The 56,192-nt window shown below is 38.3% G+C and overlaps 5 protein-coding genes across 8 annotated transcripts; 3 read left to right on the top strand and 2 right to left on the bottom strand.

Moving 5' to 3' along the window:
- The first annotated feature begins 8,535 nt into the window (after positions 1 to 8,535).
- Positions 8,536 to 10,455, top strand: LOC117620521 (protein PIN-LIKES 2-like). Its single transcript, XM_034350602.1, has 2 exons — positions 8,536 to 8,626; positions 8,770 to 10,455. The coding sequence occupies exons 1-2, from the start codon at positions 8,576 to 8,578 to the stop codon at positions 10,192 to 10,194; spliced, it is 1,476 nt and encodes a 491-aa protein (XP_034206493.1). The 5' UTR covers positions 8,536 to 8,575; the 3' UTR covers positions 10,195 to 10,455.
- A 1,023-nt stretch (positions 10,456 to 11,478) lies between these two features.
- LOC117622993 lies at positions 11,479 to 17,349 on the top strand. 4 transcript variants are annotated; one of them, XM_034353818.1, is made up of 9 exons: positions 11,480 to 11,887; positions 12,731 to 12,776; positions 13,328 to 13,574; positions 14,753 to 14,824; positions 15,329 to 15,396; positions 15,532 to 15,685; positions 16,222 to 16,302; positions 16,402 to 16,491; positions 16,844 to 17,349. In XM_034353818.1, the coding sequence occupies exons 3-9, from the start codon at positions 13,329 to 13,331 to the stop codon at positions 16,919 to 16,921; spliced, it is 789 nt and encodes a 262-aa protein (XP_034209709.1). In that variant the 5' UTR covers positions 11,480 to 11,887; positions 12,731 to 12,776; position 13,328; the 3' UTR covers positions 16,922 to 17,349. The 4 variants fall into 4 exon arrangements, with proteins under 4 accessions (XP_034209710.1, XP_034209709.1, XP_034209707.1 ...); XM_034353817.1 differs by lacking the exon at positions 11,480 to 11,887 and adding an exon at positions 12,164 to 12,463; XM_034353819.1 differs by lacking the exon at positions 12,731 to 12,776 and having other exon boundaries at positions 11,479 to 11,887.
- Positions 17,350 to 20,366: 3,017 nt separating this feature from the next.
- Positions 20,367 to 23,078, bottom strand: LOC117622683 (eukaryotic translation initiation factor 5-like). The gene is made up of 2 exons (XM_034353442.1): positions 22,948 to 23,078; positions 20,367 to 22,251 (listed from the first exon to the last, which is right to left on the bottom strand). Exon 2 carries the CDS (start codon positions 21,891 to 21,893, stop codon positions 20,574 to 20,576), a length of 1,320 nt encoding a protein of 439 aa, XP_034209333.1. The 5' UTR covers positions 21,894 to 22,251; positions 22,948 to 23,078; the 3' UTR covers positions 20,367 to 20,573.
- A 15,833-nt stretch (positions 23,079 to 38,911) lies between these two features.
- On the top strand, positions 38,912 to 41,811 carry LOC117622713. The gene is made up of 2 exons (XM_034353477.1): positions 38,912 to 39,251; positions 41,392 to 41,811. Exons 1-2 carry the CDS (start codon positions 39,140 to 39,142, stop codon positions 41,667 to 41,669), a joined length of 390 nt encoding a protein of 129 aa, XP_034209368.1. The 5' UTR covers positions 38,912 to 39,139; the 3' UTR covers positions 41,670 to 41,811.
- An 11,526-nt stretch (positions 41,812 to 53,337) lies between these two features.
- Positions 53,338 to 55,093, bottom strand: LOC117621814 (EEF1A lysine methyltransferase 2-like; the record flags this gene model as incomplete). The annotated part of the gene is made up of 4 exons (XM_034352359.1): positions 53,338 to 53,778; positions 54,179 to 54,230; positions 54,415 to 54,518; positions 54,977 to 55,093. Coding segments are annotated over 4 exons (474 nt in total), but the record flags the coding sequence as incomplete, so codon positions are not given.
- Between the last annotated feature and the right edge of the window lie 1,099 nt (positions 55,094 to 56,192).

The following is a 56,192-nucleotide window of genomic DNA, read 5'->3' as shown; positions in this document are numbered from 1 at the left end:
CTCTATTCTCTTCTCTCTTTCGTGTGTGTTTACAAGCAAATATAATGCTTATTTATAGGCAAAGCAAATGGCTTTTAAGGGAGACATAATGATTTCTCCCCAACATCATTATCCCATCTTTTGACTAATACCCTCTAGCTTTATCTATGTGGGCTTCACTTCTTTATAACACTCCCCCTTGAAGACCACATGTCCCTAGATTGGTTGCCTCATTAAAACCTTGCTTGGAAAAACCCAGTGGGAAAAAACCTAAGCGAAGGAAAAAGAGTACAACTTTATTTGGGACATAAGGGTAATGCACTCATGTTGCCTCGTTAAAACCTTGCTAGGAAAAACCCGGTGGGAAAAAACCCTAGTCGAAGGAAAAAGAGTACAACGCGCATATGTCCTGTGTTAGAGGACTCTTGAATGCTCCCCTTGATTTTGCATGCTCCAACTTGATTGCTTGCAGAGTTGTCGTAATCCGATGCCATGCACTAACTTTTGGAATGTACATTTCGGCAATGATTTAGTGAAGAGATCTGCCAGGTTATCACTTGAGCGGATTTGTCCGACTTTGATTTCTTGACTCTTCTGGAGCTCATGTGTATAGAAAAACTTTGGTGATATGTGCTTGGTCCTGTCACCCTTGATATACCCTCCTGTGATCTGAGTAATACAAGCTGCATTGTCCTCATTCAGGATTGTTGGAGTGTATGTTGCTGAGGGTAGGGCACATGTGCTTCGGATGTGATGGATCACCGACCTTAACCAAACGCATTCACGACTGGCTTCATGGAGGGCAAGTATTTCTGAGTGATTGGAAGATGTGGCCACTAGTGTTTGTTTCGTTGAGCGCCATGAGATTGCAGTTCCTCCACATGTAAATACATACCCAGTCTGTGATCGTCCTTGATGTGGATCAGAGAGATATCTTGCATCAGCATACCCAACAATACTCTGGGCGTTGGTCGATTCACTGGAATAGAATAAGCCCATGTCTATTGTCCCACGAAGGTATCGTAGAACATGTTTGATGCCGGTCCAATGTCGCCTTGTTGGAGCAGAACTGTACCTTGCTAACAGATTTACTGAAAATGATATGTCTGGTTTGGTACATTGTGCTAGGTACAATAAAGCACCTATTGCACTAAGATATGGTACTTCTGGACCAAGGACCATTTCATCATCCCCTTTTGGACGATATGGGTCTTTCTTAGTGTCAAGAGATCGAACGACCATTGGAGTGCTAAGTGGATGGGCTTTATCCATGCCAAACCGTTTCAATACTTTCTCAGTATAAGTTGATTGATGCACCAAAATTCCATTAGCACTTTGCTCAATCTGCAAGCCAAGACAATATTTTGTCTTTCCAAGGTCTTTCATCTCAAACTCACGTTTGAGATAATCAGCAGTCTTTTGAAGTTCCAATTAGATTCATGTCGTTGACATATACTGCCACTATCGCAAATCCAGACTCTGATTTCTTAATAAACACACATGGGCAAATAGGATCATTTGTGTATCCTTCCTTCAGTAAATACTTACTGAGGCGATTGTACCACATTCGTCCAGATTGTTTTAGCCCATATAATGATCTTCTCAATTTAACTGAGAACATGCCCCGTGGTTTATTTCTGGCTGCTTCAGGCAGCCTGAATCCTTCTGGAACTTTCATGTATATATATGTATCCAATTCTCCATACAAATATGCGGTAATGACATCCATGAGTCTCATTTCAAGTTTTTCTCAAACCGCCAAACTTATTAAGTAACGGAATGTAATTGTGTCCATTACTGGAGAGTACGTTTCCACATAATCAATTCCAGGCCTTTGTGAAAAACCTTGCGCAACGAGTCGCGCTTTATACCTTGAGATCTCATTTTTTTCATTGCGCTTTCTTGTAAATACCCACTTGTAACCTACAGGGTTCACATTGGGTGGAGTTGGAACAATATGTCCAAAAACACTCCTTTTTTTCCAAAGAATTTAATTCTGCCTGGATTGCATCTTTCCACTTAGGCCAATCTTGTCTCTGTGTACATTCATTAATAGAGCATGGCTCAATATCATCATCTTTTATGATCTCAGCAGCCACTGAGAATGCAAATATATCATCGATGATCATCTCATTTCTACTCCACAATTCATCAGTGGACATATAATTTATGGAGATTTCTTGACTTTCAGGTACAGTTGCCACTCTAGGGGCACTTGTCTCACCAATGACGTTTTCCTTTTCAGGAAGTACCTGTCCCTCTTTGGGGGCATTTGAATTATGAATTGTGGGCTCTCTATTTATTTCATTTGGATTCATTTTGTCCATCAACTTCCTCTTTCAAGGAACTGAATCCTTTGAGCCTAGTGGTCTGCCACGCTTCAGGCGTGCAGCAGATGAACCATTTGCTGGCACATTGCTTTGTCCATTATGGACATCAATCCGTGCGGGTGCATTTGCAGCTGGGATATGAGATTTTGTCACCTTTGCTGCATCATTAAATGCATCCGGCATCTGATTTGCAATACTTTGGAGGTGAACGATCCTTCTCACTTCGTTTTCGCATTGAGCAGTATGAGGATCGAGATGAGACAATGTGGATACATTCCATGATAATTCATGTCGTTCTTCAGGAATGAGTTTGCCTTGTTCTTTAGACACAGATTTTTCTCCCCCTAATGGTGGGAAGATTGTCTCATCAAAATAACAATCCGCAAACCGTGCGGTAAAAATATCACCCGTCAGGGGTTCCAGATATCTGATGATAGATGGTGAATCAAAACCAACATAAATTCCCAATCTGCGTTGAGGGCCCATCTTAGTACGTTGCGGTGGTGCAATGGGCACATATACCGCACACCCAAAAATTCTTAAATGTGAAATGTTTGGTTGATTCCCCAATACGAGTTGTATTGGAGAATATTGATTGTTGGCGACGGGCCTCAATCGCACAAGTGATGCTGCATGTAAAATGGCATATCCCCAAGCAGAAATTGGCAACTTTGTTTTCATTAGCAAAGTGCGTGCTATCAATTGAAGGCGCTTAATTAAAGCTTCTGCCAAGCCATTTTGAGTATGCACATGGGGAACAGGATGTTCAATATCAATGCCTAGTGACATGCAGTAGTCATCAAAAGTGTGAGATGTAAATTCACCAGCATTATCGAGTCTGATTGACTTAATGGGATAATCTGGGAATTGGGCTCGTAATTTAATTATCTGAGCCAAAAGCCTAGCAAATGCCATATTTCGAGTAGATAAAAGACAAACATGTGACCATCGGGTAGATGCGTCCACCAAGACCATAAAGTACCGAAATGGTCCACATGGGGATGAATAGGTCCACAAATGTCCCCTTGAATTCTCTGCAAAAATGATGGAGACTCAACATCAACCTTTGGTTGTGATGATCTGATCACCAACTTCCCTTGTGAACAAGCTTGGCAAAAGATGTCACTTGATAACATAATGTGTTTAGTCAACAAGGGATGTCCTTTAGAGTTGGTGATGATCTTGCGCATCATGGTGGATCCAGGATGACCCAACCTGTCATGCCAAAGCTTAAAAGCATTTGAGTCAATGGACTCTTGGTCCATGACACTATGTGCCTCAATTGTCCGTATGGTTGTATAATACAACCCTGATGAGAGCGCACAAAGCTTCTCCAGTATACGCTTTTGGTTATCACTGGAGGTAATGCAAAGATATTCCATGTTTTCCTCTTTCTTTGTTTCAACATGGTAGCCATTCAAACGTATATCTTTGAAACTCAACAGATTCCTTCTGGAGTTAGATGAATACAAAGCATCTGAAATAGACAGTATTGTTCCATTTGGTAACATAATTTGGGCTATTCCTGAGCCTTCAATCAGATCTGCAGGACCTGATATGGTTGTTACCTTTGCTTTTGTAAGCATTAATTTTGAGAAATACTTCCGATCTTGAAGGATCATATGAGTAGTCGCGCTGTCTGCGAGACAAATATCTTTGCCATAGCCTTTGTTTTGAGGGCATCCATAATTTACATCCATGCCTTCAAATAAGTAAAATAAGCTGAATCAATAAAGAAGAAAACATTACCACTTTTATTGGATTGAAATGAAAAATTAAACAACACTTCAGCTAATACAAATAGTACATTAAGGAATTTAATCTAATTCGGACTCATAAGCTTCATTCCCTCTTTCAATAACAAAATCAGAAACATCCAGATGCGTCTTGTTTGGCTGACGCGATATTTCTGATGAGCCATCTGTGGCTGGCGGAGCATGATCAATGTAATTTATCTCCACTTTCCTGTTCTTAAGTGAAGCTTGATAGAGATCCGCCAAATGCCTGGGCGTACGACATGTGCGCACCCAATGTCCCTTTGCACCACATCTGTGACAAGTGCTTTCAACATTTCTAGGCACATGGCTCATCTGTGCCTTTCCCTTATTACGGGATGCATTTTTGCCATTCGTGGATGGACTGCTCCTTGGACCTAAACCCTCTGAACGAGCACCACGATCTTTTTTGCTTCCTTGCCAGCGGCCACGCTTGCCCCCTCGCCCACGTTTGTGGATACTGCCACGAGATGAAGTGGCATTCACTTCTTGAGATGCAGCATTTATTTCAGGAAGTGGTGCTGAGCCCGTTGGGCGAGATTGGTGATTCTTTAATAAGAGCTCATTATTCTGCTCAGCTAACAAGAGGCAAGATACAAGTTCCAAGTACTTCTTGAAACCGCTATGTCTGTATTGCTGTTGAAGGAGGACATTTGAAGCATGAAAAGTGCTCAGAGTTTTTTCGAGCATATCCTCCTCAGATATATTTTCCCCACATAGCCTCATTAATGAGGTAATTCTGTGCATAGCAGAGTTATACTCGGACACTGACTTGAAATCTTGAAATCTCAAGTGAGTCCATTTGTATCTAGCTCTTGGGAGAGTCACCATCCTCTGGTGATCGTATCTTTCACCTAGAGCTTTCCATAGAACCAACGGTTCATCAACCACCACATATTCGCTCTTCAGCGCTTCATGGATGTGGCGGTGAAGAAAGATCATGGCCTTCGCATTCTCTTCAGGCGAAGCATCATTCTCATCTACAATTGTTTGTCCGAGGCCATTGGCTCGTAGATGAATTTTGGCATCCAGGACCCATGATAAATAGTTGTCCCCGGAAAGGTCCAAGGCAGCAAACTCTAGTTTTGCCAAATTTGCCATCCAAAACTTTAGGTTCGAGATCTGGGACATTAAGCCACTTATTAATAGGAATTTCAGGCCCTCATTATTCAGGTATATTAATTGATGATAAAAATAAAGTGCTATGAATTTGCTGGTATGGACGATAAACCCGCACCATACCTTAAATAAAATTAAATGTGCGGTAATGTAAATTCATAAAGTAAATTGCTTGCTGTATGGACGTTAATTCCGCACCATACTTTAAATAAAAGTAAATATGCGGTAAAGTAAATTCATAAAGTATGAGGGTTAATTCCACATCATACTTTAAATAAAAGTAAATGTGCGGTAAAGTAAATTTATAAAGTATGAGGGTTAATTCCACATCATACTTTAAATAAAAGTAAATGTGCGGTAAAGTAAATTCATAAAGTATGAGGGTTAATTCCACATCATACTTTAAGTAAGAGTAAATGTGCTTGTATGGGCACTAATTCTGCTCCATACTTTTTAAATAAAAGTAAAGGCAGCTGTGTGGACGATAAACCAGCGCCACACCTTTAAATAAATATTGCCGTATGGGTAATAAACCTACTCCATACCATAAATAAAATAAATGTGGGGATAAAAACCTCCACCTAATATATATGAAGTGCATAATATATCATATATTGTGGGCAATATAACTGCGCCACTATTCAAGATATAATAGATGGGTTTTAAGATCACACCATCATTTTATTACAATAATTTGTGTTACAACGCGATGGGTAAAAAAAAAATTACACCACCATAAAATAACAGGACGGGGTATAAAAACCGCGCCATTCCAAATTACGTTACAAAGAAGTAAATTAAACAAGCATGGATGAAACAACATAGAAATTGTGAGAACACAAAAAAGAAAGTTTGCATGTCGTCGTAGTAGTAAAGTGAGAGTAGACATATGACAGAGAGGAGACAGAGAAATAACCACATAGTGTTGAGTTGGGAAAAATTCATAAATAAAAAGGAGAGACTATCGTGCTGATAACGTGTTATAAAAGTAGAATAATAAGAGGATGAGAAGTACCACTGTAATATTTGGAGTGGAATTATATTTCTCTTTGTGGTGTTTACACTGACAGAATTTCTACTCAAATAGACTCCACTCTTTGTCTTCTCTCTGACTCTCACTCTATCCTCTTCTCTCTTTCGTGTGTGTTTACAAGCAAATATAATGATTATTTATAGGCAAAACAAATGGCTTTTAAGGGAGACATAATGATTTCTCCCCAACATCATTATCCTATCTTTTGACTAATACCCTCTAGCTTTATCTATGTGGGCTTCACTTCTTTATAACAATAATTTTTTTTTTGGGGGCTTTTCACGTAATGGATTCTCTATCGATATTGGACTTTCTGAGTCATTCTATAGTGAGGGTCTTAGTCCATAGATGATGCCCTATCTTTTAATTATTGGATCAAATTAACCAATTTGATTTAACGGTTAAGAGATAGGGACTCTTCTAAGGGGCTTGGATAAGACCCTCACTATAGAATTCTTTTGGACTTTCTACTATTTTTGGCTAGCAGGCCCTTGTACATCTTTGACCCAAACGAAAAACACTCTCTATTTTTATTTTTTATTTATTTATACAAATGATACTCAGAAAACGAATCTAGAACCTCGAGTGCAACGGTAAATGTTCTTAACCATTTAAGTTACAAGTCCCTTGCAAATGACCCACTAGTTTAGTGGTTTGAAGTAATTGCTTCTCCAAGAAAAATTATGGGTTCAAGTCCTAGCATTCATGTAGTATATATAAGTTTAATATGTTATCGCTCATCTCAATAAGAAATATGCTCATAAAAACACTCTCTAATTTGATACTTTATTTTATCCGATGGAAAAAATGCATATATATATATATTTAATATACCCCAAATAATTGTTTGATGAGCAACTAAACTGTATATAATATTAATTATAACTAATTTCCCCCTTCAACAAAAAACAAAACAAAAACCAATTGCCCCCAATAATTGTGCTGACGTGCAGATCAGTTCTCTCCTTTAATTTTGACCCCACATATTTTGTTTTATTTTTCCGATGATTCACTGTCACGGCTTTGAAAAAATCAAATTACGTATTGCTTTTGCTTCTATTTATTGACTTTATACTTTTTTGGTTGGAGTATCATGTTCATTTTAAGCGCTACCTCATCTACTCACGGAAAAGATATTTTTCTCAAAAGATGTTAAAAAATTTAGGAGATTTACTATTATACTTAATATATGAGCTTAAATAAAAAAAAATTTAATACGAAATAGACTTTAGAAACACATTCAAAGCTCACTTACAACATATCAAAGAGACTTTTAACTTCTTATAAATTACAAAACTATCATCAATTTTTTAAAACAAATCCATCCTCAAAACCTCATAAAAAAACTCAAAACACTCAATAGGGTATTAAAGTAATGAGATATTTAGTGATATACCCATTTCTAGCATTAATATTATAAATAAACCCTACACAATTGAATTCCTATAAACAAACCCAAAAAAAACCCAAAAAATGATAGTTAGCCTTATTGAATTTAATATTGATTATTAAATTACTTTGATGCCCTATTGAGTGCTTTGGGTATTTTTATGAGATTTTGGGGTTGGGCTTGTTTTAAAAAATTGATGGCAGTTTTGTAATTTATAAGAAGTTAAAAGCTTTTTTGTTATGTTGTAAATGAGCTTTGGGTGTGTTTCTAAAGTCCATTTTATATAGGGTATTTTTATAATTTGGGCCCCCATATTGGGTATAATAGTGAATCTCCCGTAAGTAATTTAATAATCAAAATTAAATTAAATAGGGCTAGCAGTCATATTTTAAGATTATTTATAAAAATTAAATGGTATAGAATTTATTTATATTATTAATGTTAAGAATGAATATACGACTAAATAATTCTATTTATAATGAAAAAGATCTCAGATATATATATATATATATTTTTAATAGCCACCACAATTATTTATGGAACATATCACGTGCATCATGTGATATCATCTTCAAAGGTCTGACTCTGATTGTATGCCACACTTCAAATCTTATGCATGAGTGGATATTCGTTTTCAACCCTCTGGTTGTCCCAAAATTAATGCATTTTTTAAACTCTCTCATTGTCTGAATATTAAAATAATGGAATTGGTTGACCGGATGGGGTATATCATAGTGGAAAATGACATTAATTTACAAATTAATGATTTCGAGTTTGAATTACCATGACACTATAGTAGCGTGTGTATGTGAAAAACTTTTTTTCCTTATAATTTAGACTATCGCTTGTACTGAAATTTTTTAATTTAATTGCTATTAATTGGTTAATTGGTTAATGTGAAAATTCGTTGATGTAGGTGAATTGTATAAAAGCTCAAACCACCAATCAAATGATTGCTTCAAATTGGAAGGTCACAAACAGCCCCACATCTCAAAATACAGGTCAGATAAATTTAATTTCATACTTGTTATGAGATCTTATTGTGATCAATTCTTGTGATTTCTGAATTTATAAGAGGTGTTTGATCCAAGTTTTGCTCAGTTCAATTCTTCTGATTTCTGAATTTCTTGGGTTTCCATTGACGGCAACAAAACAATGGATTTTTCCCTTGCTTCAATGCACGGAAACACTCTCAAAGGAGGTTTGCTCCTAAGTGCAGTACTGCCTTTATTGAAGCTCCTTTGTATGGCTGCCATTGGTTTACTTCTTGCTCACCCAAAATACCAACTTGTCCCAAAAGCCACTTTCACATTTCTCAGTAAGCTGGTGTTTGCTGTCTTTTTGCCCTGCTTGATCTTCACCAATCTTGGTCCATCCATCAGTTTAAAGAACTTGCTGAATTGGTGGTTCATTCCTGTAAATGTTGTTATAAGTACCACAATTGGGTGTGTTTTGGGGGTTTTGGTAGCAATAATTTGCAGGCCACCACCTGAATTTTTTAGATTTACCATAATCATGACTGCATTTGGAAACACAGGTAATCTCCCTCTTGCAATTGTGGCCTCTGTTTGCCACAGTGATGATAACCCTTTTGGTACTGAAGATGACTGCACTGAGGCTGGTGTGGCATATGTATCTTTTTCCCAATGGGTTTCTGTTATTCTTGTTTATACACTTGTTTATCATATGATGGAGCCCACCTTGGAATCTAGTAGAAGTGCTTATGAAGTTGTTGTTGAGGAAGAGGAGTATCATGAGATTGAGGAATTGGGGTATAATGGCAATGGCAACAGCAATGAAAATGGAAATGAAAATGATCTCACTAGGCCACTTCTTGTTGAGGCTGAATGGCCTGGAATGGAAGACAAGGAAATTGAGCATTGCAAGACACCCTTTATTGCAAGACTTTTTAATAACAGCAATTCTATACTTTCCCACACCGCTATTCCGGATTTCGGTGGCGAGGAGGAGGAGAAGGAGAAGGGAGGTCAGCCAAGAAGTACCAAGTGTCTGGCAGAGCCTAGAATGGTGAGGAAAATCAGGTCTGTTGCTGGGATGACACCAATTCATGGCATTCTTCAGCCCCCAACAATTGCTTCTCTTTTGGCAATTATCATTGGCATGATTCCTAAGTTGAAATCTTGGGTTTTTGATGATGATCAAATCCTTTCATTCATCACAGACAGCTTGGAAATTCTAGCTGAGGCCATGGTGCCTTCGGCTGTGCTTGTTCTTGGAGGCATGCTGGCTGAAGGTCCAAACGAATCAAATCTAGGAATGAGAACTACAATTGGGATTATTGTTGCAAGGCTTTTGGTACTTCCTTTGATTGGAATTGGTGTGATTCTATTGTCTGATAAATTGAACATTTTGATTGATGATGATCCATTGTACCGGTTCGTTCTTTTGCTGCAATACACCACACCAAGTGCTATCTTGTTAGGAGCAGTTGCAAGCTTGAGGGGTTATGCAGTCAGAGAGGCTTCTGCACTCCTCTTCTGGCAGCATATTGTTGCTGTCTTCTCCCTTTCAGTCTATATAATTGTATACTTCTACATATTGTTTTGAAATAGAGCTTGGACCTCAAATTCTTTCCAATATACGGACTACTTTCGAACTATTGAAAAACGGTTTCATTTGGTGTTTCTCCTTCAAGTTTTTAAGTTAGCACACGAAATGTTTCATGCATATACTCAAGAAATTATTTGCTATTTGAGCCTTCTAGTAGCAAGGTCTTGCAGTTTTCGGGGGTGTATTCAATTGAGATTTTAATAGATTGTAGTAATTACATGATTTTAATGTAATGGATTTCAGCCGAATTTGTAATTATATGATTTTGCTCATGATTTTAATAGATTGCAATTACATGAGTTTACTTATAATTTTAATTCACTTAGGATTTTACTTATGATTTTAATGGTATTCATTTGTTTCTGTGCCTTCCTTCTGGCCCCTTCTGAAAATGGAGATAAAGCATCCTCAGTCTTGCAACGTATAACAATCACAAAACAAACAGCCATAAAACTCAACATAAAATTGAGGAAATATGATAATTACACTCTAATTTTCACTCCACTTTATTTATTTATTTATTTTTAAATTTTAAAAACGAATTAATAAAATAAAGCATATATGTAACATGTAAACTTTGTAAAATAGTTTCTTTGGAAACAAAATTTGCATGTAAGGTGGAAAACAATTGGCATTTATGCACTGAACCTTAAGATAAGACTTTGAACTTTAAATCTTAATACAATGTGTAGAATATATTTTCTCTGTTCCATTCCATGTTTTATATACTTTATAAAATTATATGAAACCTCAAGAGCACAAGATAAATTTTAGGCTTAATCGGCCTATCATTTTTTAGAAGTATCATGTTGTTTTGATCGATTTGACAGTGGGAGGCAATGTCAACTACAAAACTTTGGTAAAAAGAAGAATGCGAATCACTTTAACTTGCTGGAGGGAACAGTTGCAACGTTTTTCTTTTGTTGCCTTTGAATTTCAAATCACACTTGTGGAATATTGACTAGAAATTGCAAGGTATCATAGGATTAAAATTGCATTGAAATTCACCGAAAGCTTGACCAAAATTTCCACTCAACTACCTCTTAAATCTCCTAATTTTGTGAGATATTATACCGACATTGTCAACGTATTGCTGAAATTATTTGGAGGGATATTTCAGTAATACTATTACTACCCCGTCAAACACTTGTTCACCCTTTTTCAGTACCATCCCCAACTTAACGCAACCAAACTCACGATAATTGAGCAACACGACAAAAAAAAATATGGTGAGAGAGAAATTGAATGACTAAAAAGTAAAAAGAAAACGAGGAAATCGGTGAAAGCAGGAAGAAGAGGAAGAGTGGGATGTGATGTGAGTGTGGCGTGGTGGGGTTATTTTCTCATTTGCGGTTAGAATCTCTCTCTCTCTCTCTCACCTTTCCCTCTTCGTCCCACTCTCTCCCATTTCTACAGACTCGTGCGAACAAGTACAATGTCCCTTAAATGCTTGGTTTCTTCGCTTCTCTACCCAAAACAAGAAAAATGCTTGCCTTCTTTCTAATGGGTTTTTGGGTGTTGTGTTGGTGATTTTATTAATATTATTGTTGTTGTAAATTTGAAATACTGTGGTGTGTACTACGACAACACTCCATCTCTTGCTTCGTCGTTTCAAGATACACAAGCTACAAGGCAAAAGATTGCTGCTTTCTTCCTTTCTTCCATTGCAGAGAATCCCATTCCTATTCTTGTAAGCTTCCCTCCTTCTCTCTCTCTCTCTCTCATGCCAATCAATCATAACTTAACTTCTTTTATTTTTGTGGGCATATCATTTTCTAACCTCTCTCTCACATTGTGCATTTCTGGTGTTGTATTTGATTTGGGCAGTTCTTCCAAGTTTTTGGTTTCTGGGTTTTCTTTTTTTTCTTTTGAAAAAAAAGAATTAATAAAAAAGATCAATTCTTTTTCTTTTTCTTTGGATAATTTTATATTGCATTTTTTCTGTTGGGTTTTCTTTGTGTCTTTTCAATGTCGTTAATTTTTTGTTGTCAACTATATTCTGTTCAACTTCCTACAGCTGCATTTTCTGCTTTTAATCCCTATCCATTATAGCTTCTCATTTTTTCACAAAAAGGTACATTGACTTTTGATATCTTTCCCCTTTTTTGTTTGTTGCTCGGCTTTACCTCTCCTATTTTCCTTTCCTTTTTCCCTTTCGTGCCTGATGGTCCTTTATTGATCTTGATGCAGCTTGAGTGTTGCTCCTTTGCCTCTACCTCCTTTTTTGGGATTCTTCTCGCCATTCTTTAGTATTTGTTTTCACAATGTATGGATAATTATTTTGATGCATTGATAATTAGGTTTCATGGTTGCATTGATGGCTGCTCAATGGTTTCAGAAAATTCCTTTAATTCCTGAGAAAACAGAGTGAAAGGGAGGAAACCAATGTTTTGGATTTTTGTGTTGGATCTTTCTTCATCTTTAAATTATATAAATATTCGTCTTCGAGTAGCTGAATTTCAAGATTAGAAGATCTGGTTTCATATTGTTCCACAGTTATTTTTGTCTCACTTCTTTCTCTTTTGATGACTAGGGTTCGTTTCTATAGCGATGCTAACATTCTTTTGACTGTGTTAGAGGTGATATTCGCAAACCTTCCTTGCTTCTTAGTTGCACCATTTGCAAATTTCTTAGCGCTCTATGAGATATGGTCTGTCTTTTTGTGCATGGATAGTTAATGTTCCTGCTCTTTTGTTCTGAGTAGACGGTTGAAATGAGAGAAAATTATTACTTTCAATATCTGCTTGATCAAGTGGATTCTTTATTTATCTTATGACCAAACAGTATGAGCTTCAAGATTTGTTTAGGTGGCCTTTCAGTATCCTAAGTTGTCCCATCAATTAGAACAGAACATTTGGCTTTTCATTTTCATCATTTTTTTCACAATTTTTTGCTTCTTATACTTTTTATTTTATTTTCTTTGTTCTTTCCTCTTTTCATTTGTCTAAGGGCTTCAGTTTCTGTTGCAGATTTATATTTCCTTTACTAGATTGTTTTAATGGTTTATTGTTTTGAAATTATACGGAGTTATGGTGATATTTTAGTTCTAACTTTTGGTGGAAATTGAAATTTGAAATTCCAGTTAGGTTGTTTAGATGATTCTAAAGTGATTTTCTTTTGTAATTTAAAGGATGGGGGATCATTTTGTGTTGTTTGTTGATCGACTGATCACTGAATCTACCCTAGAAGCTGTTATAGAGAGCACATATCAGTTGCAGCACCCAACACTCACAGCAAGCCAAGATACTATGGACTCTTCCCATAAAATAGATGTGAATGGGTCATCTTCTAGTAAATTTGTACAGTGTAGGATTTGCCATGATGAGGATGATGATTCAAACATGGAAACACCATGTTCTTGCTGTGGCAGCTTGAAGGTCAGTTGTCCACTGGCATTTCTGTTGAAACTTCTTCTCGTGTTTGCTTTTTAAAGACTCGACTGAATCTCTTGTTTCCTCTAAACTTCTTTCTCATGCATCGATGTTAATCACAGTTCCCACATAATTCTACGAACAAGTAGTCCCTTTTTCTTTTTCTTTTTTTCAATTTTATTTAGTTTGATCAGACTCATAAATATTCATTTATATTGCTTCAAAGTTGAAAAACTTATGTCTTGCGTCATTGATTCTCTTCATCAAATTCATCCCCTTGCTTATAAACAAAATTCTTACACAGAAATCTCAATTATTTAATTTTCTAACAAGGCTACCCATCTTTTCCTATTTTATGGTGTTTATAATTACTGTAAATATGCTTAATGATGATGGTCCATGTTGTTTGCCAAACTTCAATTATTGGGTTTCTACTTTAGAATTACAGTTCCCTCAGTATGAATATCCCTCTTAAATTAGTGGTTTATGTTACCGAATTAAAAGTTTGGGAACACAGACCAAAAAATTGAGAAGCCATGTCTCTATGAGTTCAGTCGAACACACCGCAATATAGTTCCTTTATGGATATTGTAATCTGATTTAGGCTTTAAAAAATGTTCAAATCAAGTTTGAAGCAGAACATCATTTTTAACGAGAGTTAAATAGTCAACTGATTTCGTAGTAGCAGGGAAAACTGCACTTTGAACTCTAAGATTTTCAAATTTATGAATTCTGAATTTCTTTTCAAGCATCATATTATAAGGGCATGTATGTATATGTATAGATATATAATATCCAGATTCTTGAAGACGTTGATTTAATTTCTGGATAATATGTCTACTTCAGATCAAAACATGTTGAAAGTGGCATAGGAAAAATCTTCTGGAATAATTTGGAATATATTGTATAAGAAGCAAGACCGTACCACAAGTAATAACTCTCAACCAAGTTTGGACTCCTGATTGTGGCCATGGTTTACTGAGTATGATACAGATGGTCATGTCAAGTTGTTTTTTAGTAGCTTATTTATTCATTCCATCAAGTACTATTACACATCAGAGGGATTTACCAAAACAGCTATTTTCTTTATCTTCCCCTTTCTCTGGCGCCTGCTTTCTGGCCATGGCAAGTATTCAATTGGATTTATATTAGTCATTTATTTACTTGATATTCATATTTTGCAGTATGCTCATCGTAAATGTGTTCAGAGGTGGTGCAATGAGAAGGGTGATACAATATGTGAGATTTGCCACCAGGTATGCCATTGTTTTACTGAACATGTGATGTAGAACAGCCTGTAGGGTTAGAGTAAACAGCCCATAAGTTTAGAGTAAACACTTTAGCAATAGAACATAGAAGAAATAAGGGATCGAGGAGAAGAATTAGAGTTCGAAGAGACGAAGGGAAAGGGAAGGAATCAGAGAGTTTAAAGTAAGGAAATTTATCATTAATCAAGTCTGCCTTAAAAGATTACAAACAACTCTATTTATAGAGGCCAAACCCTTTTTAATCTAGGAAAAGGAAAAGTAAACTTTAAGAAATAGGAAAGCGAATTAACTAATAAGAGATCCTTTTAACAAGAAGGAATCTTTAAGAATTAGGAAAACAAATTAACTAATAAGAGATGGGAAAACTAATCCAAGTAGAATTAGGAAAACTAATAATATGCATTCTGCATCAACAAGTTTCAGACTTTAGTTATGTTTTATGACCTTATTAAACTGGGAGAACTTTCCTTTTTCCTGTTTGTGAAATTGCAGCAATTCACGCCAGATTATACAGCACCACCTCCTCTATTTCATTATAGTGGTATTCCGATGAACTTCCGGTATCTCTCTACCTATCCATTATACACTCAAGGTTTTCTATTTTGCTTCAACAAAGGATCGCTTGTAACTCATTGAGAATTATAAACTCATTGAGAATCATAAAAGTTATACTCAAATTGTTGTTACCATCTTAGGGGGAATTGGGAGATTTCCAGAAGGGATCTGCAGAATCCTCAATTTATAGCAATGGTTACTGCTGATCATGAATACATGAATACCGACTTTGATGATGAATACTCAGCTCCCTCTTCAAGAAGCTTGATATGCTGCCGTGTAGTTGCTATCATCGTAATCTCTCTCTCTCTCTCTCTCTCTCTCTCTCTCAGGTGCATTTTGATAGTAAGGGAAAAAAGAGATGGTACAGAATTTCTGACATCTTACTCAAAGAAAATAATCTTTCCTGCTGAGTATTTTGTTTTTCCGTAGTATGACATTCAAGAAAACCATTGGGTTCTCCTCATCTGTTTGTTTCAACAGAACACTCTCGTCTTTATATCGGGCAACCTATATTTGGCAGAACATATAATCATGAAACTTGAATAAATGAATCTCTCTTCTGATCTTTTAAGTCTGAATATAATTTCTTAAAAACAAACAGTATCATATTTCGAAATTGTACATGGCCATTTTGTCTAAGGTGGAATACGCTACCCAATGACCTTTGGGATTCTTTTGAAACTATTGGAGAATTTTTGTGTTCTGAATTTTAGCCACAAAAGAAAATGATATGTCAAGTCTGTGATAAGTTTCAAATAATTGGTATTTTGGACTTCTGTACTTCACCATATTTTACAGCATGTGATTACGTATTTGTTTATTTTCAGTTTATGGTTCTTCTGGTTTTACGCCATACTCTTCCATTCTTAATAAGCGGAGCTGGAGAGTACTCATTGACATTGTTCACAGTAAGTTTGGCTAGCGCAGTTTTCTTTTTCCTTTTTAAGGATGAAATGCTCTTCAGGAAAATGTAAAAGAAACATTTTGATATCTTCATTATGCTGCAGTTACTGATGTTGAGAACGATTGGGATTCTATTCCCAATCTATATCATGGTTAGAGCATTCACTGCTATCCAACGTCAGCGGCGTCAACAGGTTAGTCATATAAGAACTCATTAACCATGTCGGATTCACTTCATCATTTTATTGAAACACTTGAGCAGCATCCATGACTTCCACTATTACTTCCTGTGTGTGCACCTGTTTTTGCCTGTAACAAGTTAATGCAATTCCATAGAAATCATGAATCTTATCATAGTTTTGTCTCTTACGCACTTCTGTTCTGGTATTAAGTTAATATAATATTTGTAGAAATCATCGTATGCGCATGACATTGTTCATCTGTGTAAGCATTGCTTTTCATTAAACAATACAGTGGATCTGGAATAAGCAAACCATTAATTCTTATTGAAATTGACAGCTGAATTTGTTGGTTAATGTGCACTAGGATCCTGAAATTTCCCTTGCCACATCCGACGAAGAAAATGACTTGGCATATCCATCACGCTTGATTCAAATTCGATAATTGATTCAGCCACCACTCTTGGCTGGTGGAATCATTTGCTATCACTGCAACAGCCCTGAAACGGATCAATAATCAAGATCTGCAATTATGTGTAATGCAGATGAACATGATCAGTGACATCATCACTTCAAGACAATGTGCTCGAAGCATCGATTACTGGCAAACATTTTGCTTACCATGATTCTGAAAGCCGTGTGTAGACAGCATTGGATATAAGCTTTTTTCTTTTCAAGTACAGCATACTTCTTTTCAAGTACAGCATACAAATTATGAGAAGCCTAGAAATCAAAGCTGCATGTAAATTTTAATAGTAAGTTGATGTATTTTATCCAAAAGGAACATGATTGCCGCCTTCACTTTTAATGTGCTCCCTTCAAGATCTTGTTTATAAATTACACACAAAAAAAGTTCCAAATGTAAATTTTCTATTATGGGCCGATGCTCTAGCCACCATAAGTATGGAAAAACTAAGCAGAAAAGAACTTTTCCAATGATGAGTTCGATTGGCTTGTCATCCAAGGAATAGGGTGCATACAGGAGATTTGCTCAAATTAAACACAAGATTGAATAATTGTGATTGTTATTTATTTCTCCAAGAGGAGGATATATATATATATATATATATACAAGTATAAGTTGACTTCTCCTACAAATAAAAATAATTAGCTACTACAAGGAATCCTAATTAGGTAACGTGAATTACACTAGGAAATCAGGGATCACAAGATCTTTGAATTATGGCTCACGCCAACACTCCCCCTTAAGTTTGTGCGTAGATATTTCTTATACCCAACTTGTCAAGTGAGTAGTGAAAAACCTTTGTTGACATCACATGCGTTAGGACATCTGCCAGCTATTTTTCTGACTTTACAAATGATATATCGATTAGCTTATCTACCAGCTTCTCCTTGATATAATGCATATCCACTTCAACATGCTTCGTTATGTCATGTTGAACTGGATTATTTGTTATCTCTCTCGCAGCTTGGTTGTCACAATAAAGCTCCATGACTTTCTTTGGTGGAAAACCAATTTTGGACGGGAGTATCCGTAGCCAAAGAAGCTCACAAACTTCATGTTCTCTGCCCCTATATTCTGCCTCAGCTGAAGATCGAGCCACTACATTATGCTTCTTACTTCGCCATGTAACCAAATTGCCCCCAATGAAAGTGAAGTAACCTGATGTAGAATGTCTATCTGTTATATTTTCTGCCCAATCTGCATATGTTTAATCTTTGACATCCAAATGTCCCAGTTTTCAGAATATCATGCCTCGGCCTGGAGCTTTATTTAAATAACTCAAAATCCTCATAACTACCACTAAGTGATCCTCACATCATTAGGGCACTTCATGTTGATTGGACAACGATGGTCTGGTTCCAACCAAAAGCTCTTGAGCTCAACAAAGTAGGATGCAATATCACGACATGCTTGAGTAATACACGTTGCTTTACACCGTAATTCATAAATTTGCGACTCATCAAACGCGCCATAATACATTTGGGCTGTACTCTCCCAAATATCTTTAGTTGTTGGTAGATCTAAGAACAATTCAACAAAATCAGGTTCCATGATTTTTATCAACCATCCTTTAACAATGGAGTCCTCAATACACCACGAATCAAAGCCCGCGCATCTTTCTTCACTTGAGCCACATTTCCTGTCAGATAACCTCTTTTTTCCTTGCCTGACGCATGAAGCAACATCATCTTCGACCAAATGCTATAGTTCTTTCCATTCAACTGTATAGTGAATGGGGCAGTGGAAGTATCATTGCAAACTATAACAATTGGTTGCTCCATGTCAAGATTTTTTCGGGTTTTTGAAGCACTGGAAGCACTGGATTTTGCTGCTGCGGTGTGGTTGTCTGGGGTATCTTCGAAAGCCATGGAGGAGAGAGAACAAGTTTGGATGAGTTGGTGTTGTAGGAATCTTTTGCCGCACTAGGTTTTTTTTGTTTTTGTTTTTGTTTTTTTTGGTTATTTGGTATACGGTGCTAGAGGATGTCGATGGGTAGGGTTTGTATTTTTGTTTGAGAGACCGGGGTTTAGTTTGAGCTGGTATCAAAGCCGGTTAACCAAGAGGAGGATTAGAGGGGCAAGGCTATCAGGACAAAGGCACAAGGCTAACAGGACAAAGGCGCACGGCTAACAAGATCTATAACTTTAATTAATATTATATTTCTAAAAAAATGAGGATATACAAATACAAGTTGACTTTTCTACAAAGAAAAGTAATTAACTAATTACAAGGAATCCTAACTAGATAATTATTCTAATTAAGTAACGTGAATTACACCAAAAAATCAGGGATCATGGGATTCTTGAATAGCTCACACCAACAGATTTATTTTTCATTATTTTTAAAGAGATATTTAGTGATATACCCATTTCTAGCACTAATATTATAAATAAATCCTACACAATTGAATTCCTATAAACAAACCCAAAAAAAACCCAAAAAATGATAGATAGCCTTATTGAATTTAATATTGATTATTAAATTACTTTGATGCCCTATTGAGTGCTTTGGGTATTTTTATGAGATTTTGGGGTTGGGCTTGTTTTAAGAAATTGATGGCAGTTTTGTAATTTATAAGAAGTTAAAAGCAATGGGTTTTGGGTGTGTTTCTAAAGTCCATTTTATATAGGGTATTTTTATAATTTGGGCCTCCATATTGGGTATAATAGTGAATCTCCCATTTTTAAAATAGGGTTTAGTTAGAAGTAAAAAAATTGATGAAAATTTGTCGACTATTAGAGTTGTAATGGACTATTTCTTAATGACGTGCATCTCTCCATACGCAAGAGGGAATCAAGCCCTGAATAGGTGACACTGAACCCAATTCTTAACCATCAAGACAGCCTCAAACTCACATTCAACTTCAATCTGCCTCAAAATCACATTCAACTTCAATCTTTTTCACCCAGCGAGACCGTGACACGACGTGGTGTTACATGTTATAACACATTTTATATATTAATAATGTACCCTCAAACATAGCCCAAGTTTCTTATAAAGCCTTCTACACAAATTATTTTCATTCCACCTCCAAAGCTACCATCCACATTCAAATTAAAGCCAGCCAAAAGGAATCCAGTGAAGAAGGCTTTAAAGTTAGAGATCCTGTTAGCCTCATAGCATTCACTAGCAACACACGCATGAGATTTATTGTTGGGAGAATTTGAGGGGCCAAAGGCGCAGGGTTCAGAAAGGGAGGAAAGGTTTGAGCCTCTTGCCCCGGTGTCTTTGAGTTCCCCGGCTAAAGCCCCTCCCTCAAATAGTGGAATCCACTACCACCAGTCGACATCGGAGAACAATTGAAGTCTTCATGTCAGTAACAAAATAGAAACATGAAATTGGTTGAAGGCAGGCATCAGCAATTTTGTTGGCAAAGTAAAATGAGATCACGGTTAAAATTTTGAAACATGCAACTAGCAACATATATTGGAAACAATATTCAACATTCCGATACCAATATCAAAATCCCAGATAACACACAGATCTTATAGGTACTGCAGGACATAGTAGAAATTTTTGACAGTACTGGACTAAGAGCAACACCTCTTTATTTCACGTTATTGGTGACGACAGGAAGCCTAGCAACAACAGAAGACATGAGCAAGAATAAAAAGAATAAAAAATGAAAACATTAATCCTCCTCCGTTTCGGACTCAGCACTCTGGAGCCAGTCAATGAATGGTTTGGCGTTCTTCCAAATCTGAGAGTTCTTGCTCCCACCCTTCAGTCCATCTTGATACCACTGCACTATGCATTCTTCCTCCAAGATATCAACATCATAGAGAGCTTTTAAAACAAGGGCAACTTCCTTCAAGGCACTTGAGCTTGACTTCCCACAGAAGCCTTCAATTGCTTGAAGCAAGAGCAATTGAGATCCCTCATCCTGAGCAGCAGCTACAGCAAGGTAGTTTATCTTCTTGGATACCTCTTTTGCAAACCCTTTCTCTAGGCCCCCAAATAGCGCCTCAAATAGAGCAGTCATTTTTTCCTTTGCAGACCCAGAAAGTGACCCCAGAAGGGATTGGAATTGTTTGGGTGAAATACCCTTATCCAGATTCTTTTTCAACTCATCCGTAAGTGTTCCTCGAGCAGTGAAGTTCCCATTTTCCAAACTCTCATTTGCCTTTGTTTCTGCCTTGGCCTTCTCTGGTTCATTGGTGGGAAGCATCACCATATCAGCTGTCGCATCATTCAATTGTTCTTGCATCCGTTGACGAGCTGCCTCTATGGACGTATCAGTTTGCCACTGAACATCATCATCATCATCATCATCAGCCTCCTCTTCATCAGCCTGGCTGGGAGTAGGTGATGTACGATCCTCGTCAGAGCCACTTGTTTTCTTTTTTGAAGAGCTGGCCTTCACAGGGCCCTCCTTAGCAGAGGAAGTGCTCTTCTTCTTTGCCTCTTTCTTCAGTTTTTTCAGCTCCTCATCAGCAGCTTCACCTTCTTTTAGTCTTTCCTTCTCAGCTCTTCTCATTGCTTTCTTGTCTTTGGATCCCTTTTTCTGCTCAGGTGGGTTCTTAATAATGAAAGTAGTGAGCTTGTCCCTCATGTCCACATCAGACACAAAACCACAAGCAGCACATTTGAGTTGAATCATTTGAGTCTTTGTAATCAGTATCTCTGTTTCTGGATTTCCACATCCATAACACTGAACAAATTTCTTGATAAAGTTTTCAAGGAGGCCAGCTAGCTTAGCAGTTTCATGGGATCCATTAACGATAGAAGTCCCAGTTTTCTCATCAAACTTGGACTGTGCGCCAAGTTCACAACCAAAATACTTTGTAGTGTACGCAGCGGGCCTTGCCAAAGCCTTTGCGATATCAACCATGTTGACTATATTTGTCTTGATGCCATTTCCTCGGCCCTCAATTTTGGTAACCATTTTGGGCATCTTATACCTGTAGAAGGCATCATCACTGTTCCCAGCACCAATGTTCAGTAAAGCCATCTTGATAGAGAACAGAAATCAGAATGCAAATACAAGAGATATCACGAGACGGAAATGCTGGTAGCTGCAATATCCTCTTCTAAGTTTTTCAAGACAGGAGAAGATTGATTTTCGTAAGCTATGAAAGGTTGCAACCAGTAGCAACCATGAAACTCGGGATATTCCTGATATGGCAACCGATGCATACAGCTATTTCCTTTTAACAAGGGTCTGTTCTTTTTTCTTGAAGATGGACAATACTCTCCAAGCAACCCAATTGATCCCAAATAGAAAATGGCCTGCTCGGACATAAAAGAAACTTCACCGCTGACAACTTCACCTTGAAAATCTGAAGGTAATAGATACACCTGCAAGTTTCCTGAATCAAGAATGTTGAGGATTAAAATTCTAAAGAACTCTACAGATTAGAGAGTAGTCTATGGAACTACATGAAAGAAGAATCTAAAGACTAGACATAACTTTCCATCTCAAGCAACAATAATTCAAAAGGATAACACACTCTGTGATGATTTATCATGCTAATAAAGATCATAAATAATTACAATGGTAAAGAATACAAGTCAAGTCCCAACGGCTTACTACAAATCCAAAGAGACAATCCCAATTTTTTTTGCAAACCAGTTCAATTGCCATCACCGTTGCAAAATATATACAGAAAAAGTAAATAAATAAAAAAATTCCATCAGTTGCATATAACTACGGAGAATTATATATAAGAGAAAATAACCTATGCATATACTGCAAAGTTACCAACTTTATACGATAAACTGAAATCATATTATTAGGTAAGAACATATATTATACAATCAGTTCCGAAGTAAACATTCAACAGACTAATTTCACTAACAACCATCATCGCAACCCCAAATCCAATCCAAAAACATCAAACAATCATAAAATCTAATTCCAATTAACCCTAAAATAACTGAGATGACTCAAAACATGTAAACAATCGAAGATAAATAAGATCCAATCGTGAGTAAATATAACAAAACAATATTCAAAATCAAACGAAAATTACAATCATAGATGAATGCTGAACTGAGGCTCCTACCTGAAATCCGATAGAGATCGAAGTTCTGGAACGAGAAAAAACGAAGAGTTTCAGAGTTAGAAGATGATGGGATTTAGGGTTTCAATGCTTTGGGAGTGTGGCTCAAGAGAGGTGGTCTTGCCATCTCTTATATATACATATATGTGGTTGAGAGGGCGACACACAGAAATTATCACGTGTTGCAATGACCAATTTTATATTTGGTGGTATTCAATTTGTTTTTTGATTTCTATATATCAACTAGAGAGAAAAAAAGAAAAAACTTAGAGGCGTTGTTCTTTTGAATAATCGTTGACCATATTTTTGATGTGATTTTTCCAGTTGATGCTAAGATAATAGTTCCTAAACAAATGAAAAATGAAAAAAATAATTTATAACACGCAATGTACTACACAGATCTTCTTGTCAAAATAGAGGTGTCAAATAGGTCGGGCCAGCACAACTTATTTAGAGTTGGCCTATGTAATAAACGGGTCGTGTCGGGCTAGCTCATTTAGGAAAAACTAGGGGTGGGCACGGTTCGGTTTGGACCGGTTTTTGCCTCAAATTAGAACCGATCCAATACTATTCATGCGGTTTGGTTCGGTTCGATTTTAATTAAAAAAATTCAAAAACTGTCCGGTTCGGTTTGAACCGGTTTCGGTCCGGTTTCGATTCCGGTTCGATTTTGAACCGGATTATAAAAATTATTTTTTAAAATTGTTTTGTAATACAATTCTCAACTGAAATATTATTTTTTTACTTGAAAATTAACAAATTATTCAATTTCATATAATAAATAAATATTAAAGTGAGAAAAGAGAGATATTTTGACATTGAACTTGGATAAATATTAGGTTTTTTTTTAGTGAAATTAAAAATATAGCATTAAATATAAATATATATTGAAATTATATATTTTTTTAGTTTCACCGGTTCGGTTCGGCCCGGTTCGGTTTTTGAAGACATGGAACCGGATCCGAATCCGGTCCAAACCGGTCCAGTTCGGTTTTTGACCGGTTTTTGACTTTTTGGTCAACTCGGTTTTTTTCGGTTTGGTTCGGTGTGGTTCGGCTCGGATTTCCGGTTTGCCGGTTTGAGTGCCCACCCCTAGGAAAAAATCAATATGGGCTCGGGTCGTGCTCGAATCGAGCCACTAAACTGGTTGATATGGGCCCATGCCAAATTTGACTTATGTATTTCCTTTTCATTTTTATAATTATTTTTTCATCTTCGTTAATTTTTTTGTATACAATTATATATATACTAATAATATTTATTATTTATTTATTAAAAAAAAAAGATCAATAACTTTATTTAAATTCTGTTTAAATAGAAAATGGCTTAGATTATTGTTTGGATTTTAAAAATTGAAACTTAAAAAATAAAATTATTATTTTATATATAAAGAAAACATTAAATTTAAGATATAAATGTAATAATATTATGTATTATTTTTCTCTAAAATAACTATAATTTAATAAATGGACTTTAAACAAGCTGGTCCATTAAATTTCGAACCGGTCCATCCCATTGGACCTAATTATCTCGTCCAATAAACCCATTTCTAAATTTTTTTAAGTCTAAATTCAGGTCATGAAGGAAGCAACAATACCACAAACTCAATGGTGGAACTACATAGTGGGCTATAGTGGGTTGTAGCTTAGGTAGGTTTTTGAAGAAAAAAAAAATCTATTTATCATATCAAGTTGTCATTCCCACTTGTAGTTGGGACCCTCATTTTGTGGTTTTCTTGGCATTTTTCCAACATTTTTTTTTAATGAAAATATATATTTTTAAAACAAAAAAACAAAAAACTACAACACATTAATAGGGAAATATTATTTTTCTGAAGTCTGTTTGTATTCAGCAGAGAATATATGTGAAAAAGTTGGTCCAACATACGGAGCCTGTTTAGTCTGTTTAATAGGATCACTTTCAATTATGTTTGTTGATCATATATTCATTTTAATCAAAAAAAATTTAAAATTTAATATGTATTTGTTTTATGCTAAAGTTTATTGAAAATTTGCCAATGGAGCTATGAATTATTATGACTTAGATGATTTAATGTATACTTTTATTTCTACCAAAAAAAAATTACAAATTATAAGTAAAATAAGATCATTATATTTTACGCTAAAAGTTTTAGCTAGTCCACTCGTAAAAAATTTCATTCCACAAACTAAACTCCTAACAAGAAACTAGTGGCTCAGTGAAATATTTGAATAATTTTTAGGCAAAACCCATGCAAAATTTGATAGAGAAACCCAACTTCCCCCAAACGCCAACTATGTTTGCACTCTGCAACACTTATGGCTATATTCAAGTGAGATTTTAAAATGTTTTTAAAGAAGTTTAAAAATTCATGTGTATTCAATTCAATCATGATTTTATAAAAGTCCATAAAAATATGGGTTTATTCAGTTAAGACTACATAAAAGTTTGGGTGTATTCAAAAACTCATTTGATTTTAAAAGAGATATAAAAAATTGTGGATTTCATTTATTTTTAGAATAATTTTAGGCCATAACAAATATTTGCTTCCTCCTAGAAAATTTGATAGATATGTTATTTTTATTCTCAATATTTAATTTCATCACTTCTACTACCACCTTGTCATGGTGACCACCATTGTTATCGTCGTAGCAACATCCACCACCACCATCGCTGCAACCCCCACCACCACTGTAGCCACCCAAGGGCAGTCTTATGTTCTGAAGGCCTTAGGCAAACAACTTAATTGAGGCCCTTTTACCCTCTACGAATATTTATGTGATTTTTTTTTTGGTTAACTAAAAAAATAAAAATATATGAACTCAAATTCACAAATGTAACTTACAAAACAACTTTATAAAATGCATCAACAAATTACTTAAATATCATTCGTCTTACATTTTTTGATGCAAAAGTATCAATTAATTTTACATATAATCGAGTTGACAATTCCTTTGGCAATTTTTGCATTGACATCGAATATATCATTCCCCTTGTAATTTTTTATTTTATTTTATAATAATAGAGAGGATTAAGCGAGATTAGCTAATCAGTGAAGGTCATAGGATGCAAGCATCCACCCTCAATCCCAAAGGAGAACAAACCTACACTTTCGGGAGCCCCCAGCCCATCCCCTATATTATTACTGAAAAAGGGAGAAAAAAATACTACACCGGGGACAAAGAGCCAAAAAGCCAGCAAAAAAAAATACAATAGCCGCAAGTGTTAATAAAGAAGAAAATAACCAAACTAGCAAAACCTATAATTAGGTCGAGAAGAAAAGGTTTAGTTCCCTAATTTATTCATCACAGTTGATGATGCACTCAAAATGGAGATTAGGTTATGATGCAAACCTAGGAAGGAAAGGATGCTAGTTATCTATTCCTGGGGTGGCCGATTTTGGCTAGGTGGGAGGAGCAAGGTGATATTCTAACTCCTCTCTTTAAATTAGCTCAAAAACCCTAATTTTCTCAAGTGAAAAAGTTCACTTATATTGACCCACAAGAGGGAGACCAAGGTAAAACCGGCCATGGGGTGTTATTTGTGCTTGTTGGGCTCAAATGGTCATCCTACTATGCTCACATAACTCAATTAGCCCATTGGATCCAAGCCCAAAGACCCTTGAACCCAATTTCATAGTTTAGGTCCAAACTACCCTTTTCCCGCATTCTCTTAATTAATTCAATCTTTATTAAATTAATAAGTCTATGCACATCATATTTATTTCCTTTAATCTAACCTCATTGGTGTGCGATCCATTATGTTCTAATCAGCAATGTAGTGAGCGATCCAAAACTCTTTGTTGATTGATTGTAAATTAAAACTCCCTTTTAATTCTCCCTTTAAGAGAACTAGATTATATTTTGTTCTCAGGTCTTCCATAAACCGTGTGACGTCTAGCAACATGTCACGGTTGCCCAAGCCAATATAGAATGAGGTTGTGAACATATTCAGTTGAAATTACCTTGCATTACGGTCATGCTCTTAATCAATGCTCTTGATCATGCTAATTGGGGCATGAAATTCATGTCAAGCCCTTAGCACGATCAATTGCTTCGTTTGATTCATTGGAGTGTGATTATAATCTCTATTATTGATCTAGCTCGTTGTTTTGGCCAAAGACTTTTCGAGTCACATCTTCTTAGCATTCTCCTTTTTTACTGAAGGTAGAGATCCCTTGTTGTACACTCACATGTCTCCATGAATTGATCATGAACCCTAGTCATTTATTTGGGTTATGCTCAATGGAACACAACGCTTCAACATCGCCAAGGGCCCATGATGCTTTCATGAGACAACTCGAGATGCCTCAGGTAAAGGACTAATTTGCACTATTCCAACTTGAGAGATCCTGATTGTAATAACCCAAACCAAAAATTCATAATTAAGGAATATTTTATTTTGCGAAAAGACAATTTTGCCTTCGGAATATTTTATTAAGAAAAAGGTGACTTTTTGATCGAGAAGGAATTTGACAATTCCACTTACACCGTTGCGTAGAGCACGGTGAAATGAGTTCATAGACACGTAGTGGGCCCGAATCGAAGTTGTAACGAGAGAGTTATGGTCAAAAGAGTCTCAGTGGCATAACCGTAAATATTTCGAAGTTGGATTTATAAAAACCTGCTCAGCTCTCTCTCTCTCCTCGCGCCGACCTCACTCCCTCTCTGCCCTTCCTCCTTCTTCAGCTCGTAACTCCGGCCACCGACCACGGCTGTGGGCGAGGTCGGTACCAAAACGACTGGGAAGACGTCCTCTTCCTTCCTCGACCCTTCCCCTCCGACGACGTGACCTGCGCTGGCCGAAAATCGCGCCTGAACCGACGATGCTCACCTGAACTTCAAGTCGCTCGTTCTCCCTCAATTCTTCTCCAAATTTATCGAGTAAGGTATGGATTCCTACCTATTTTCCATGCTCTAGCTGATGATTAGATGGGTTTGCATCAATTTTGACCGTAGATAACCCAGTTTTCGAATTGAAGTTTCAGCCGATTTTCGGCCTCCGTTTTTGGCCACTTCCGGCCACTTTTTGGGGTAGGTCCAAGAACAAAAGTGGCTCCAAATATGGTGTTTTACCTAGGGTAGGAGTTTGGAGCCGTGGTTTGAAGTTTTTTCGGCGAGGCGAAATCGCTTTAGACACCCATCGCTGCCGGCGTGTGCTGGGGTGCGTGGGTGAGGGTAGTGCAGTGGCACTGTGTCCTGTTGCGAACTTTATGTTGTCACGAGCGCGAAGGATTTCGCGGATCTCAATTTGGATTCCGTTTGTGCCCCGAACGGATTTTCCATATTGTGCGATTCCCGGGTTCAATATTACCGAACCGTTGGATCGCGCTCAATTTCGGATATGTTGTTCCAGATAATTTCAGAATCGTGTAGGATTTGACAGATTGTGAATCGGAGTCCCGGATACTCCAAAATCGCGAACCCTGGGTCTAGGGTTTGGGAATTTTATGATTTCACGATCGGGGTCAATCCGATAGTCAGGTTCAGACCAAACTTGCGGGATATGGTTCCCTAAATGTGAGTAACTTAAAGGAACTTTCAGATTGGTAATTGGAGGTCGTGGACCCCACGGGGGTCCGTATCGACCAATATGGAAGTTTATCGCTTAATGAAATCTCGAGTCTTTTTAGACGATTTTAAACATCCGAAATACCTAAGTGGGCAGAAAAAAGGATTTTAAAGTTAGTGCACGCACTTCTAGAAGTCGGGGGTCAGGGTTTTACTTAAAAACTTATACCGAGCAGTTTTATTAATTAAATATTCCTGATGGTTTATCCAGGCATCCGGGACCAGGCAGACCTACAGGAGGTCTAGCTAGCTCGGACCAGGAGTAAGTGGACTTTCTTACATAAATGATTTTATATAAATGAGTTTATATAAATGATTTTATATTGATTTTATATAAATGAGTTTATATGAATGAATTTCATTATTTGAACTTGAATAAGTTTTATGGAATGTTTTCCGAGCATGATTTATGCCGTAAAATATCTTTATTCCTATGCTGCTTAGTTGAGCATGCTAAAAAGTGATAGAAAGCAGAGTTGAGACTTGTATCAGATAAAATAGCAGCACAGCTTTATATTTAACAAAACTCAGTTATTTATCAGATTTTTCAAAAATATTTTATTTTAACACCACCATGTACCCAATCATGGTTATTACCCTCAGATATACCGATGTCTACGGACATCCAGTTTATTTTCAATTCTGTCAGTGCACTTGACATTTGCCTCACGAGTTTCGGGGACGCTCGGACCGTGAGTGCCATGATTTGCGGCTCGGCTTGACTTGGTATCCCAAGACCTGCCAGGATTTGTGGCTCGGCTTGACTTGGTGTCCCGAGACCTGCCAGGATTGCGGATGAGGCTGACTACGGTCCCTTGTATCCTGCTAGTTGCGGCTCAGGTTGCCTGTGTGTCACCGAGACCTGCCAGCGGATCAGGCTGACTATAGTCCCCTGTATCCTGCCCGTTTGCGGCTCGGATAGACTATGTGTCGCCGAGACCTGCCAGGGGAATTGACGGAATTACAGGGGTACATCCGAGTGGTAGTTTTGATTGATTGCAGTGCTTTGATTCAAGTTTTGAGTACATTGCTTTTATGCAGGTTTGATTTCAGTGTTTTTATGCAAGTTTGGATTTCAATACTTTCATGCAAGTTTTATTGTTCTTGAATACGATTGAACATGTTTATATAGATATGTAACTGCGTTGGTTTTAATCTGCTTCAAGGTAGTTTAGATATTTAGTTTTACTCAACTATATTTTTACAATGGGGGTTAATATATTCTTAGATATTTTATGAACCCTTATTTTTGTCCACTCACATTTTCAAATGTTTTGCGCCCCCAGGCTGTAGCGTGCACAAGACATCCACCACCGGGCCATCTTGACTTCCGCACCTTCTGGGTACAAAAGCGATGGTGTGTAAAACAATTAAGTTATCCGTAAACTATCAAAATTGCTCTGATATATTGCCCTAGAGCGAGAATGGAACTTTTGGCATGTTTATTAAAGTGCTGGCAGTTTGTTGTGTAGATATTTTGCTCATTCTGACAGGTGAAAATTTTTGGATTGAGCAAATTACAGGGGAGACTCTGCAGAATTTTCGGCAGGAGTCAAGGTTGAAATTTCAATTAGAAGGGCAATTAGGTCAATTGTGCCCGACACTCGCCAACTGTCGGACACGCACAGGGTTCGACTCGAATTCCAAAGCGGAATTTGGTTCGGGTCCTGTCACTAATTGACATGTAAGTAAAACTTCCATTCAAGTTCTCTCTGTTGATCGCGTTCAGTGAAGAATTCATTCTCTAACGAACATCCATACACTTACGTTACTGTCTTCACACGAATGACTCGAGACCAGTCATCCTCCTGATTGAGCAGATACAGTGCACGATGGTCTTTGTGGATTATCAATGTCTAGTTGATTATCCTATGACCATGAATAGTTTAGGATGTGGACATGGTATAGAAAGGTCTCATGAACTTAACTTCTTTAAGTTACTTTCTACGTTCACGATCCATGAACTTGTTGGTTAAGTAAATAACTAAGATAGTTACTCAAAACAGCATAATGCCCTTAATTAATTAGGTGAAATATCCTTAGAGTTTACATCTCATGATTGGCTCTAGGGCATATTTCTACACTCACAGTGTTTGTCAGCTCGCTATATAATCAACTTAAATCAATCAAACCCACCATACAATGCATTTCCTTCCAATTTTGTGATAAAATGATAGATAATTGACTAAATAAACATCATCTAAAGTTTCAATAAAAATTTCCAATATTTTCTTACAATTTTGGTGGTTTTTATTCAATTTTTACTGATATCGATAATTTCAATACATTTCAATGTTTTTGTACCCTCGATATTTTTTCTCCTAGTCAAATGGCTAGAAAGGGAATTATTTAGTAATTAGATAATTACCTAGAAAATAAAGGATAATTCATGCCATTTATTGCCCACAAGGGCAAATCAATTGGATAATTTATTCTAAAAGATTACGATCTAATCTTCATGATAGTGTGACCTAATGGACTTTGATCTCTTCATCTAGAGCAAAAGCCGTATAAAAGGAAGAAGATAGCTCACGACGACAAAGGAAACAACTTTTCAATAATCAACTCGATATTAAGAGAATATGATCACTCACTCATACTGAACCAAAGCCTTCAAAGAGCTCTTCTAGAAGGCTTATCATCAGCAATGGCTAGAGCCTCCATATGTCTTGGATTACTTTTTCTTCCTCTCTTTAGCTTACACCAATAGCATTCCAGAGAATTTCAAGATATATATATATATATATATATTGTTGATGCGAAAAAGTGGTTTGACACGTGGTTCGCCTAACTTAGTGATATTGTGTCTTCGGAAGGGAGTTAGTCTTCAGAAGATCAAGTTCCTGCAAAAAGGGAACGTTCGGTAAGACCTTGGGGTACCGGTGCGGTACCGGCCGAAGGCTCTCCGATGCTTAAGTAAGTACGGATTTAGTAAAGATTAGACTACAGATCAAGCGGTAGCGTACCGTTGGTTTTTTTGTCTCCCCTTCTTTGGGAATAGGGGTCTCCTTATATAGACCTTGGGAGGTGTGCTTATTTTGGAATTTCCGATGTGGGACTGTAGGAGCGGACTGTCAGCATGACACGTGTCCAAGGGCAAAAGCATCAAGATGTAGAGCACATCGTTGATGACTGTGTATCTTGCCGATCGGTATCTTAGCTTCCGGGCCTGGGCTTTGTCCTCAGGTAGGGTGCCGTTCGTCAGGTATAAGTATATATCAGACATCCATGTATCCTCATACCGTATGGCGCATAACTCGGAGGCTACAGCGCTTGGTTGGGCAAGAATCTCCACTGGTACCTTTCTTCCGACTTTGTCGTTTATCGCTGAAGCGAGTCTTGCCAAAGCATCGGCATGGCTGTTTTCGCCTCTGGGGATCTGTTTGATCTCGTATGCTTGGAAACTTTGGAGTAGCTGATGGGCGGTTGAAAGGTAGGCGTACATGGAGGCATCCTTTGCGGCGAAGTCTGCCGTTACCTGGTTCACAATAAGCTGGGAGTTGCTGTGAATTCGGATTTGCTTTGCATTCATGCTCTTGGCTAACCGAAGGCCGGCCAAGAGGGCTTCGTATTCCGCTTCGTTGTTGGACGTCCGGAAGTCAAATCGGAGGGCGTACTCGATCTTGAGTCCGTCCGGTGTTGTCAGCACCAAGCCCGCTACGCATCCTTGCTGGTTTGCCTAGCCATTGACGTGCAAACCCCATATGGGAGTTGATGTGTCAAGGCGTTCGGCGTCTATTTGATCCGGCAAGATGGTCTCGGTAATCGCCTCAGATGTCGGCCGTACTGTTGCTGGGGTAAGCTCGGAGATAAAATCGGCAACAGCCTGGCCCTTTTTCGCGGGCCTCGGAACGAACTGTATGTCGAATTCCCCGAGTTCGATCGCCCATTTGATCAATCGGCCCGAAATTTCTGGTTTCTGGAGGACTTGCCGGAGGGGTTGGTTGGTCAGGACTTTGATCCCGTGTGCCTGGAAGTATGGCCGAAGTCTTCGTGCCGAGACAACAAGGGCTAGAGCCAGCTGCTCTAATGGTGGGTACCGAAGTTCAGCACTCTGGAGTGCCTTGCTGACATAGAAAATTGGTAACTCTGCCTTTTCTGGTTTCCGAATCAATACCGAGCTGACGGCAGTTCCGGATACCGAAAGGTATAGGTAGAGAATTTCTCCAGGCAGCGGTTTTGACAACAAAGGGGCTTTGCTCATGTAGTTCTTCAAGTCTTGAAATGCGTTATCGCATTCGGCAGTCCATGTGATATCCCGTTTGCCCCCTTTCAAGGCTTTGAAGAACGGTACACATTTGTCGGTAGCCTTCGATATGAAGCGGGTCAGGGCGGCCACGCGTCCGGTAAGGCTCTGAATGTCCTTCGTCGTCTTCGGCCTCTCCATATCGATGATTGCCTTTATTTTCTCGGGATTAGCCTCAATCCCCCTCTGACTGATCATGAATCCGAGGAATTTCCCGGAAGATACACCGAAGGCGCATTTCTTCGGGTTCAGCCTCATCCTGTAGTCTTTGAGTATGCCGAACATGATCGATAAGTTCTGCAGGTGATCTTCGGCAGTTCTGCTTTTTACCAACATGTCGTCAACATAAACCTCCATGATGTTGCCGATGTAACCAGCGAAGATTTTGTTGACGAGCCTTTGATAAGTTGCCCCTGCGTTCTTCAGACCGAACGGCATGACATTATAACAGTACAACCCTTTGTCCGTTATGAATGCGGTATGTTCGCTGTCGGGAGGGTGCATGAATATCTGATTATAGCCGGAGTAGGCATCCATAAAGCTCAGCAGTTCGTGGCCGGCAGTGGCATCCACGAGCTGGTCTATCCGTGGCAACGGAAAGCTGTCCTTCGGGCAGGCTTTGTTGAGATCGGTATAGTCTTGGCACATTCGCCACCCGCCTGTGGACTTTCTTACCATGACGGAATTTGCCAGCCATACCGGATATGTTGCCTCCCGGATGAAGCCGATGGTTTGGAGTTTTTCGACCTCCGTACGCATCGCTTCGTACCGTTCGGCATCGTATGATCGGCGCTTCTGCCTTACGGGCTTATAAGCGGAGGAGATGGTGAGTTTATGGCTAATTACGTCCGGGGCGATGCCGGGCATGTCCTCGTAAGACCACGCGAAAACTTCCGAATGGTGCCGCAAGAAGTCTATGAATTGCGTTCGGAGGTTTGCAGTAAGTCTTGTGCCGATCCTAACCTGTCGATCGGGTTGTTCATCGCTCAAGGTTATGGTCTCCAATTCTTCGGCAGGTTGCGTGTGAGGAGTGGGTGATTCCTCACTAGGGTCGTCAACGGGTCCCATACCGTTCGGTAGCCCCTGCACGTCATGGTCTCGTTGGGGAGTTTGAACGAGGTTGCCTTGAGCGCCGTAGCGTAGCAAGTCCGCGCACTCAACTGATTTCCCCGGATTGCCCCCGTGCCGTTCGGGGTTGGGAACTTCATCAACAGCATGTGGGGCGAAAGATGCGCCTTGATCCTCGTCAGTGCCGTTCGGCCAACGATAACGTTGTATGCCGTCGGGCAGTCGACGATGAGGAACTGATCGTACGTCGTTGTTTTTCTCGGCGCCGTGCCAAATGTAATTGGCAGTCTGACACTACCGATCGGTTGAACCAGGTCTCCAGAGAAGCTTAGTAGAGGTGTCAACTGCCGGTCGACTTGGTTGTCATTGATTCCCATCTCTCTGAAAGCTTCGGCAAAGATTACGCTCACGGAGCTCCCGGTATCGATCAGCACTCGCCCTACATCGTAATCGGCAATTTCAGCTCGGATGATCATCGGGTCGTCGTGGGGATAGAGGATTCCCTCTTCTTCCTCTTGGCAAAATGTGATCGGCTCCCAATGAACTTTTGGTATTTCCTGGAACCGATTCACCTCTATTCCGAGCACCTGAGGAAACTGCGCGGCACGCACATACTGTTTCATCGAACGGTGGCTCATCCCCGCAACGGTAGGTCCTCCGCTGATAGTGCTGATCATGTTTATCTGCCGAGGAGGGTTCGGCACCGGCGCCGATGGCTGCCGGGCGATATACTGGTCCAGTTTTCCTTCTCGGATCAGCCGCTCCACAATCTTTCTCAAACTTATACAATCTTCCGTGTTGTGGCTGTTGTGCTGATGGTATCGGCAGAATTTACCGGTCTCTCGGTTGTCTTGCCGATTGGGTCTTCTAACATTCGGCTTCGGTATGGCCTCCTGTTCGTTCATCAGAACGGTTTCATACGTGGTATTCAGCAGGGTGAAGACCTCGTTGCCGTGGTCACGGTTAGGCAGGGGTCCTCGGTTGTCGTTGCGACCATACCGCCCTTTCCCTTTCTTTGGCTGATCTCTTCGATCGGAACGGTTGTCTTTCCGCTTATGGCCCGCCGAATATGAGTCGGCCCTTTCGTAGGATGGTGCTTTCGCCGGATAGGCGTTTGGCTCTGCATCCTCTCGGCGTGCCGAAACGCTGGGTTTTGAGTTGAAGTACTCGGCCTTGGCGGGCACCGCCGCCTGCTTCATCAGCTCATCATACGTGCGCCAGTTGCTGCTGTGTACTAGGTATCGGAAATGCGAGGACCGAAGGCCACTTTTGAAGGCGCCGTAGGCTGCCCTATCATCTGTTTCCGGACACCTCGAGTAGTCGTGACTGAAACGCGCCGCATACTCTCTCAATGGCTCGTCTTCTCTCTGCCGAATTGTGTATAGATCGTCGGCAGAGTAAAGACGGTCCGTTTGGATCATGAAGTGATTGAGGAAAATTTGCTTCATCTCGTCAAAAGAATCGACCGTTTCCGGCTCCAGACGGTAGAACCAATTCAGGGCTGCCTCGGTAAGTGAAGACGGGAATAGCAGGCACTGCCCCTCGTCGCTCAGACCCTTGCATCCGATGGCAGACTGAAATGAATGAAGGTGGGTTAAAGGATCTTCGGTACCAGTGTAGAATGGTATGTGCAAGGGCTGCACTTCCCGATCCTGCCGAGAGCGACGGATGCGTCTCGTGAACGGCCCGGGCCGAAGCTTTCCCCACTCAGGTTCCTGGGAGCGAGCCTTGTCGTTCTCCATCTTCTGGACTTTCTGAAAAATGAGTCGGATAACAGGGTCTCGGCTGGGGATTCCCTCGGCATCATAGTCTTCCGAGCGCCTTCGCGGGCTTACAGAGTTATCCCCCAAGTATTGAGTTGGTGCCGAACGGTAGGTGGATGTTTGCGTATTGGAAGGGACGTACTCGGATGCCGAGTCCGCGAAGTTCAATCCTTGGACCCTCCGAATAGGCGACTTGCTTTCCCCGGCATTCATCCGGGATTCCCTTAATCGAGCGCTAATCTTGATCGGGGACCTCTGTCTCTCTGCCTCCCGATCATTAAGTCGATGTCGGCAATCGGTATAGACTTTCTTCGGGACGTGCGGTTGGTCCCTGGGTGTTGGCACCACCAGCTGCTTGGAAGGAGCGGGCGTTGCCCTTGCTGCCTTTCCGTACCTCCTCCTATGAGGGGTGCCCAAACTTTCGAAAGAGTGAGTTGTTTGGAAGTTCTGTGTGCGCTGCTGGTGCAGCAGCTGCTGGGTTTCGTCTACTTTGGACGAAAGGTGGTGGTTGTGTTCCTGAAGTCTAGCCATGTCCTTTCGCAGGGACGCGATTTGGACCACTAGCTCGGCTTCAGCTGCTGTTTGGGTTGAGGGGGTGTTGCCGAAGGGAGTGCATGGGGGTAGCGCTGGGCTACCTCCAGTTTGCCTTCCGAACGGCACCCCTTCCTCTGATAAAAAGGTAGGTCCTGAAGTGGTCCCCATGTTTAGGAGATAGTGGGTTAATGGTTTTCGTTCCGACAATTCCCACAGACGGCGCCAAACTGTTGATGCGAAAAAGTGGTTTGACACGTGGTTCGCCCAACTTAGTGATATTGTGTCTTCGGAAGGGAGTTAGTCTTCGGAAGATCAAGTTCCTGCAAAAAGGAACGTTCGGTAAGACCTTGGGGTACCGGTGCGGTACCGGCCGAAGGCTCTCCGATGCTTAAATAAGTACGGATTTAGTAAAGATTAGACTACAGATCAAGCGTAGCGTACCGTTGGATTTTCTGTCCCTTCTTTGGGAATAGGGGTCTCCTTATATAGACCTTGGGAGGTGTGCTTATTTTGGAATTTCCGATGTGGGACTGTAGGAGCGGATTGTGAGCATGACACGTGTCCAAGGGCAAAAGCATCAAGATGTATATGCTTCGGTAGGGTTCCTGCCGAAGGGCCTGTAGTGTGAAGCTGTCGATTCCGTCCACGTGTCGGGTGGTCATTGGCCGTTTAATTCGGGTATAAACATATATATATATACTAATACCATTGTATTCAGAAAAGATTGAGGTCGATATACAAGTGAGTGGTATAATGTAGGACTTAATAAATATTCATCGTGTTGCATGCTTAGTTAGAGTTCGATAAATTTTCTATCTTTGCTAGAGAAACAGTTGATAGAAAGAGTTGATTAAGATCAATCCACGTGGCTTGATTCACCTGTATGAGTTTCTGTATGAAATTATTGTGTCCGTGTGTTCTCATTATTTTTAAAAGAATTTAAGGATGAGTTATTTACACTAACACTTCCTGAGGTTTTTCGTGTTTTCCCATAACTCCTTAAGATTCTAGAAATTACACAAATACCCCCTCATGCACTCCAAAATCCAAGAAACCCTAAAATTGGATGTAACATGACTTATGAAAATACTAAAATACCCTTCATAATATTAGAATATTGTTTGGATTCAGTTGCACCTTAATTTCTATACATTTTTATAATAAAATTAAAAAAAATAAACAAAACAAAACAAAACCCCTACCCATCAAACGCATCGTAAGGAAAAAAAAAAAAAAAAAGACCGACTACCAGACATCTTGAGAGCTACAAATGAATACATTCACTTATCTACTAGGTTCAAACTCTAGAGATGTACAAACTCGAGAAATTATAGAATATTATCGTAGACAAATATGCTAATATATATATTAGTTAAACTAAAATAAGCATATGGGGGAAAAATACACAGGTTTTAGGAGATGTGCGACCAAATATTAGAGGTCGTTTGTCTCACTTCAATATTATATATTGACTCCAGTAGATCCTATATACAAAACATATTATTTTGTACCTTTTTAAACACACATTTATCTACCTGCCTGCTGCACTTTCCTTTTTTTTTTTTTCTGGACCACGCACGGCACTCCATGTTAAATGTTTGATAGTTTGTTTTGCTCATAGGACCTTCATGGACCACGAAAGAAACATCCCCCAGACAAACCATTTAGTATTATAATTTATATAATTACTACCGAAAATGTGTCTCGTTTCTGGTACTAGTCAATCATTGCCCATTTTATTAAGCTAGAGTCTCTTTGAAATAGTTTTGTTAAGAAGCATTTTTATTCATAAGCGAATTTTTAAAAAGCGCTTTTATTAGAAGCATGTTAAAAAAATTTACACTTGGAAGTGCTTCCTAAAATAGCACATGGCCAGTTTGACATTGCTATGCTGTGAAAATAATCGCTGTCAAATTTGCTGTGAGAGAAATCAGCTGTGAGATCAAGCAGTTTGACGTTTAGTAAACTTTTTGTTAAAAGTGTTGTTGGCACTGATTCCCACATAATCAGAAAATGATTGCCACATAATCATTAAACCCAGCGCCTCTTCGAAACTGATTCTTGCATAATCAGAAAATGAAAGCACCTCATTAGTTGCTTTCCATTTTAGCTTTCTCTCACATCAATTTTTAACAATAAGTGATTTTCTCATAGTTTACCAAACAGGTTGGATTTTCCAAATTTTTTTAAAAATCACTTATTACCCTAAATAAGTAATGCCAAACTGGTACTAAGTGCTTCTCCAAAAAACACTTTTAATACCCATACAACTTTTAAGTGTTTTCTATGAAACGAGAAAATAAAAATACATGTTGTTAATTTCATATGTCCAAGATGCTTTGTCGATCAACCAACTATTATTTACATCACCCAGTCGTTCTTTATATATTTATAACAAAAAAACATTATTGGCTAATAACACACAGCCAACTTATAAATTAAAATGTCCAATGTTAATACATATCCAAAATACATAACCCCAAAAGTCAGATCAAACTAGTTGTCTGTGGCTCTTTGCTACTTTGACCTCTAGGTTAACTTATCCCTATTAGATAATGTCCTTAAACACTTCCCAAACGTTGCTCATGGCTGCCGTACGCAGTTAATAAATTCGTCATTGATCATTGGAAACTTGACAACAGTGCATGCCTAATCCAGCCAGAGCTGGCCACTCGTCAGTATCTGTTGACCGCCGAATTATAACCAGCTATTCTGTCAAAAAAAAAAAAAATAAATAAAAAAAGAAGAAGGAAAAACCAGCTATAAAAATATACATAAGAAAACAAGCCATATGCAGAATAGGCAAGCAAAGTTGGCTTTACAGAACGTATCTGTACTTTCCCACCCTACATTACATTCTTCTGGGTAGAGAAGCCTAAACTCTCTAGGGACCCTTTTCTCTATCTCTTTTTTCTTTTCTTTCTTTCTTTCTTCTTTTTGTTTTGCTTTTCGATTTGTTTTGTTTTCGAAATTACAGTGATCAATATTGGAAGAAATCTCACATTCAGATCATAAGCAGAAATATACAAAGAAACATGGCCAAGGCTTCTTCTTTGTGTTCTCTTCATGTACTACAGCCATCTATCCGGAGCAGTTGCAGTCGTCGTCATCATGTCATGCAAGTAAGAGCTCAGAGCTTAGATGAAGGTAACTCTCAATCCCTAGTTTTGTTATTTCGAAATATCTGAATTCATTGCCTTATTAAAAAAAAAAAAAAAAAAAACTAAATGTCATCGTCTTTGCAGTTTCCTTCTGCAATGTTAGTGGCAACTACTTTTAGCAAATCTAAACAAGAACATATCAAAATATTCATCTATTCATCCTTTATTATTTATTTATTTTGGATGAATGCACAGCATATACGAAAGTCTAGCTTCTAACGCTCATAAAAAGTATCGTGATTACACTATGTATTTTTCTCCTTACATTATAAATTCAACTAATTTAATTTGTTATTATATGTTTTGTATATATTATTTTTTTTTGGGATGGAGATTTATACAAATATTGATTGGGTTTAGGGTTTAAGATGGGATATCAAACCTCTACCCACGTGAGTGGCAAGAGTGACTGAGATTTTAGAAGCTCTGTGCAAAATGATGAGTAATGGTGCCTCTTAAAACATAGTCCTTAACCAAATAAAAAAATAAAAAATTGGACCATATGTATTGATAGCAAATTTACAACTTAAACTTAGCGAAAGACAGTCACATCAAATAAAAAATCATATAATAAATATTAGGTTAATGAATTTTCTTGGATTAATAACTATACTATCAAAATTTAAAATATAATATTACATCCTTAATTATTCATGTGAATATTGGCAGCCTTGCCTTTTTTGGTTTCAACCCAAAAGACAAGGGCAAGGGCAGTTACTATTCATTTTATTTTATTTTTTATTTTTTATACTTAAACCATTAATTTTGATAAATTTTTCGAATAAGATTTTCGGTTGCCAAGTGTCACTATTTATTATAAAATTCTCACCTAAAAATTTAGATAACATTTTCAGATAAAATTTTCGGATAAGATTTTTGGTTGCCATGTGTTCATATTTTATTATAAATTTCACATCTCACTCATCATACAATTGAAATACCTACTCACTCATTATACAATTGAAATACTCCCGGTCCTCATAGTCCGACACAATCGAGTACAAGGACGACTCAATCATTGGCGGAGGCAGTTTCACCGGATCACGACGTGGGGGAGTATTTTCCTTCGGAGGACGTAATAGTGTCATTATTTCCGACACAGAATGCACCACTAGAACCGACTACGGGCATTGTTCACTTGAGGAGCCGTGTGTAATGGTTTTTCAATTTTTTGTTTTGCCTTGAATAATCTATTAAAAAAATGAAATTGGAAATGCAAGAAATATATTTTTAAAAATGACATTAAATTGAACAAAAAGGCAATTAAATTTTTTTTTTTACCTCATCCCCAAGATTTTGACCTCTTCGAATGTTTGTCCACGACTCTCCGGCTTCAAAGGAAGAGGCCATTTGTATTTTTGCACAAATGGAAATTTTCAAGTAGAAAATTTGGTGTGGAAAGTGAAAAATATTGGAAGGAGATGAATTTGTATGAAGATTTGGTGTGGAAAGTGAATAAAATTGTGAGGTATATTTATAGGGAAAATTTCCAGAATTTTTTGGTATGTTTTTTTATAAAAAAATTTGAATTTTTTTTGCAATTTTTTAGCCAAAAAAATCACAGCCGTTGGATTTCTAGAAAAAATTTCAATCAAATCGTCCGAGAAGCGCCGCTTGACTTCTTCCTGTTGGTGTCTGTCAGCGGTTGAAATCAAACTTTTTTTTACCATTGACGCGTGACGTCACGGCTGACGTCAGCGCCTTCGGGCAAGAGCCCAATCCAAATTTGTCCATGGGCTTGCCCAGGCTGGTGGGTCCGATGCCTTGCCCAGGCTCGGTTTTGCTCGCTGGAGGTGGAAATCGGGCTTGGGGGAGGCCTTTTGCTAGGGCCAGGCCCCTGCGCTGCACTTGCTCTAAGAACTGCCTCTGATAAGTGGAGGTAGAAGAGCTCAACCAATTGAGCTACACCCCACTTGCGATATATATTCTTCGCCAAAATGATCAAGGAATAGTTTAGATGCAATTTCTAGTACTTTTAGAAACTCTCCGAACACATTAAAAATACTTATGTATTTAGTTTATTTATTTTGTCGATGTATAGACTAAAGTTATAGCTTCCAATGTGTTTGTAAAATATTATATATCGTGACTATATATATGTTTATATTTCTGTTTCTATTTATCAGGTAGATCGAGGAATATTGTAGATGCAAATTTGAGTGTTCTAAGAGAGAAGATAGAAGTAATTAAGATGAGGGAGAGACTTGAGAAATGTTGCAATAATAAGCACCAACAATATGGTTGGAATTATGCAGCGGGTTATAATTACAAACTCAGAAGAGCAAGGGAGGTATCAACGTTCTTCGAGCTCATGCGATTGGTTTGTGTGACTGTTGGTGCCACTTGTTTTACTGCTACTCTCTGCCTTGTCCTTGTTTCGCTCGTGGTAAATTTGAATCAATAATGATAAATATAAATATCTTTGTAAAAAAAAAAAAAAGATGTACATCTCTCTAGCCCACTTATTGGACTATTTTTTATTTGTCAGTTGTCGTTCATGAGATTTGAACTTAGAATATCAAATATGCACTTTCTTTTTTTTGGGATTCAGCGTGTTTTGTAATTTGCAAGAATGGATATGCTTCCCACTATGCACTTGAGTTTAAATCATCTCCACATAGTTTAGATTAAATTAAAGTAGAATATCATTTGTATTAAAAAATTTAAAATTAAAAAAAAAAAAACAAAAAACAAACTTCACCAACTTTGGATCTTTGATTTCGCCATCCGCGTCAATCCATTCTTCTCACATACACAAACTCTGATATGGAAAAAGAATGACAGAAGAAGAAAAATACGCAATCAGGAAGACATCGGTTCTTACAAGAAGTAAAAGAATACCAAACTATATTTGGGCAATTATATCCAAATCATAATCTCATAAACAAAAAAACCCAATATGAATTACAAGTTTCAATCTCTCTTGATGAAATATTTTGGTTGCAAAGTTCTAGACTCTAAACATATACTTGTTCAAACTTGTAAGACCTCAAGTTTTAGTCGCTCTTGAGTAAACATTTTGGTACACATGAACACTAACTACTAAGACCTCAAATAACATCAACAACCAATTTATTTGTTGCCTATTTGTTTGAGCAAAATTCCGCACAAGTAATATTCGCGGGTTGATTCCTCAACCTTCGATCTTACTTCTCTCTCTTCTTTGATCCCTGTGAAATAAATAGGAGTAAATAGACCACACTCGCGAGGGTGTTGGCCAAAGGCCCTCCGATGCCTAAGTTAGTGCAATTGGATCGTGATAAAGATACAACAATAGCTAAAGTGGATGGAGTTTTCTCTCACGGGGAGAGTCGAGTGGCCAGAGCCATGTGTGGTGGCACTTAGCCTTGTGAGGAGAGAGAGAGAGAGAGAGAGAGAGAGAGAGAGAGAGAGAGAGAGAGAGAAGTGAGTGAGTGAGAATGTGTGTGTGTGTGTGGCGTTTGTGTGTGTGTGGCGTTTGTGTGTATGTGTGGCGTTTTTCTAGGGTTTTAAAATTACCTTAAATGTCTTGTGTAGCTATGTATTTATATTCTCCTTGTGTGCTAGGATTTTGGGAGAATATTCCTTATTTGGTTAGGATTATTCTTCCTCAAAAAAATGATAGGAATTACTCCAAAAGATTTTGTGGAAATTGGTTCCTTGATTTAGGGAGATATTCCTATCTTAAATCAATGATAATTTCCCTAATTAATTAGTTTGATATAAGGAATATTCCTTTTCCATGTGTCGTCTTCTTATTGATCGGTGAAATATATATTCCTGCAAATGGCCCCCAGCTTTTGCATGGCACTTGTGAAGAATGGAGGAGATGAGAAATATTTATCAGGCTCTTCAACTACATCTGAAATTTTATCTTTTGAGTTGGGCTCCTAATTGGAGTACACTTTTGACTTCTTCTTGGAGTTAGGCTCGCAATGGGAATAGGCTTGTGATTCCTTCTTGATCCAAGATGCCCAACCTTTATAAATACAAAGCTTATCTTCACTCATCTTCAAATTGCAAACTTGTCATCCTCTACTTTCTAACTTGTGAGGGAGATTTTGATAGAGTGTACTACTTGTTGAGGAGAGGAGTCGTCGTGCACACCAAGGTAGGTCAATTTTTTTTTTTTTTAAATTCACTGCAAGGACTAGCTGGTTGTGGTTGTGACCGACGTTGCTGGCTGTGGTGGCATCAATGTGGCTGTTGCGGCTGGTTGTCGTCGTGATGTGGTGGCTGGAGTCATCAATGGCGAGGACTATCTGGGCCTGGCGGTTCGACACCTGGGTAGTTTCATAATCGCAGCCGCGAGCACTGGTGGCAGTGGTTGGGTGGTTGCCGCGGCCACGACTGTTCTTTTTAAGAGCTGCGCTATGACTTGCTAGGCAGGTTATGGCTCAGCTAGGGCCGAGGTGCTTTGTCAGCAGCTTGGGCAGCTTGTAGTTAGTCAACGGTCATGTGCTCTGACGAGGGTAGCCGATTTCCAAGTTCTCAAGTGACTCTATTATCTGTGGGGTGGTTCCAAAGTGCACAAGAAGAGATTCGTAGCTAATCTGCATCACATTACGTAGAAAGCTCACTTCCAAAAGTGGCGTGCCACCTATGCTTCTGCCATACCTGATGACGTGCATGTTAAGTTAGCGGTGTCTTTGACTGACGATGTGCTTTGTGTGGATTTGAATGATCCGGATGCCATAATTTTCATATTGTCCCTTCTATTTCTCCATAGGCTTCACATTCCCGTTGTCAAAGTTCTTCAGGAAGGTGTTATGCACCATGGAGTGTGCCCCAAGCCAATGTACTATGAACGTCTATCGGGCGATCATGTGTTTTGCGAATTTAAGCCATTTCTTCAAGCTGGATCTGACGGTGCAGGAGTTCTTTTACTTCTTTGAAGTGAGGCGCTATGAAAAGTATGCTTAGGTTCATGTATGCAACACCAAGTTGTTTGACAGTCTTAGCCAAGCAGATCATGTATGGCATGCTGACGTGTTGGAGGTCAGCGGATGGTGCGAAGACGAGGTCGGCGATGGTCCATTCGTTCCCCTCACTTATTATGATGGTACGTTATACTTCTATTGATCTGCTTCAATTTTATCCAAATTAACTTATGTCTTTTACTCGCAGAGAATGATATCAGCAAGAAACTAGATCTCGAGCCGAACATGTTTAAGGTCCGATAGGCCCTGAACATCCCTGTGAGGTTTCTCAAATGGCACCAGCTATTAAGCGAGTATCGAAAGAAAGCTGGTGGTTTGCCTCTTGCCTAGAATGTTGAGATATGGAAGCAGTATGGCCCAGACTCAGATGATCTGCCTGCCGAATAGAAGGAGTCCTCAACCGAACCCCATCAAAATAGAAAGCCGACGCTAAGTCCTCCGAAGATGAAGCTGTAACTTCACAGGCAAGCGATGTGTCTTTGCTAAGGAGGATGAAACTTTCTTCTGCTATGATCAAGTCTTTTTCGAAAGGGGTCTCATCTACTAAAAGGACTCAAGTGGGAGTTGCTCATTTGTCGTCTTCCAGGGTCAAGCATCTTGTCGGCACGGATAGCAAGAAGATTGGCAGCATGAGGAATGTTCGGGACAATCTACTCAAGTCTCTAACTGACCAGCTCAAAGACTGCAATCTGCCCTGCGTAGAAGTCTGTCCTCGAACCAATTCGCATGCCGAGAAATAAAGAGTTGCTAACATTTCTTCATGAAGTTTGAGTCATCTACACCAGTCAAAGGATAAAGATCGAATTGGGAGGAGTGCTCATCCACCTAAGCATCGCTATTCATTTACCGAGCCATGATCAGTCAAACATGAAGTTGATTCAGCATCATTGACTCCTTTGGAGGTAAGAATGGCGGCAGCTAAGAAGGTCAGATAACCATCTACTCTAGCGAAGGGTTTTTTGGAAACGCGAATACGTGGTCCCATGGTTGACAAGTCCAACTCCGCAAGGGATGCATGTGTGTCTGATCTGCTCAAGACGAACTTTCTATCAAGTCCATTTGCTTGCGTCAAGCTTGTTGATCATATACATCAGGCTAGTGATCTTGGCACATTCTCAATCTTTCCTTGGAGAAGCGAAAGGAAGCGGTTGTCACTTTGCCTAAAAAATGGGTATTTTTGCTATTTAGGGCATTCAGAACTCGTCTGTTGTTGCCCACTCTTTTGCTCAGCTCAGTGATTTGGAGAAGAAGAATTTTGATCTAACTGGCAAAGTCTCGGTTGAGTAGACCCGTCATGAAATGAGGATGTTTGAAATGAAGGAGAGCATGTTTGTGCTGAAGAGTTCCCATGCTAAAAAAGATAGTGAACTCAACTCTTCTGCTGCTACCATGCTTGGTCGTAAATAGGCCTACTTCCGTCTTAAGTGCAAGATCAGGCACACATGTATCCCTTACGAAGTTGAACTTGTCAAACTTTGGACCAGCTATCGCATTTTCGAAGAACCCTTCGCCCAAGTAGATGACTCTCTAACCTTCCCAGCTGATGAATCCCGATGGTTAGGTGGATGAGCAGTTCTCATAATTCAATCCTCATCCCTTGACTGGTGTAGACGACTCGAACTTTGGAGAGGAATGTCAGCAACTCTTTCATTCTCGGTAGGCGAACCAATCGGGAATGGGCTTCTTTGCAGGGCAGATTGCAATCTTTCAGCAGGTTAGTAGGATACTTAAGCCGAATGTCATGGAAATTCCGCATTCCTCCAATCTTCTTGTTATCTACTACGACGACATGCTTCACCCTCGCAGACTACGATGGAGCAGATCCCACTTGAGTCTTCCCAGCCGATGAAACCTCTTTTGAAGAAGACTTGATCACAATAGAAGGAAGTTTCAGTTTATTCCTTAGCGAAGACACATCCCTTGCTCGCAAAGTTGCAGCTTCATCTTTGGACGCTAAGAGCGTGGTTTGGTCGAGGACTCCTCCTGTTCGGTTGGCAGATTATCCGAGTCTATGCTATACTGCTTCCATCTCTCAACATCCTTGGCAAGGGACAGACCACCAGTTTTCTCCTGATACTCACTCAACAGCGAACACCATTCGCGAAACCTCGCAAGGATATTTAGGGCCTAACGGACCTTAGCCATGTCTAACCCAAGATCCAATTTCTTGTTTATGTCATTTTCTACAAGCAGAAGACAGAAGTCAGTTAGTCACACATCAAAGAATTTAGACAAAATTGAAGCAAATCAATAAAAGTATAACGTACCATCACAGTAAGTGAGGGGAACAAGTGGACCATCGCTGACCTCGTCTTCCCACCGTCTACTGACCTCCAACACATCAGCATGCCCCACATGATCTCCTTGGATGAGATTGTCAAACAACTTGGCGTTGCATACATGAATCGGCTCAGATTCGCAAAACACATGATCACCCTGTAGACATTCAAAGTACATTGGCTTGGGGCACACTTTATGGCATGGTGCATAACTCCTTCCTAAAGAACTTTGATAACGGAATGTGAAGCCCAAAGAGAAGTAGAAGGGTTGGAATGTGAAAATTCTGGTATCTGGATCATTTGAATCCACACAAGGCGCATCGTTAGTCGAAGACGTTGCCAGCTTAACATGCACACCATTAGGTATGGCAGAAGCATAAGTGGGAAACCATTTCTGGAAGTGAGATTCAGAAGTAACGTGATGTTGATTAGCCACGAATGTTTTCTTGTGGACCTTGGAAACACCACACAGGCACAAAGGCACTTGCGAACTTGGTGAACGACTATCGTCATTGGAGGACATGGTCAATGAATAGCTGTAAAAAGGGAAGAAAATTGTAAGTCATATAACGAGAAGGCCACGTGGCCCGACTCGTCAAAGTAGCACCTCAGCCCGAGTCAAACCGCCACCAGTCCAACAGGTCACGGAGCAACTCGGCTTCAACCAAAAAAAAAACACAAAACAAAACAAAACAATTGTCAATAGCCACATCAGGCAACCACTACAACCATAGTTGCTGCTCGGAGACTTCCACCAGCACCTGCAGAAGAAAACACAACACAGCCTAGCTGTTGAACCATAGCAAAGGGTGCTGTCTAACAGCCAGGCCCGCAATGCACACCCTGGGAAAAAGAAATTGTTGTCATAGCCTACCGAAGCTCTCATCGCTCCAGCTATTACATCATAGCGGCAACCAGTCGAGCCCACCGTGTTATTCCTCTTCGGAAGTGAAGAAAAAAGAAGAAGAGAAATTCACTACAGCTGCTCCAGCAGCGGCCACGATAGACATCGCGACACCACTACTAGCGTCGGTCGCGATGACAACTAGCGGGCCCATCCAGTCGGTCCTCGCCACAAAGAAAAAAGAAGAAAAATAAATAAATTCGACCTACCTTGGTGTGCTCGGCGATTCCTCTCCTCAACAAGAAGTACACTTCTTCAAATCTCTCTCACTAGTTAAAAAGTAGAGGATGACAAGTTTGCAATTTGAAGAGGAGTGAAGAGACACTTTATATTTATAAAGGTTAGGCATCTTAAGTCAAGGAGGAATCACAAGTCTATTCCCACTGCTCCAAGAAGAAGTCAAAAGCCTACTCCAATTATGAGCCCAACTCACAAAAGGAGCTCAACTCAAAGAAGAAAGCCAAATGCAGTTGGAGAGCTCGGTAAATATTTCTCATCTCCTCCATGTCTCACAAGCGCCATGCAGAAGCTGGGGGCATTTGTAAGAGCATATATTTCACCGGCCAATAAGAATACGACACTTGGAAAATGAATATTCTTTAGGTCTAACTAATTACCCTAATTAATTCCTATTTAATTAGGGAAATTATCTTTGGTTTAAGATAGGAATATCCCCCTAAATCAAGGAACCAATCTCCACCAAATCTCTTAGAGTAATTTCTATCATCTTTTGGGGGAAAAATAATCTTAACCAAATAAAGATTATACTCCTAAAACCCTAGCACACAAAAAGGCTATAAACACAAGACATTCAAGGTAATTCAAAACTCAATTCGAATACCCTACAAAAAAACCTCTCTCTCTCTCTCTCTCCTTGCCATTGCCCCTCTCTCTCTCCTCACATGGCTAAGTGCCACCACACACCACTCCGGCCATCTGGCTCTCTCTATGAGAGAAAACTCCATCTATTTTAGCTATTGCCATTTCTTATCTCAAAAATCCAATTGAACTAACTTAGGCATCTGAGGGCCTTTGGCCAACACTCCCGGGTGTGGTCTATTTACTCATATTTATTTCGCATGAATCGAGGAAGAGAGAGAAGGAAGATAGAAAGGTGAAGAATCTACATGTGAATATTCCCCACGCGGAAATTTACACAAACACTTATGATTTTGGAGACACAAAAAGTTGCGAATAAATAAAGGATTGGAGATGGTAGGGCACTAGCGCTTGGAACACACTTGCATCTAATAGCAAATTTATTACAAGGAAAGCGACATAAAATTTCAACCAACAAAACCTCTGGTAGATCGTCAATATTGATATTCTTCTTCAACTTTGATGATGATATTAATATTCTGTGGATGAAGATGATGATTTTTTTGATCTTTTACAACGAGGAATATCGACATCTTCCCCTATTACTCCAAAAGACGACTCATATACTTCGAAGATACAGCATTGTCTCTTAAATTGTATACTTGGCACCATTGCGACATTGTATATTGAGAGGCTGATCGATGTATTAGGGTTGGTATTCAGATTGGTTCACCCCAAACAGCAAGCAGAAGATATACAAATGCGAGTAACGTCTTTGTATTGTGTAAATAACCGAAATTACTTCTTAGTGTTTGGACAGGAAAGAAATCAATTAAGTAGGAAGTTGCCGTTCGGTATCCTTTTTTAAGCACCGTTTTCTATTTTCAAACTCAAAAAACATATTGAATATCTATTTGGTGGATTGTTTCCAAAATAAAAATAAAAATTTGGAAAACGAATCTGAAATTATGCCTTAGTGCCCGTTTGGCATTGCTTATTTAGGGTGATAAGTGATTTTTAAAAAAATTTGGGAATGTCAACCTATTTGGTAAACTATGAGAAAATCATTTATTGTTAAAATTTGTTATGAGAGAAAGCTATAAGGGAAAACAGCTAATGAGGTGCTTTTATTTTCTGATTATGTTGGAATCAATTTCGAAGAGACACTAGGTTTAATGAAATTTACAAACTTCCGAAAATACCACAATCTATTTCACGCAATCTCTTCTCTTGAATCTCTTCTATTCTTCCTATTATTTTTTTATTGTTGAATAAATTTAAGCACACTCTTGAAAAGCCACAAGACTCAGGTAAGAGGCATATTATGTTTATTTCTTCTCAATTTCATTCTTCCTTATTTCTCTTTAATTTCTAGGGTTTTAATTATAAATTTCATTCTTCACCCTTTCTCTTTAATTTCTAGGGTTTTAACTTCAAAAGTTGTTGATGTTGATTTTTATTTATTTATTTATTTGTTGTTCTTATTTTTGTTTCTTTGTTTCATTGACAGAATATTTATTTTTAATGGAATATATTGGATTTAACTTGAAACATTAGTTTAGAGCATTTGAATATAAATATTTAATTTTTAACATAATTTTTATTTAATTTTATAATTAAATTAATTTTTAGGGTGCAATGGAAACAAATTTAATACAAAAAATACATATAAGTGAAAATGAAAGTGCTTTCCTTTCTATAAAACACTTAAACAAAAGAGTCATTTCAACATAATGCCCTTTTTAATCATTATACACAGCTCAAAGCACTTTCACAACAAAATTTACCATACACTTAAAAACTGATTATTGTACCAACAACACTTTTAACAAAAAGTTTACTAAACCCCAAATTGATTTATCTCACACTTGATTTCTCTCACAGTAAATCTGACAGCGATTATTTCACAGCACAACAATGCCAAACTGGCCCTTAGACTCTGAAAACGTCAAACGTTTTCTGTGTTTTCAAGAAAGCAGATTTAATGGAAGATCATTCATCATTGGCTTGAATCAAACCCCCACCATAGTCAAACTGCCACAACCTCCACCATCAAATCCACCACCACCCAGTCAAACGGCATATCGACACCAAGAACAACACCACCCAATCGAACCACCATCACCATCCCGGAAACAAAAAACATCCACAATTCAAAACCCAGCTTCCCAAAAATAAAAACCCAAGAAATTTCTGCAACTCTCTGCCTTGTCCTTGTTCCACTCTAGGTAAATTTGAATCAATAATGATAAATATACATATCTTTGTAAAAAAAAAAAAAAAAAAACTATACATCTCTCTAGTCGACTTATTTGACTATATTTTATTCGTTAGTTCTCGTTCATGAGATTTGAACTTAGAATCTCTATCAACAATTGTTTCCTTTCAAATTAGTTATATTCATCTTGTATAAATTTTCAAACAATGGTATTTGAGAATTTTCTAATATTATTCTTCCTCATAAAAGCGAAACAATATTACATTGAGCAAGCTACAATAAACGTAATTAATTTTTAATTGCACTTAATAGATAAACTATGGAAAATGTAACAAATCACCTTGCAACTCATGTAAACACTCCCGCTCAAGTTTAGCAATCCTCACTGCTTCAAAATCTCAATATTAGCCATTGTTTAATCCTTAGCAAAAACCATAATTTCGCTGTGATTAATGGGCATTAGCCATTATTTTTAAATTATAAAAAAATAAAAAATTTAAAAAAAACAAAAAAAAAACCAGAACAATGGTAAAACTATCAGTTTCTTTTATGGGTTCTATCCAGTTAAAAATCCCAAGTATAACATGCCATTGATTACATCTAAAATGTAGACAGGCCCAAAAAAAAGCCTCAAGCTATCTTTCCTCATTTAGGTAGAATCATGCTGCAACGAAACAATAATTCTCAATCAATTCCATAGTATCCGATTAAATTTGAGTCTGTTACATTCATTTAAGCATTCATATGGTTTAAATAGCAATCAAAACAGAAACATATATGCTACGAGAATCAAAATTTACACAATGGTTCATATTAAGTAGGAGAGGCATAAGAATGATGCAAAGAACAAAGGCGAAACCAAAGATTAGTATAGAGAGAGAGAGAGAGAGAGAGAGTAGCTAGAGGCGTGCCACCACATCTTGTTGACCAATGAGAGAGAGTAGGAGTGTACGTCGGTTTAGTCAATCTGTATCCGATCCACTATAAATTGGATTGTGATTTTTTCAATATGATCCAATCATGTTAGATATTTAAATTCAATCCAATCCGATCCGATTCAATTGATATTAGATTGGATTGGATTATTGATTTTTATAATGGAAAAAGACAATAATAAACATTTATCCTTAAGTTTAATCTAATCAAACATATTAATAGATATAAATGTAAATATAAATGAAATACTAGAGAAAATTGTTTTGATTATATTATATCAGACATAACTTCATTAAATGACTTAAATTATTCATAACATTTTCAACTACAAATACCTACAAGAGCAAAATAAGCATAAAACTAACTATATTGGATTGGATTCTCATAAGCAAATCCGTCATCCAATCCAATCATGTCAGTTTTGAAAATTACGAATCCAATCCAATCTGCCAAATCATCGAAACCGATTGAAATTGGATTGGATTGAATTGGATCAATCGACTTGGGCATATTGGATTGGATCTTGTACACCCCAGAGAGAGAGAGAGAGAGAGAGAGAGAGAGAGAGAGAGAGAGAGGAGTGATGGGGAAGGCTAGAGGGTCAATTTAATGACTTTGTGTTGTTGGATTGTATGTGGTCAATGTTCTCAAGATAATATGTGAATGAATTTGTTTGACAAGGAGTAACTGTAATCGTTGCTTTGATTTAGGTTTATGGCTTTTGTAAAAAGTTCTCTTGATTCTTGGAGTGCAACTAGTTATATACTAGAGTCAACTATAGTTTAATTTGTTTAGTATTTATATCAAGAGCTTTACCAAATATACCAAATCAATGAGGGCAAATGTTTGTTAAGATCTAAACGATTGCTAGACCAATATACTAACTTGGTCTTAAGGTACGTTTGCTAACCCTAATGGTCTGATTGAATGATATATTTTCGCAAAATGTGTTCGATCCTAACTAGTTTTGTAAGTAAATTTTAAAACTGTTTTTTTCATTGTGTAACATCTTTGATAAGAACATGTGAACTCGAGATTACGTAACTAACAAAGCGTAAAAATTGCTAGACCAAGTTGATTGTTATACCTTTTGACATAGTGTTTTTATCTTATTTCGGCACAATGCTGGAAAACTACCTAGACTTAGGTAAATAGGTCTTCCAAATTTCTCACCCTAATTGTGAACATATAACCCTATCTCTTCTGCCAACGGGATCTAGCCCAATGGAAATTCACACCACAGCTGAAGCAAACAAAGCAGATCAAGGATACCCAACATGTTATAAGGCTCGAAAATGAAAGGATCAAACAAACATAAACTCATACAAAAAATTAAAATAAGTAAAAAGAGACGTTTAGGTGGCTCAGCCTCTTGCCTACATCCAACCCCAGTTTCCTGGCCATGCATCAACTACACAAAAAGCAACTTGACAGGTCATTCTGAGACTTCAAATACCAAAATCACTATAAACACTTGACAAGCACATCACTAGGTTCGTTCCTAAACACTTGATCCTTTAAGGGGGTTGTAGAAAATCACCGACATTTTAGATTTAGAATCACATGATGAAAGGGCCCAACTAAGTGGAGAAGAGAACAATTCCTTTCTCAAACACTTGGCTCCCAAACTCTCTCGCACCAAGAGTCGAAAAATTATTTAGACTGTTAAATAAAGCAACTCTCTCACGCAGAGGTTTGGGAAAAAAAAAACACAGGTTCCTTAAACTCTAGGTCAAGGAAGACTAGGTCTCCAGATCTTGGAGCAATCCAATTCATCTAGAGTCTTTTTGACACTAAAAGGTCTTCGGATTTTCCACCTAATGTGGAAAAGGGAAAGGGAAGAAAAGAAAAGGACAGAGTAAAAGATGATTTCATTCTTTCAATTTTTTAAATGAAAAAAGAAGTAAAATAGATATTATACTAAATAAATTTTTAAGCTCATCTCTCGCAGAGAAGGTAGTTGAATTCCAAAGGATAGAGAATAGGAAAATCTAATATGTAAAATAGCTATTTAACCAAAATACATTCATACTAGCAACTAAGCAATAAAATGTACATTTTATGTATAAACTTTGCATAGCAGAAACCCTGACAAAGAAGAAATAGCTTAAAATGAATCAGAGAGTTTCATGGTTTTCAAACAAATAAAAGAACTTGCACAAGTCAGTACATTTCTCGGTGTGCACACACAAATGCATGAACCGCGTCAAACCATGTTACTCGCAAGGATTAGTGATTCAGTTTCGGAGAAATGCCACAGTGGCAACACGTGATCCTACAGATCCACCGAACATGAATGTCGGATATGTGCGGACATGACTAAGGTATTGGAACTTATCTTTGGGTGTTTCATCATGTTCCTGGGTCACACTCCTTTGATTGAAACTTTCCACTTCTTGCACCAATTCATCTTTTGTGCTGTTACATGATGTGATCACCTACAATGGTGTTCCGCAAGGCAATGGAAATATCAGGTAGTGTCAAAAGAAACAAGAACTTGACAAAGAGAAATTTTAAAAATAATAACAAAAATAAGAAGAATGATGGTGCAAATGTTAAAATCTTATATGGTTTTAGGGTGTGTTTGGGGATGATTCAAATATCCAAAAGTGCTTCCGATATTGTTCGGCAGAACACAAAATGCTTTTGGCTTAAAAAAGAACTATTAGGTGCCTCATCAAAAAGCACTTTCAAAGTGAATGTGTGAGAAGCAGCTGTGTTCATAATGAAATAGTTTATATACTCTAACTTCCTACTTTAGCACTTTCAAAAACATGCCCTAAATAAAGTTGAGTGCAACTTTGAGTAACAAGTACTAGACAAAGTGAAGATGCTCACCAATACTCCACCAGGAGCCACCAATCTTGAAACTGAATCCCAATACATTACCCTGTATAACAAAAACACAATCTATCTCACTCTAGTTTCCCTCTATTCAATAAAGACAAGCAATTAGATGAACTGAACTAATCATTAATACAGAAACTGAGGAAATATCAATCAGAAAATAGAAAAGAAAAGATTAATGATCTTAAGAGAGCAAATGCAGCAATGCAGACTAAACTGGCCTTTACCTTTTGATAGAACCATCTGGATGCAATCCAATGGCATCTAAGGTTCCTTTGTCCCCAACAAGTTGAAACTGCCTTTCCAACTTGGTGTCTAGAACATCATCAACCTAAAAAATAAATGTGACGCAATTCAGTTTAAATTATTGAAAAAACAAAGTATCAAAGAAACAGTATACACAAGCCAGGATTCTGAAGACAATAATGCTAAAGAACCAATTACAGAAATTCAGCCTCATATAAATACTTGTTCTACATTGCTTGTATAGATTTAACTCCAACTAATGGAAAGAATAACAAGTTTATCATAGTCAATAATGCATATCTGGTGATTTAATTTAGAAAATTCCATGCAGATGTTTATAAATTATTGCTTATTCCCATGTTCAGCAGGTACAAGGGGAAAAAGCACTCCACAAACTTACCAAGTAGATAGATGAGAAATTCCATTTCATTCACTAAAAATATAGAGATGTCCCAAGGGATTATAGAAGACATTAGGTTCTAATCTGATATTTTTTCAATGTTTAGACATACCAGAAAAAATTGGCCAAAAGAAAAGGCATACCAAAAAATGAATGTTGGGTAATCCAACACGACCTGCAAGGCTTCGAGCAAGGTCAATCGCTCCTTCACTATAATCGGTTCCAGTTAAATCCGAAAACCTGAACCCAAAACACCAATAATTTCATTCATTATGGTCAATGTGGCCATTTAGAAAAACAAATGGAATTCAAGTCATTGACTAAAAGTTCGTGAAATCTTTGACTCACACTTTTGTTGACAACACTCCCACCCCTTCGCCCCTACCCTCCAACAAGGGAAAAGAAATAAAACAAAGGAAAAAAGCAATGGGCATTCCTGAGGCATAGCTTTTAAATTTGTTTATTAAAGAAAGCCCATATTTCGAACTGGGTCGGGTATAACAATTCACGGTACGTAAGCAGCCTGGATCAATAGATTTAATGAACCAAATTCGTTAAGTAGCATAACAGTACCTGTGAAGAACAGATACTGCACACACAGTCCTATTGTTTGCCTAATATACTCCACACATGGATCGGTAGATTAGACCCCATAAACATCATGCCTACTATACTATAAATATCATGCCTGTTTGCCTATTGTATTATAAATATCATGCCTGTTTGCCTATTGTATTATAAATATCATGCCTACCACATTCATATACTGATAAATCCATTAAAGTGCATCTCTTTTCATATTATATATATACAGTCCCGATCTCTTGGACCACAGGAGTCCAAGAGATTGTGGTCACCCACCGTTGGATATTAATCCAATGGTTCAAAATGATATATATAAATGCAATATGACATAAATGATTATTACCCAATTCAAGTCATAAATGAGTGAACCGTTGAATTTACATCCAACGGTGAGTGACCATAAATCTCTTGGACTACAGGGGTCCAAGAGATCAGGACTGTATATATATATATATGAGTATTTATAAAATAAATATCGTACCGAATTAAAAAGTTACACAAATTGCGACCCAAAATACCGTACCGTCTATGCCTACCCCTTCGAATCCCGTACCGTAGAAACTATCTTACCCCGAACCCGTTCCTGTTCCACATACCCTCTCATTCCCTGTACCAGGTAACTATGAGAAAGACCATTTTAATTGACTTTAGTGAGTCTGTTAAATTTAGCAACAAATGCATTGAAGACGAAAATTAAAGGATCCATGTACATTTCCAACAAATCATGCTCACTCTTTAAGACAAGATTGATTCTGCCACACACTTCCCTCATGT

Source organism: Prunus dulcis, chromosome 3 (genome assembly GCF_902201215.1).
Source record: "Prunus dulcis chromosome 3, ALMONDv2, whole genome shotgun sequence".
Taxonomy (NCBI): Eukaryota; Viridiplantae; Streptophyta; class Magnoliopsida; order Rosales; family Rosaceae; genus Prunus; species Prunus dulcis.
Note: the sequence above shows the minus strand (reverse complement) of the source record. Positions and strands in the feature narration are given on the sequence as shown.

Bases quoted from the DNA above. Each gene is read 5' to 3' on its own strand.
- LOC117620521 (XM_034350602.1), top strand. From the start codon at position 8,576: ATGATTGCTTCAAATTGGAAGGTCACAAACAGCCCCACATCTCAAAAT. The intron at 8,627-8,769 runs GGTCAGATAAAT...GTTTCCATTGAC, and splicing joins GCCCCACATCTCAAAATACA to GGCAACAAAACAATGGATTT.
- LOC117622683 (XM_034353442.1), bottom strand. From the start codon at position 21,893: ATGGCTTTACTGAACATTGGTGCTGGGAACAGTGATGATGCCTTCTAC.
- LOC117622713 (XM_034353477.1), top strand. From the start codon at position 39,140: ATGGCCAAGGCTTCTTCTTTGTGTTCTCTTCATGTACTACAGCCATCT. The intron at 39,252-41,391 runs GTAACTCTCAAT...TCTATTTATCAG, and splicing joins AGCTCAGAGCTTAGATGAAG to GTAGATCGAGGAATATTGTA.
- LOC117622993 (XM_034353819.1), top strand. From the start codon at position 13,329: ATGGGGGATCATTTTGTGTTGTTTGTTGATCGACTGATCACTGAATCT. The intron at 15,686-16,221 runs GTAATCTCTCTC...GTTTATTTTCAG, and splicing joins GCCGTGTAGTTGCTATCATC to TTTATGGTTCTTCTGGTTTT. The intron at 16,492-16,843 runs GTTAGTCATATA...AATGTGCACTAG, and splicing joins AACGTCAGCGGCGTCAACAG to GATCCTGAAATTTCCCTTGC.